At 36.8% G+C, this 72,089-nt stretch overlaps 1 protein-coding gene across 3 annotated transcripts; it reads right to left on the reverse strand.

The window, feature by feature from the left end:
* Nucleotides 1-14,145: 14,145 nt before the first annotated feature.
* Nucleotides 14,146-27,877, reverse strand: LOC113237899. Of its 3 annotated transcripts, none has more exons than XM_026474608.1 (7): nucleotides 27,566-27,877; nucleotides 26,112-26,138; nucleotides 24,556-24,704; nucleotides 20,232-20,309; nucleotides 18,396-18,560; nucleotides 16,588-16,696; nucleotides 14,146-14,326 (listed from the first exon to the last, which is right to left on the reverse strand). In XM_026474608.1, exons 1-7 carry the CDS (start codon nucleotides 27,659-27,661, stop codon nucleotides 14,225-14,227), a joined length of 726 nt encoding a protein of 241 aa, XP_026330393.1. In that variant the 5' UTR covers nucleotides 27,662-27,877; the 3' UTR covers nucleotides 14,146-14,224. The 3 variants fall into 3 exon arrangements, with proteins under 3 accessions (XP_026330393.1, XP_026330394.1, XP_026330395.1); XM_026474609.1 differs by having other exon boundaries at nucleotides 16,603-16,696; nucleotides 27,566-27,875; XM_026474610.1 differs by lacking the exon at nucleotides 20,232-20,309 and having other exon boundaries at nucleotides 27,566-27,875.
* Nucleotides 27,878-72,089: the final 44,212 nt, after the last annotated feature.

Genomic DNA, 72,089 nt, shown 5'->3' on the forward strand with positions numbered 1-72,089 from the left:
GGATCGGAGGTTTGACGAGTGTTGCCAAAAGAGTCCATGAGGTATGGCAAGTATGTAAACTTGAATGGGTTGTTAACATCTCAGAGTAGAAACAGACATAGAATTTTCAATTTGGAAGCGTTCTCGCGTTGTAAGTTCGCAGCAAAATCGGTAAACCTTGGCCAAGTTATCTCATTAAGCTCCAGAGGTAATAAGTACGTCCTTTAGTTTATTAAGGGCTTTGATGGAAGCAACAGAATTACTGACCTCATTGGCAAAATTCTTACGTTGATGATCTGAATAGGTCGGATAGGGAATAAGCGAAGTGCCGTGAGCTCTTGGGCAATTACCAGCTCGGGCTGATGAGTCCGCGCAGAGACTCATCTGGGTCTTGCACAGTGTTAAGTAGTACTTAAAGCGCTTCACGAACAGGGCTCTCATTACACGCAGACTTAGCGGCGGTAGCTAGTGCGAGCGCAGCTACTCTGGAATGAAAGCCACTCTATACAATAGCAGGTTATAGAGGATTTAGAATCCGTAGTAGTAGAGGATTTAGGGCGATGGAGACAATTGCTGTTGACTATTTGCTGGCCTACAAGGAAATCGAAGAATAAGAAGAAAGGAGTCAACGAAGAATTTTGATGCATCACTATATGATAAATTTTCTAAAAGATTCTGTTTCTGGTTTAACAGTATTGATTTCTGTTGTATTGAACAGCAAGTATGTAGAAAAGAATTTCTATACACCTGATACTTTGCATTTGTGGTATTTATATAGATGTATATTTACATAGCTACAAAATTGCATATACATTTCTAGGTTCTTTGTCATCAATTTGTATACTTTTGGTTCAAATAATAATAATATTTTATTTCAAACTAATGTTCATATTTTGTTAGTAACAATTTTCTTATTCTATGTTAGTAACAATGGAATTTAATTAATTATTTAATATTATACGTGGTGACTCTGGAACGCATGTGACACGCATTCCAGTGCCTTACTAATGGGCCAACTACCCGCTCCAAAATGGTATTCAGCCGAAACTACCCGTTTGCGCAGGATCGTCTAAAATCTATCAACGCGCGCCTTGGCAAACATACCTGATGCGCTGCAGAATCGGGGCTACCCCAGCAGCATACTCAGCCCATTATTACATTGTATTCATAGGGCATCCAGTGATCTGCGTGTACACTTGGCCCACAGGCTGCACGTGTAGAAAATTTGGCAGTATGCCTTGAACAAGGTTGTTTTGACTTCTACATTACAACGTGCAAAAACGCACAAGCATGTTGCTTCTCACTGATAATCCCCTACGCTCCCTCTCCATGTCCAGGTCGTGAGAGACCCCGTTGACCCAGTGCCCAAGGTATCTAAACTTCGTAACTTTATTTAGAACTGTTCCTCCAAGCTGAACTTCGGAGGAGTTCGGCATTTTGTTTCCCGCCTTAAAAACGAGTATTTCACTTTTTTTGCAGTTAAACCTAAGACCATGGGACACCGTGTACCTCTCACAGATTTCAATTAAGACCTCCAAGGCTCTGACAGATGGGCTCAGCAGGACCATACATATGAACGGTATGCTTGACTCGCAGAATTACTGTTTCAGCGGACAGCCCTGGCCTGAACCCGACTTGTGCTTCGTGAAAATTAACATGTTTTTCAAATATATAAGATCAAGCAGACCGTCCAACACCTTTGCTGTCACGGTTGACATCGAGTTTGGTCTGTAATTGTTCATGTCGGAGGCATCTCCCGTTTTATTTTTGGGTATCGGTACAACAATGGTTTCCATACGCTCTCGAGGTAGATACGTATGTCCATAAATTAAAAAACAAAGCCAATACTCTGGGAAGATGTACATCTGGGTAACGTAAGTGCTCTACGCTGAGCCCGTCGTGACCCGGCGACTTGCCGCTCGACATGTCGTGAATTATCGCAGCGGCTTCTTTGCTAGTAAAATGCTTATATTCACCACCTGACTCAGGCTCAGCGCTGAGCACCCCCATCACCGGTCCCAGGGAGGAGTCCACTTTGTGATGTTCTTCAAAAAGTTCAGCAATTTGGCTTGGTTCTCACTGACCATGGACACTCACGGCAGACCAGCACCAGCGTCCAGCTTTTTAGTGTGTGTAAATATACAATATCAATTTGAAATGTACTAATGTTCCCTTTTTGTTTTTGTCGAGTTGTAGCTCTGTTTCCTGATACTGATGGTACTGATGGCGTCAATAGAGTGGCCGATATCAAAACTTCTACAGGAATTGGTAGAAGATCTTTTTCAAAAACTTTTCTGCTTAATGAAGCAAGTATTACTGGTTGAAAGGCAAGCTTGACTTCATCAAGACTTATTTCATAAATAACGCCTAAATTTTTCAAGGATCAATTATTTTAATGGTTGATTTTGCTATGGTCTAGTTGAAGGCGTTTTCCCTCAATAAACTTCAAGCAGTGAGCACCGATTTTTATTATCTCCTGTGTAAGTCCCGTATAGTGGCGAACTAGAGGTTGAAACCGGTTTTGCGCACTTTCCGGAAACCGTGAACAATTCGCACGATCACGTTTCGTTCGTTTGGCATGCAATTTCAACTTTCCGTCGTCCTGACCACATAAGTGAAGTTTTTAAGCAGGAAAATGTAGTTTTTTTAAATTTTTATGTTAAAGAGTGTTTATGAAAATGATATTAACCTCAACACTTTTATTTCTTTAAGTGGATTTGTACTAAATTTCAACATAATATATCAACAAAATTCAACATAATATATTAATTAATATTGACAGTAAAGGTTACGCCCTACGCCATTACTCTTGTGTTCCAGTAGTTTTCAATAGAAGCTAAAAGTGATGCATTTTGTTAAGTTTCCTGTAGAAGCTGAATAATGGTGAATTTTTGTGCCTTTAAATTGTTGCAAGCAACATTAAGCAGTTTAATGCCATGACGTTTACGTTTTTTTTATATTTCTTTATGTGTCACGATGTTTATATAGGTCAATACTCAATACTCAATACTCAATATATTTATTGCATTCATATGGTATACATGTCTTAAATTTAAAATAATGCTACACATATGAGCCCTTTATTAGGGATAATAATAACAGCAGAGGTAGGCCGAGGTTTCAATTATTAATTAAAATTGTTATAGGAAATGAAACTATTTTTCCGGATTTAAATCGCGTATATTTGTTTTTTCAAACAAACCGACGTTTCGGGCCCTTTACAGGTCCCATGGTCACGGTTGACTGTCGGTTGAACGTCGGTTTGTTTGAAAAAACAAATATACGCGATTTAAATCCGGAAAAATAGTTTCATTTCCTATGTGTAACAATCGCGAAAACCTAAGAACTCGATAAATTAAAATTGTTATTTATCAAATAATAATATTTAAAAAAAATGTCATATAATAATAAAGAAATACGTCATATTATGAGTAGAATTATGTCACTTGAAAGTTTGAATTTAATTAGATTACAGTAGCATAACTTTATAGTATATAATTAACATTTATTTATTATTCAAATTTATTATAATATTATTATTTCTATTTGTCATCAAAGTATTTATTTAAATTGTAATAGCATTTAATAAGATGTAATTTTAATTTATTTAACAATACATACGAAACAGTGAATACTTTTCCTCGTTTTTAATAATGGGCGGGGGTCAACTCCGGACATTCCATTTGTTAGATCCGAGAGACATAAGTTGACAAGTCCCATGTGCCTGTAATTTCACCAGCACCCTCATGCTTACATTACTAAAAATAGGTTAGGTGGCAGTACTTCCCTAGACAAACTCTTTCATAAGCTCAGTTAAGTTATAATAACCATTTCGTTACTGCTACCTTATTTTCTATCTTAATAAACGAATTCTGTTTCTCATAGGGATGTATTTCTTCACAATTAGTCAGTAACAAATGAGTACGCAACTTACTAAGCTACACATTAAAGAATCTTGTTGCATTGCGCTGGAGGCGCCATTTGAACAAAAAGTGTAGTCTCGGTGCTGTGGCATGTACAAGCAACCATTCTCATAGTGGGCTACCATTGCTCTATTCATAGATTCATCTACAATTCGTAATTTCTATAAACAAACAATATCGTACTTTCGCTATTACGTCCAAGGTTTATAATTATCAATGGCTGACTAATCTCCGCGTCTAAGCCCTATGTTCACTATACTATCTAAATTGTTGTTAGTTACACGTGCCGGTATGCGAATTCTCTAGAATGCCTAAATGTAAGCAAGTTTTGCTCATAAATTTGGAGATTAGGTACTACTGAATCGTTTGAATGTTTTAACACCTCTGTCATAACTTTGTGATTTAGTTTATACGTTTCTGATGTAGTGACCAGAATAGAAAAAATAATGATTCTATAGTTTGATCACGAGAAGCTGCCTCTTAGTAGATTGACAACACAACTACGAGGTCGTACTAACTACGAGAACTAAGAGTTCGTCCAGGGAAGTACTGCCACCTTACCTATTTCTGCCGCCAAGCAGTAATGTGAGCATTACTGCGTTCCGGGTTTGAAGGGTAAAGGTGCTGGTAAAATTACAGGCACATGCATTGACTTACAAATAAATGGACGACGGGTCTAATACAAAAACCACGAAAAAAATGTTCCAAGTCAACCTATTTAAACGTAGTGACATGTAAACGAAAGTCAAAAAGCTAAAACGTTGAATTTAAATTGTAATGTCATCGCGGTACTGTCTAATTTTGCTTGCTTCGCTGTCAGTCGAACAAACGAAGACTAAAGCGTGAAATACGCTCTGTATACGATTTTAACGCCCTATAAGTTCGGACACTTTTTAGCGCGAATCCGACGTCCATATAATTGTTAGTCAATGGGCACATGGGACTTTTTAACTTGTGTCTCAAGGTGATACAGGCAGTGCACCTCAGATCTTTGCGATTTAAAGCTCTGAGTGTCATTGCAACTGTTATGAACAGGCGTGTCGTTTACTATCAGGAGCATGACTAGTTCGTCCCATCACTTAGTTTTATATAAAAACCTTCTTTCCAAAAACAAAGGATCATCAAAATCGGTTCACAAACAAACCAACCTTCTTCAAAAAAGGACAAGGTTCTCTATTCGACTGTACCTATTTTATTTTTTGTGTATATTACCAGCGTTCAGGGAATAAGTTTGCAGGAAGTCTGCAGCATATTCCACTCCACAGCCGTTCGCTATGTAAATGTGGAAGCAAAACGCTTCGTGTGAATTTTTTGTCATACCAAGTGACAGGACAAACAAGTCGTGCGCCTTGTGATAAACGACACGCCTATCCATAACGGTTGCAGTGCCACTCAGAGCTATAAATCGCAAAGATCGGATCTGAGACATAAGTTGACAAGTCCCATGTGCCTCTAATTTCACCAGCACCCTTACCCTTGAAAACCGGAACGCAGTAATGCTCACATTACTACTTGGCAGCAAAAGGGTGGCAGTACTTCCCTGGACGAACTTTTTCACAAGGATTTCTACAAAAGCAAATATCTTTTATTGCCACAGAGCATTGACTTACAAATAAATGGACGACGGGTCCAATACAAAAACCACGAAAAAAATGTCCCAAGTCAACCTATTCGAAATTTAAATTGTTATGTCATCGCAGTATCGCGCTGTCCGTAGAACAAATGAAGACTAAAGCGGAGTGTCGCGCTCTGTATACGATTTTAGCGCCTTACAAGTGCGGACACTTTTTAGCGCGGACCCGACGTCCATATAATTGTAAGTCAATGCCACAGAGACACTTTTTGGCATAAAAAACATAAACAATAAACGGTACGCCAAACATGTCAGAGGGCAAAAGGAGGTGTCTCAGCGGTCTGGAACCATTGTTGTCGTAGACAGCGCTGTTTTTCAGCGCGGGCTTAAAAACAACGAGTGCCTAAAAACAATTATAAAATTTTGAAAACTATTATTATATATAATTCAATATTATTATACATATAATAGGTGAAGATAAATTCTACTACTACTATCCTTGGAATATGCTCAATATTGGGGTGGAACCCCAACCTACGTCTAGTCCCCTGACGAGTCAAAGCCAAATTCAAAGTCAAATAATGATTTATTCCATAGGTATTTTTTTTACGCTTGCAAACGATGATGATAATGCAAAAAGGGAGGCGGAATTAAGTCGTACAATTCCGTCGCACGCTCTCCGTGATATATTAATATTAGACAACACCACATACATTGCTCTAATCCTAAAGTAAGTAACTAAAGCACCTGTGTTATGGAAATTGAAAATGACGACATTACCACAAACACCCAGACCCGGAACTACATAGGTAGAAACGTTAGTTTTTCTCCATTGACCCGGCCGTGGATCGACCCCGGGACCTCAGAGATAGCGACACCATGAAAACCGGTGTGCAAGCTTGTCGACCACAGTGGTCGTCAAATATATCCTGTAGAATACCGACAAGCAGACAACTTTATCTGATCTGGGTATTCTGGGTAGTGTCCTGATGTGAATTCCGTTATTCTGGCCCTCATACCGCCCGGGCCCAAAACCCATCATCTTAGTTGGGAACACCTAGCTGCCTAGCACCTAGCCTAGATGTAGCTGACGGGTATATTTTGGATATCGTTTATCTATTGACCGAATGAAAACTGGAGGACGTCTTTAAGTCTAAAACCCCTCAAAGCCTAAAAACGAAAGTTTTATAACCAATGCGTCCCGCCCGTACTTCCTCACGGCGCTGACATATGGGTCACAAAGGAACACATGCACAAAATCAGAATAGCACGAAAAGCAATGAAGCGCACCATGCTCGGCATTTCCGTCGTCGACCATATACTCAACGTGGAGATACGAACAAAAGTCGTAGACGTCGGTATGCGAATAGCGAGCCTAAAATGGAAGTGAGCAGGATACGTTGCTAGGCGAGACGACGGCCGATGGACCAAGGCGGTCAGTGAGTGGTACCCGGTAAGAGAGAGACCACCTGCTAGATCGATAGATCATGGCGGCCGGAAGACTGTGGATGAGACTCGCGCAGAACCGATTGAGGTGGCGTGCAAAAGAGGAGACACGTATCTAGCAATGGGAATTAACGAGCCGAGATGATGATTCAGTTATCTGGCACTGTATTTACTTTTTTAAATAGTAGGACCACAGGTCGAATTCACCTTTAAAATGTAATGAAAATAGATGCTATCAAAGCAGTCAAGATCTCAACCACCTATTGCGCCAAGGTACTACCAAGGTCACATCTGGTCCATCATTGTTCAATAAATGGTAATAAATGAATTTGGATGGTAATGAAAACAGCGTTTGGAGGTTTGAATAAATAATAACAATTTGTTTCAGGCGATTTGGTTCATAATTTGTATTTTTTTTTATAAATATTAGACAACATTACTACGTAACGACGGTATCACAAACACGTAAACCCGAGACTCGAAAAGTTAGTTTCTACATTGAGCCAAGCCAGAAACGAACCCAGGACTACAGAGATGGCGACACTATGAAAACTGGTGTAATAGACACTCGACCACTGAGGTGTTTATTAGCAGTAGAGCCCCGAAAGTTCGTCCAGGGAAGTACTGCCACCTTACCTATTTCTGCTACCAAGCAGTAATGTCAGCATTACTGTGTTCCGGTTTTGAATGTTAAGGGTGCTGGTGCAAATTACACACACACATGGACCTTATAAACTTATGTCTCTCAGATCTTTGCGCGATAAGAGTCTGTACTACCTCACCTCGAATTAAATTTTTTTCCGTACTACTACGACTCATTTTCCTTGGGCCGAAACGAAATTAAAACAATTTGAAAAATTTATACTGTATAGCTTAGAATAATAACGCATAGAAACCTAGTCCGCACACGCTAAGTGAGGCAAATTGAAGCGCGCCCAATGGGCCTACACGAGCGGGCGGGCCGTCAGTGCTCACGGTCAACTTGCACCGCGAACAGCTCAAGAATTTTAGCTAAAAATGACGAAATGTGCTGTAAATGAGTGTAAAAATACGTCAGACAAACATAAAATACTAACATCAGATTCCACAAGGAAGTAACGCGTTTCAACTTGTATTTTTATATAAATATTCACTAAAACCGAAAATTAACCTACTACTAAAACTAGCCTACATGAATATGATTTTTGCCTCACTTGTGACAGTTCGTTTGATATGAAACTATCATTCTATGCGTTATTATTCTAAGCTGTACAGTATGCGTGTTCTGTTTCGTTCAGTTGATATATATAAAAAAAATCATTGGCTAGTTTTCTTGTAAAATTTCGAGGTAAGTTTGTGTTTTTTTTTTATCCACCGTGACAATTTTTAAGAATCGTGTCTTCGCACCGTGAGTATAGTATAGCCTCAATTTTCCAAAATATTTTTTCCAAACTGATTGATTCAACACTTTCACTGTTGTACGGAATCAACCAAAGTCATTTGAGGTCGTATAGGCTCTCAAAGCTCTGAGTGGCACACCAACTGTTATGGACAGGCATGACGGTTACCACCAAGTGCGCGACTCGTTCGGTGATCATTTTATTGGCCACACCGTTATTCAGTGTCCTGCGGCGTTTATACCTTTGAATACTAAATTATTGTATTGTTCACGTAATCTAAGTCTTATATCATTAATTTAGTTCTACACGATTAATCGATTAGTGACCTAATAGTTTTGTTTACTTTGTTAACATAGCTAGTTCAACTATAATAAGATCTTATTATTATAAAATTTAAGTCCATGTTATCCTTTTTCGTAGACAGGCAAGTTACACGGAATTTAAGCGGTCGCTGGGTGTTTAAAAATGGTTTGCAGTGATTTCAACCTACTACTATGGGAAAAGCGCGACAAGTCTATATATGAAAATTAATTACGCAGTTTAGTTTGTCATGCAGGTCTGCTTACTTATGACAGAAACGCTCAGTGCACATGAATTTGATTGTAGAAGGTATAAATAACAAAGTAGGGAATAAAGTGTTCGTCCAGGGAAGTACTGCCACCTTACCTATTTCTGCCGCCAAACAGTAATGTCAGCATTACTGTATTCCAGTTTAGAAGGACAAGGGTGCTGGTGAAGTTACAGGCACATGGGACTTGTCAACTTATGTCTCAGGGTGACGGGCGAAGTGGCAGTGCCTGACTGTACAGTTTCTTGGGGTATACGGACTATACGGTTTCAGGGGATTCTCATGCGATGCAAACCATATTTGTGTTGCAAAAACGAACGGTTCGTTCTGTGTACAGTTTAGGTTCTCGGGTTTCACTCAGAGAAAAGTTTAAGTAGACTGGTATCTTGCACTGTGGTATCACAGTAGGTACATTTACATGTACATTAATATGTTATATGCCCGTAAAAATATATATAATTTCATTAAGAAAGAAGATATCCACAATTTAACCTTAGAACGAAGTCCAAACCATCCACACTCATGGTACCACGATTTCGTTTAACTAAGGCAAACGATTCTTTTATGAGGAACTGTATACGTTTTTACAATAAGATTCCGGAGAATATATTAAGATTATCATTTCCTAAGTTTAAAACTTACATTAAAAGTATTTTAATTGAAAAGTCATATTACAAAATTGAAGAGTATGTTTTAGATAAAGAAGAATGGAAAGAAAACAAAAGTCCATATTCCACACAATTATGATTTAAAGTGTATTCCATAGCATTGAAGTTTATTTGAAAAGAGCAATCCCCAGAGTTTCTTGCTCGGTCTTCTCAGGGAGGTCAGCGTAGTGAACGAGCAGTAGCTTAAAAACTGACGTTTTCAAGCATTGACTTACAAATAAATGGATAAATACAAAAACCACGAAAAAAATGTCCCAAGTCAATCTATTTAAACGTAGTGACATGTCAAGGAATATGAAAAAGTTAAAACGTTGAATTTAAATTGTAATGTCATCGCAGTACTGTCTAATTTTGCTTGCTTCGCTGTCAGTCGAACAAACGAAGACTACAGCGTGAATGACGCTCTGTATACGATTTGAACGCCCTATAAGTTCGGACACTTTTTAGCGCGGACCCGACGTCCATATAATTGTAAGTCAATGATTTTGGCATAGTATATCGATTGAACTGATTTTCATAAAAATCGGATCATAATGTGCATCCTTAATAGTGAGAATCCTAACGATCTTTTACGTTTAAAAAAGATTTTCCATTTTACATCGAAACTTTTAGTAAGTATGAAATCATGCCATATGCGCCATTTCTGCGCGAGATTTTGCAGACATTAATTAAAACCGGTTAAAGACGCTGATGGTTTATTTAGGTTAACCCACTGCCCATCTCTGGACGTGTCACTTACCACCAGGCGCACGACTTGTTCCGACCTTTGCACGACCCTTAAAAACCGGAATGCAATGTTTATATTATGAGTCTATATTACCTCTCACAAATTTTTCCCGTACTAAATTGATTTTATTGTGCGGGTCGGCAGGGAAACTGGGTTTATTTCAGAATTTATGTTTTTAGAAACGAAATTGAAGCGATTTGAAAAATGTATATAACAATAACTATAATATAACTATACGTGTTTTATTTAGTACAGTTGATACTTTAAAAAATGGTATATATAAACCACCTATTGAATATAGCAGTTTTCTTATACAATTTCGAGGTAAATGTGTGTTTTTTTTTCTATCATAAATCGTGTTTTTACACCGTATATCAGTGTATATCCATAATTTTACTATATAGTTTTCCCATTTTTCCCTTTTTTTTGAGGTAGTATCAATTGACTGCTAGACAGCAGAAATGACCAAGGCGACAGCACTCTGACTAGGACGAATTCTTTCACAATGAGAGTAGAGCTATTAAAATTTATTACAAAGCTTGCATTTAATGTTTTATACTATAAATTAAACAACTACTATCAGGTGTTTATCTAGGTTAATTGATAAACTGCATTCTTGTGATATTGTTGTTTGCTGATGACACATTAACTATGACCATATTAATGATACCCTCTCTAAGGTAGTTTATTGGTTTAATGCTAACAATTTATTGCTTAATGCCAAGAAGACAAAATGTGTTAAATTTGAATTACCTAACGTAAAATCGACTAGTCCAAGCATAGAAATAAACGGAGAAAAGTTAGACCTTGTTAATAAAGCGGTCTTCTTGGGAGTGACCTTAGATAGTAAACTTCAATGGTTTCCACATATATCTTCCCTGCCCGGCAGATTAAGATGTTAGTACTGCTAGACTAGTTTACTTTAGTTACTTCCATCGTATAATGTCCTACGGGATTCACATGTGGGGTAAAGCGACAGATATTCAAACCATATTTGTATTGCAAAATCGAGCGATTTGTTCTGTGTACTGTCTAGGCTCTCGGGTTTCTCTCAGAGAAAAGTTTAAGGAGACTGGTATCATGACTGTGGCATCACAGTACATTTACTCAAATATTTTATATGCCCATAAAAATATACATAATTTCATTAAGAAACAAGATATCCATAATATTAACCTTAGAGCTAAGTCCAAACTCATGGTACCACGATTTCGTTTAACCAAGGTAAACAACTCTTTTATGGGGAACTGTATACGTTTTTACAATAAGATTCCGGAGCATATATTAAGTTTATCATTTCCTAAGTTTAAAAACTACATTAAAAAATATATTTTGATCGAAAAATCATATTACAAAATTGAAGACGTAGTCTTAGATAAAGATGTATGGAAAGACGACATGGCTCCAGAATCCACACAAATTTGATTCAAAGTGTATTCCATAGCATTTAAGTTTATTTGAAAAGAGCAATCCCTAGAGTTTCTTGCTCGTTCTTCTCAGGGAGTGAACGAGCAGTAGCTTAAATGTGACGTTTTCAAGTGTAAATTTATTTTACCTAGGGAATTTGTAAGTCAATGTATGGAATAAATAATCTTTGACTTTGACATTGTCGGAAATATGAGTCATTTTCTAAAGATAGTAAGTATGTCACGAGTTAAGTACTCGGTATTTTATGATAACTCATTATATGCACATTTCAGACGAATAAATCAATGTACTAGACATCCGGTACTTTACCTATTTATTTTATAGGAAAACCAAGATGATGCATATACATATCGCCATCCCCGGAAAACAAAATGATAATCGCAACAAAGTAATATTTCAGGAAAAATAAAAATCAAGTCTTCATTGATAAGTTTTTAAATACTGAACGTAGGTAGATTAATAAATAGCTTTCAGAAAAGAAGATTTTTTGTGAATTCTATATTATAAATGAAACAGCCGTAACTTAAGCCAAAATGTGATATTTCAATAATAAATAATTAGTCAAAATCGATCATCATGTTGGATTTATATTGTGGATTATGATTTTATTCTCGTTGTGTCTGAGCCGAAAACAAGTATTGCACCATTGACTTAATTGATCATTTTATTCTACGGGGTACAATAGTAGAAGTAGCGAAGATAATAATTACATATCATCATATATTCTCGTAAACATAACAAGATATTTTTTTGGAAAGGTCTTTTACTCTGCTGTTACCATGAAACCATGATATGATAATCAACTTTTGCTTTATTCTACGAACAGTTTGAAACGGGAATAAAATATGATAACTGCGTGTATGGTTATTTCGCGTAATTATTTCTACGAGAACATAATTCTATTGTCAACTGTCGTATTAAGAAACGTAACTCATTTAGTTTAATATTGTCATATAACCTTATTCTTCTGCACTTGGACATGGAAAATTTAAATAATATTGTATTATTTTGTTATTCCGTAAGTAACTGCTTAAAAAATCACGAAAAAAATTGAGAAGATCGTGCAAACCTCTTTTTGCATCCTCACCCTTACGTTTACATACATTTTCGAATCATAAAATCTGTATACTTTAATAACAACCTTGAAAATCATTGACTTACAAATAAATGGACGACGGGTCTAATACAAAAACCACGAAAAAAATGTCCCAAGTCAATCTATTTAAACGTAGTGACATGTAAAGGAATATGAAAAAGCTAAAACGTTGAATTTAAATTGTAATGTCATCGCAGTACTGTCTAATTTTGCTTGCTTCGCTGTCAGTCGAACAAACGAAGACTAAAGCGTGAATGACGCTCTGTATACGATTTTACGCCCTATAAGTTCGGACACTTTTTAGCGCGGACCCGACGTCCATATAATTGTAAGGCAATGAGTTTTAACATTATAATAAGCTTACTTTAAGCGCGTCATGGTACGAAAAGTCAATTAAAGGTCAACATTGTTTTTCTTAAAACTATGTTACGTGGTAGTATGTTATGTGGTAGGCCCCCTAGCCCCTTGTCCGATGCTCGAGCATTCAGTTTCAACGCAGCATGTGACATTTAGTGCGAGTTTAAATTAGTCGCTGTTAGACGCGCTGCAGCAGCGCGACTGTCACATTTCATACAATTTATAGAAGCGCTGGAACCGCGCGGCGGCTGCGCGACAGTCGCGCTGCAGTCACGCTCAGTTGCAGTCACATTTAATGAGGTGTACATGTTAATTTTTCAAATTAACCACGATGGATGAAAATCGAATTGAAGAATTTATAGAGAATGTAAAACAACACCCTGCAATATAGGATAAAATATCCAAGTTTTTTACTCACCTCAGCGTAATATAAGTCGTTCTTTTGCACAAATAAGTGTTTCCAAAGATGGTTTTTTGTCGTTGAATATGGCTTTCTAAGAGTATAATCATGATTCTATTCATTCAAATATAATTTTCGAATTTTTTTTTATTATTTTGACAAAATAAAGGTAACGAACGTATTCTATACGTTCTGCTATTATTTTTTTTTATTCTTCAGTTTTAATAAAATAAGTAAAATTAATGTTTCTTCGTCAGAATCCATCGCGTAACTGAATCGAAAGATAAAAATTTGGCCGCACTTCAGCAACGCGAGTGTCGCGCTTCCGCCGCGCGGCTGCAGCGTTTCTAACAGTGCCTAATTTGAACGCGTCCTTAGTTCTAATAATTAGAACTACATGTCAAATAAATTATAGTTAAGTAGCAACAACGGAGCGTCACCGCATCGTGTCAATTCGTGTGGCATCGCTCTTGGGCATTCTCTGTTGCATAATTAATATCATAAGTCCGTACTTCAGGTCGAGCTCTTGATGCTTAATTTCTTTTAAGAGTGGTAACATCTTCGGTAAGACCAATAAAACTACAGCATGTTTATTAAAACTTGTAATATCCCACGGTAAAGATTCTTAACTGAAAATTATAGTCAGTGTAGACAATGCACAATGGTAGGGACGTTCAGGATCAGATGGAGACAGAAGCTTGGTACATGGAGAGTACAAGGAAACCAATGGCGTACACCACCAGCATTATATCCATTATTGTAGCTACAAATTCGCGCGCGATCTGCAATTGATAATTTTAGATTTAAAACCAATGTAACCAAGAGCCATACAAAAAGGTAATCTAAAATGGCGTCACATTTGTCTTCTCGTAGCGTAATCTTAACGTAACACCAAATAACCGCACGATGCGCTGACAGAGATTTAAGCGGAAGCTATATTGACACAGTTACGAAATTCATTGTTATTAAAATTTTAATACAATTTGCAGAAGGCACGTCCGCCTGCAAACGCGCCTGATATGTTTTATCAAAATATGTTTATTTTACATACAGATCGCGGTACTTGCGGTGTCTATTTAGATATATGTCTGTAACTTGTCCCATTATACCATAGTATTATCCACTCTACAACTACTACTATACTACTACATAGGGCTCACTATAAGTTTCCGGAACTGGCCACTTACATAAACAATATTTAAAAAGTAATTACAGCATTTGAAAATGGAACTCTTTGGCTGTATAATACAGTTTGTTTCATCTGACTGTCACTTGTTTTTACATTGTGGCGTCATTTTAGAAATTGGTTGTCTATATCGCAATGGATGTAACTCGAGAAAATTTTCGTAGTATCATTTTCTTCGACTTTAAGTGGAACTTAACAGCTCAGCGTAGCTTCACTCGGCTTCAAACTGCTTTTGGCGATGAAGCACCATGCAAGACGACTATTTATAGCTAGTTTGCAGAATTCCAACGCGGTCGTGTGAGTCTCAGTGACGAATTTCGTGATGGTCGCCCATCCACTGCTGTGAACAACAAAAACATCGATGCTGTGCGCCGTATGATCAAAACAGACAGGCATGTGACATATCATGAGTTTCGGACATCTTTAGGCATAGGCATGAATCAAATACAATCAATACTACACAAACATTTGGGTGTGAAGAAGCTGTGCTCTCGGTGGATCCCACACAATTTGACTGAGGCTTAAAAAAAGGGTCGCGTCACTTGGTGCAATGCTATGCTTACCAGATTCAACGAAGGGGCGTCAAATTTTGTGTGGGACATAGTAACAGATAACAAAACATGGATTTATAGTTACGATCCCTAAACAAAGCAGTAATCGAGCGTATGGGTCTTTCGAGATGAGCTAAAACCAACCAAAGTGCGAGCGTGTAAAGTGCCTCTAAGCGGATGATTGCTTCTTTTTTTAATAAAACCGGACATGTGGCTACTGTTGCTTTAGAGAATCGTTGTACCGTGACTAGTGATTGGTACACGACCATTTGTTTGCCGGAAGTTATTGACAAAGTCCGTAAAAATAACTGTAAACGCCGTATCATCTTGCATTGCGATAATGCCAGTTCTCACACGGCCAGACAGACAAATGAATTTTTTAAGGTGAACAACGTTGACCTTATGAGCCATTCCGCATACAGCCCCGACCAGGCCCTTGTGACTTTTATTTATTTCCAAAAATTAAGAACCATAGGAATGAAACTATTTTTCCGGATTTAAATCGCGTATATTTGTTTTTTCAAACAAACCGACGTTTCAACAGGGAAGATGGTTTCTCCGTACCACCAGTTTGGGATCCAGTATTTCCTCTAATGAAAAATCCCAAACAGACATAAGACTGCAGTACTAATTAATATGTTTTAATTTATTCTAATTTCTATTAATAATTAATAATAAATTAAACTTAATAAAAAATTCATTCAATAAAATAATTTGTAAAACTTAATGTAGCGTAAATTGGAATGTTTTCTTTGTAAAATTAAAAATAAGGTATTTAATTAATAACTATTGTAACTATAGTGAAAAAATAGGGTGGTTTGCATTAATATTAGACATAACTGGTTGAAGACTGTACCACCTCAGTCAACCGTGACCATGGGACCTGTAAAGGGCCCGAAACGTCGGTTTGTTTGAAAAAACAAATATACGCGATTTAAATCCGGAAAAATAGTTTCATTCCTATGTATAACAATCGCGAAAAATTAAGAACCAGTTACGCGGTCAACGATTTTCATTACCCGAAGAAGCTGTCGAAGAGTATGAAAAATATTATGTATTAGAAATGTCACGGAGGAGTGGCATAAATGTTGTCGAAATTGGTTCATTCGTATGAAAAAGTGCATTAACGCTGACGGAGGATATTTTGAGAAACAATAAATTAATTTCTGACCATTTATAGTATTTTTTTCTTATTCATTCCGGAAACTTATAGTGCGCCACACGTATACATAAAATATATTATTTCATCAAGTGCTCAGTCATGCAAAATACAGGCAAATTGTGAAACACAAACTTTAAGCTGTACATTGGTAAGTCTCACCCGGTCCTGCGCGAGTTGCAGGAAACGCGCATGCGCCTGCGTACACACGCGGGACAGACTCATTACGAATAGTTCCGCTGTGTTCACTATCAGGCTGTGAAATAAAAAAAATAACTTTTTCACCTCACTAGCTCGGAAAGGTCTTTTTTTTTATTAGAAATCAGCGCGCAAAAGCCTGAAAACGTGAGAGATAATGACACGTCTAACTACGCGATTACATTACTTATAAATCCGTTGGTTCTTATTATTGTTGACATTAACTTGACAACGATAACTAATTTTATTTATTAAAACTGATTTGTTATAGTTGAACTGTTTTTCTTTCATCTAAAATTTTTTACGCTATAGTGTGGCAGCAAAGTTCGTCTTGTGCCTTGAAACCCTCGCTACGCTCAGGATTATATTTCTGAAACACTTGCTTCGCTCGTGCCTCAATCAGAGGGCTCATTCAGAGTGAAGGCGCGGGCGCAGCGCCGGGTGAGGGCGCGCGGGTCTTGGCGTATTCCCTTTCACAGTGCCGAAGCGTCTACGAGCGGGTAGATCCACACGTCGAAATTGCAAACAGACGCTAGACCAAGCACTGTGAAAGGTACGAGCTAATAGATCTAGCGATCACGCGCGTCCCGTGCCCATCTAGAGGCGCCAACGCGTGACAACCGTGAACACAAAGAGCGTCAAGGAACATTTCATTTAAACGTACCGCGCCCGCAATGTAATCCTCCTTTTTCCAAACCAAAACCAAATGCGTAAGCGTCACGTCTGTCCATAACAATTGTAACGCCACTCAGAGCTGTGAATTATAAAGATTTGTGGGGCACTCCCGCTGCGGTCGTCATCTTCAGACAAAGTTGACAAGTGCTATGTGTCCGTAATATCACCCTTCAAAACCGGAACACAGAAATGCTCACACTACTTCTTGGTAGCACGTCACCCTCGGTAGCCTAGCGGCTGCTAGCCGTTAGCACTATAGGCACTAAATGAGGACGTCACAGGTTCGATTCCCCGAAGGAAGAAATTGCGGAAATTAATTTTTCTAAATTAATTTTAGTACGTCTGTTCTAGGTAATACCCCAATTTTGTTCCTCCATATAGAGATTTCCTACTTTGAGACCAGGTAATTGGTTAGTTGTCTGTTTCAGAGTGACGCGACGAACTAGTCGTGTGTATGGTGTGACACGTCTGTCCAAGTTTACTGTGACAGTTGTCGCAGAAACCGCGTAATTTACTTCACAATTTAGTGTGGCAACTTATACAGCGCCCGTAGCGGTCATAAGAAGAAACAACATGTCGTAAATATAAATTTTACGTTAAGTGTCACTATAATCTCAACACCATGAGATTACAGTGACACAACCTTTTTGAAAATTTGTTACATAATATTATCTATAATATCTATGTACTTACGTAGCCTCAAAATTGATATAGACATTGTTTCACATATACTCCGTTTTCATAGACCACTTTAGTTTCCAAATACTTTTTGTGCAAAACCATTGAAAAAGTTTTTCATTGGATTGTTTCTTTCTTTAAACTTTTAATAATCAAGATTTAAAAAGATCTTATTTATGTCACTCATTTTTAGAATTCATGAAGTCGTGAACAGACGTTCAAATTCAATAATATTGTATAGCGCCATCCTTACTTTTTGGTATGTATTTAAGGTAACGTTTGTGGATCATATAATTACGCAGTATCCGATGCTGTCAACAGATGGCGCCACATGCATTTTTGTAATCCCAAATTACAATAGATGGCGTTACGATATCAGTGATAGGACAAAACTGTTTTCTTACCCGGGGTTGTACGTCCAGTTCGCGCAGTTGCTAAAACTGAAGACGGGCAGTAACAACGCCAGAACATAGCACCACATGTCGTTTGTAAAGGAGGTGCTCGGTTGCATAACGGGGGGTTGAACCCTTTCCACCGTTGTCGGCGGCCTGTTCAACCTAGCCGGTACCCTGAATATTAAATATAAAAGGTGTAATGTTAGTTGTTATAAGAACCTTTTTCCCATAAACATTGCTCTACATGCGTTCCTGCCAAATAAGCAATACTTGAAAACGCGTGATGCGAATGAAGCTTCATACTGGATACTTGTCTTTTAATTTTGTCGAATATTACTTATTTGACAGTAATTGTTTCGGATGGATTTCGGACAGAGATCGAAAGTAGTCCCCCTAGTACGATTATCTCTGAAAATCTGGATACAAATGTGGAGCGAGTTTACTTCACAGAATAAAGACCGTTGGACAGGGTGTATCAGAATCTCGTAGCATTAAATATTAGAAAAATCGAACAACTTTCACCTGCGTGCTGATTTTGATTCAAATCGCAAGCGATCCGATAGGATAATTCCGAAATCAGATGGGTTTCTGAGTGAAAAGATGAACGATCACGTTCATCTTTTCTTAGTACTATATATCTCTCATTTGTGAGTTATATCAACTATTCTTCCGATTGATTGATGATTCCGAGATCGGTCAGTTGTAAATGACAATTCACATGCGCCTCGACTCGAGAGAGGTAATCAAAATCAAGCTTCTGGCAATGTTAACTTGTCGTAAGTCAATTCAAAATATTACTTCTGTTTATTGGCTGTCTACATTGACTTACAATTATATGGACGTCGGGTCCGCGCTAAAAAGTGTCCGCACTTGTAAGGCGCTAAAATCGTATACAGAGCGCCAAACTCCGCTTTAGTCTTCATTTGTTCTACTGACAGCGCGATACTGCGATGACATTACAATTTAAATTTCGAATAGGTTGACTTGGGACATTTTTTTCGTGGTTTTTGTATTAGACCCGTCGTCCATTTATTTGTAAGTCAATGGCTGTCTACTAAACTTTTTTCACTTGAAAATAACGATTATGTACAGCAATAATTACTGAGAATCTTCAATCTCAAGCAAAAAACATCGTAATAATTTGTATCGCAAAATAAGCAACAAATTAAGTGCATCTAAGTCACAATTCACGATTTAGAAGCGGGTTTCAGATTCTTGCAGATTAGTAGGAATTTTAAGTAAGGCCAATCAATGTTTGTGGTATGTATTTTTGTTGGTACTGGTGCTGGTCTGCAAGACTACAGTGTGTAGATTTATTCTTTTTTTAATGATTGATAAAAAAAGACAAATAGCGTAAATGCGACTTACTTCAAACTGCAAACGTAAATAAATGTATCACCCACAATGTAATTGATATATTTTTGTTTCATTTTAAAAGGTGTCAGAAATTACTTCCCTTTCTCATACACAAATTCATACAGATCTTAAAACATGTATGAGGATCAATACTGGTCAATTAAAATATATGAAGTGTCCAGTGTGTCGTGTCGTATAAGGAGGTCAAGGAGCTGGCTTGTAGGAGAGATGACTGGAAGAGGCTCCACTGACAAGAGTACAACTCTTAAGTTGATGATAAATATTTAGTACATTTTTTCCTACTAGTGCCATCATTCTGGTACACTTAAAATAATATGTACTTAGAGCTTCCACACACGAACGAGTTAACAGTAGTTTATGGTAACTACAAGTACTCGAGTTCTGAACCATATACCATTACAAAAAAATTACATAAAACAGTGATGTCGTTCGTGTAAGGAAACCTTTAACAATAAAGTAAACATTTACATTATGATGTACTCGTATGTATTGGCTCCGTACACAACATTAGCGCTTTTGCACGGCGAATAGCGTCGGCTGGTAATTCTGTGAAAACATTGCGATTGGTCACAACACAATTTGATACACCAGTGGGAAAGTTAACGCAAATTGAATTAGAGGTACCGCTGTATATGCTTGTCCCGGGGAACGACGTCAAAACCTTCCGAGACTCAGCAAACTGTAACGGGATATCCCCAATGTATTATACTGCGTTTCAATCCATTTTCAACAAAATGTAAACAAACAAGCCACTGACCATAGACGGTTTAGTGATGTCAACTGTAATGCTAACTACAAATCGATTAATTAATTGAATGATTCGATTTGTTCAATTGAGTCATACTAGTGGTTTTCCCTACATAACCTATATAAGTATATTTAAAATTTCCAAGTCGTCCTTTAAATCCTTACACTTAGATACTCGTTCGATTGCGATTGAAATATTGGATTTACTAATCGATTATAAAAACTTTAATTGAATGAACCGAATGGTTTTTTTTTCATACAGCACTATGCAACCATGGACACGTCATGGATGTATAGATGAAAAATAACCTCACTTTTGGACTACCATTTTTCAAATACAATTTTACGATGCTATTCAAATAAATTTTGTTGGAAAAAGCGATGAGATATCAAGTCGAAATCTTCGAGATATACGTAAAAGTGTTACTTGTTCGAGTTATTGAGTGGTTATTTTAGAATTTTAACCAAACAATTTTGTTCACTTTTTGTTGAAAATGGATTAGAACAGACTTTAGCTATGTAGTATGCCCTCAATTTTACTTAAAAAAAACTTATTTTACTAAATACTGTATTTTTTAATGAGTCCAAGTAACGTTACGAAACTGAGACAGAAGTTGAGAAGTCTCATGCGCCTGTAATGTCATCAGCACCCTTACCCTTCAAAACCGGAACCGAACGATCAGCCTCATACATCGAATACCGAATCCTTCATTTACGCCGACGATCTGAACCTGACATCTCAAGCCCCAGCTTTTGAGGAAGTCGAAAGGAATCTCAGCGGAGCACTAGAAATCCTTAGCTGCTATTATGAGCAAAATTCCTTGCGACCGAATCCTTCAAAGACTCTGTCCTGCGCCTTCCACCTTCGTAATCGTGAGGCTCGGCGGACACTCAACATCCGATGGAGGGATGTGCCGATTGCCCACTGCTACACTCCAAAATATCTCGGTATTACTTTGGACAGAGCCTTAACTTACAAACAACACTGCATTAATACCAAGCAGAAAGTGGGCAATCGAAACAACCTCCTGCGCCGCGTTACATCTTCCAAGTGGGGAGCTTCGCCACAAACTTTGCGAACGACCGGACTAGCCATTTCCTTTTCAGCAAGTGAATACGCTAGCCCAGTTTGGAGCCGTTCAGCATAGCCGTACCTGATGGACACGGCACTAAATGACACATGTCGAATCATTACGGGCTGTCTGAAACCAAACCCTGTTGGTATGCTGTATCTGCTGGTCGGTGTTGCCCCTCCGTACGTCCGCAGAGACGTGGCTAGCTCCCTGGAGTGCTTAAAAAAAAAGACTGACCCGCGACACCCGTTACACCATCACGTGCCGGTAATCCAGAGGCAAAGAGTCGGCTTAGGAATAGCTTAATTAAAGAAGTATTCCCTCTGGACGGGGAAACTAATCAAGTCCGTATAAATTTCTGGAAGGAGAGATACCCAACAGCATCACTCATTCCGCTGTCGGAGCACCTCCCTCCTGGGCATAATCTATCTATCTATCTATGACACACTTGGAAATCTTTAAATAGACTGCGGAACCAATTCGGCCGAAGCAAGGATGCACAGGTGGGGTTATAGCTCAGAGAGCGCATGTATTTGTGGTGTCTCTCCGCAGACTATGGCACATCTTTTGTTTTGTCCTGCGTGCCCCGCCTACACCTGCACAGGCGAGGACCTGTACAACGCCACTGAATGCTGTATCAGTCGCTGAGTACTGGTCCTCAGAAATATAACCGTCAGAGTCAACACACTAAGAAGAAGAACAAAATCGGAACGCAGTGGTGCTCACATTATTGCATGACGGCAGAAATAGGTAAGGTGGCAGTACTTCCCTGGACGAACTGTTTCACAAGTAGCTCTACAGTTATGCAAAAATATGTCTTTATTAGTGCAAGTTGTATTACTCCTGGATTAAAAATACAAAGTTTTTTGTAAACATCTCATTGTAAATGGACTGTTTCCTGAGAACAAGCATACGCAGTACCACAGGTAAGCAGAGAGTGGATACTCGTGCCGAAATTCAACTGCGTAATTTTGAGGCATAACTTTCCGATCAGAAATCAGTATACGGCCATAGAGGACAACTTTATGACAAAATACTGACATTTTATTGGAAGAAATACGAAAGAGATCAATAACGGGGAAGGGTAAAAATAAAGCAACCACTTTCTATATTAATATAAATTATTGCGCAGAGCCAATACATGTACTTATTGTAATTTACTATCGTGTACCCTCCGTGAAAAACGCACTATGTCAGAAAATGGGATGAACAAGTCGTGCACTTGCTGGTAAGGGTAAGCTTAAAATAAGTTCAAATGTGTTTGAAGGTATGTATGAAAAAAAAACAAAATTATAGCACTCAGGTACCACGCTCTCACCACGTACGTTAATGGCGAAGCTGAATTTTATTTAATAGGCAACAACTTTAAAGTCCTTGGAAGAAACCGCGCGGTTGCCGCGCGGCCGCAGCGTAGGTCAAATACAAGCCAGCCTCGTCCAGCGCGTCCGGAGCGCTCGTTTTAGTAAAAAAATTAAAACTAAACAAATAGAGCGTATTTTGCCATGACAGTTAAATGCACGCGGTCTCGGGGTGAGCGCCTTCACACACCTTCCGACTGTGTCATACATTATGGATTATTTTAGCAACGATTATATAAAGGCTTGTAGTTTTTTAGCCACAAGGGGTTTATTTTGATTCAGTTGTGTGGAAATAATACTTAGTTCTGACAATCGCATATAGATGGAAGCTAAAGATTTCGATTTCAGTTGTAATTCTTACAATCAAAATTTTACGTGGGACATACTAAATTGATTATGTGTGTGTTGTATACAAGAGAAAAGCAACTTATAGCACGTTTTTCACTAAAGTTACACTAATTGTCAAAATCATTCATTACACCACGTAACATGATTATATTTGTAAGTGAAGGGACGAACAAGACGCGCGCACGATGGTAATTTACTCTACTGCTACTACATATAGATACGCAGACATAGGTTTGGAACTTATAGCAATTTGTAGGTCTTTTTTGAAGATAGGAGTAAAATGACAGTCCATTGTGCAAAAGTGTTGCCAGCTTGCAAGCAGCTAGGGATTGCAGTCTATAAATATTCTATCGACTATCGACTGAATGTTAGTCATACTTATGCAACAAGAAAACCGAACTTGTTTCATTTGAACCAACATCAGACCATTATTGGTTCAATTGCTGGGTAAAATTTCATTGGAATTGTCAATTTTTGTTAGTTATGTAAAAATACAAACGAGGAGACATATTAAATATAGTATAAATATATAGATAACGCAATTTGTAGTCATTAAAATGTGGTAACATTCACAATTCTGGCATTTTTGGCATTTTTCACCTTCTTCCACTATCTATCGATAAAACTGTCGACAATAACTATTTATAATTTTATAAAAAATATGGCAACCCTGCAAATGTCATTTTACTCCGTTTTAAAAAAAGACAGACTATATATTTATAGCAGTATACTGCTGGAAATATAGCATGGCACTTATGCTACGCACAAGTCTACAATACCGGTACGCTATGATGGCCATTTTGACAGACTACTATAGTGAGGTCAAATCCCAAATCGTAACAAAAAAAAATGTAATCAATATCATGTATAAGTTTTTAGACTAATAACTAGAATTACAAGCGGTAGCTGATTAAAAAGTTCGAATAAAACGAAAATAAAAATGTTTACTTAATACATCGTCAATTCGAAATTTCTTTGTCTTGCATTGAGCCTTGACGCGAGTTTAGAAGGTAGAAGTTGTGCTGGACAGAGATCCTTTATGTGATGATCGAATTAGATTTCATTTTTTTAAATTTCGATGTCACGTTATGTCGTAAAATTATACATCCATAAATATTACTGCACCGCACTATTGACAACAATGAACAGCAATTAGCTACTTCAACGTAGTATGAATTAATACGAAACTTGATGAGCGGACAAACGTCAAAACGGCCATAATAGCGTGCCGGTACTTTAGTGAACATTATGGATTACAATAGCTACCTGACATTACTGACTCCTTGGACTATTACATTGGCTGGCGTGTCAGTGGTGCTCTCACTTTCGCCATTTATCCATCGGTCGACGTCTCGGCTCAACTGGCTCTGGTCTCCCAGGATCACGATCGATGAGGATGAAGGTAGGTCGCTACTCTGCAGCACAGAGAGTTCTTTTTAAAAATACGTGCGGTCTACGATATTTTTGTACTGTGCGGTTTTGACTGTTGGGTACAGCAGGCATGACGGGACAAGACTACAAAAATATAAGATGTTTATTCGCTGACAAATGTAGTTAACAATGCAGGTCCTATAGTATATTATATTAGGTCGTATATTTCACCAAATCTTGGCATGCGAATATTTTACACATGCTTAATTCACTTTTGATGTAGCATGCATTAACGTTAAATTGATACAATAGCATAAACAAACAACACCAATTGGAATTTAACCAGAAAATAGGAAATCAAAAATATTATATACAATAGTTAAATTTTATCAAAATCAATATTGTATTAAGCATTGAGTAAGTAACAAATTATGCAATTTCATTCTAAATTGTCTACAATTTAACTCTTTAACAGCGTCTGGTAATTTATTAATTAATTTGGGTGCTAATACAAACGTCGTTCTACTGTAAAATTCCAAATTAGGGCGTCGTATGGGCCGTATTTCTATTTTATTCCTTGTGTTTCTAGGATATTTTAGGTTTGACAAGAAACGCCCCGAGACTGAATGCTCAAATTTTATTGTGTTAATCTATGTTTGTGTCATTTCTCATATTATCTTAAAAAGCCTGATTTCACCCACTGCTGGGGGGAAACCTCCAAGTTTTTGTGCCACTACTCACGGTCCTGCGCTAGTCTCGTCCAGGTTCGCTCCGCGATGCGTGCGATATCATCTGCCCATCACGCCACTGGACGCCTAACACTCCTGTACCCAATCTATGGACGCAACTTAGTCATCGCCTTACTTTTTTTTATAATATCAAGTGACGGGACGAACAAGTCGTGCGCCTGATGGTAAGCTATACGCCTGTCCATAACAGTTGTAGTGCCACTCAGAGCTTTAAATTGAAAGATTTTAGTGGCACTGCCACTGCGCCCGTCACCCTGAGACGTAGTTGACAAGTCTTATGTGCCTATAATTTATAAGCCGGAACATGCTGACATTACTGCTTGGCGGCAGAAACAGGTAAGGTGGCAGTACTTTGTGCTACTAAAAACTTCGTCTGTCATCTTGTTTCCGTGTAATGTGTCCAGGCTGGTGTCAGCTTTGGTTCCGTGATGCGACTAACCACATCTTTTGCCTTCGTTCGACTTCAAATCTGGACAATGCCGAGCAGGCACGCTCCATGGCTCTCTGTATAACTCTCACTCTATACACAGCTTCCTTCGCGAGCGTCCAGGTCTCGGCACCGTAAGTCGTGGTAGGCAGAACACACTGATTACATAGACGGGTCTTCAAACATCATATATTATGTAGAAGGAAAATTACATAAACCCTATTATAAATTGTTTTAGTTGGTACAATTAATCATAAGTAAGTAATGGCACTTACCAATTTGCTACGAGTCTGCATAATACTCTGAAACAAAGAATTGTATTTTAACAAGAATAGACCATATGAAAAACAATCGACCTCAAAAGTTCGTGGTATTACCTACATCTATTTGCCAAGTTTTATTAAAATCGGTCACCGGAAAGTGCGCAGAATCAGATTCATCCTCTAGTTTGCCACCCTTAGAGGTGTAATATTTTTTTCTTTTGGTCTCTCTTATATTGGACAAACGAAGCGAGTATTTGTACCCGCGTCAATGTCAAACATCATTGCGAAACAAGTCTGCAATCTGCGAGCCTACACCTACACTTTCAATGAAGTTTGACAAACCCCAGGCCCTTGCAAAAGAAGTCCGTTATCTACCCTGGATGCTGCGAGAGGCCATTGAAATTTAAAAAAAATCCTAATTTCAACAGGGAAGATGGTTTGTCCGTAGCTCCAGTTTGGGATCCAGTATTTTCTCTGATGAAAAATCCCAAACAGACTTAAATTATTAAGTGTTTATTTTACTGAAATTATTGTAAACACAAAAAAAAGAACAGAAAAGGAAATTATTCTTACACATTACTGATCGTGTTGTAGCCGCATAGTGCGCATCGTATATCTGTGTTCGCTTGTCACCTACATATATTTTTATTGGCTTTTTATTTTAGTGCACTTCATTTCTTTTGTAAGTCTGAATTAGTTAAGTTTCTCAGTAAGAGAATATGTAGTTTTTATGAGAAATAAAAATCGCCGTGTGTTACTCTTAAAAGGTAGGAAAGGGGTCACCATGAAAACAATACATTCTAACTCCGAGTAAATAAAAATTTTTCCACTTTTTTTCGCAATTGCTATGACTCGTAGATAAAAATTAACAAGAACAGTGGCCGTAGGATGAAATGTTTGTTTAACCTAATCTATAGGAAATGAAACTATTTTTCCGGATTTAAATCGCGTATATTTGTTTTTTCAAACAAACCGACGTTTCGTTTTAGTTTATTCTAATTTCTATTAATAATTAATAATAAATTGAACTTAATAAAAATTCATTCAATAAAATAATTTGTAAAACTTAATATAGCGTAAATTGGAATGTTTTCTTTGTAAAATTAAAAATAAGGTATTTAATTAATAACTATTGTAACTATAGTGAAAAAATAGGGTGGTTTGCATCAATATTAGACATAACTGGTTGAAGACTGTACCACCTCAGTCAACCGTGACCATGGGACCTGTAAAGGGCCCGAAACGTCGGTTTGTTTGAAAAAACAAATATACGCGATTTAAATCCGGAAAAATAGTTTAATTTCCTATGTGTAACAATCGCGAAAACCTAAGAACTCGGTAACCTAATCTATGTTAAACTATTGTTTTAAATGTTATATTTTTGCCGTGTCCTCGTTCGTTCACGCCAACCAAAGTTATTGGGAAGTTCAAATGGTCTAGTCAATCATCTAATTCTCTTTACTAACCTTGGAACTTTCGTCAAAGAATCCTGAAGACCGTGCACTATGAAAATCTTCTCCGCCAATGATGCTGTTGGCAAATTCAGCTAAATCCGACGCCATTGGTCTCTTAAACTTGTCAGCTTCTCGAGTCTTCTAGGCCTGAAACATCCAAGTATCCAGGGTGGCCTTATTTAACATCTTTAGACTTTTATTTCATGTTTTTGTATTGTGGTAACTTTCTTGTCGAGTTACTTGGTCACTTAATATTCACATGATTTGGTTTTTAAGTAATTAGTTATTTCATATTTGAGTGGTTTGTGATGTACTTTATTATTATTGTTTTTCTTAATGGCGGCCACCAGATTTGAGCCAGTGTCAGTTTTTATGATGAGCTTTCTAAGTGGGTAAAAATTTACGTCATTATGGCATAATGTTTAGCATGTCATCTGTATTTTGTGCCTGAGTGTAGTTCAAAAAAGTTTTGTTTACTCTTAGATTCTCGGTATTAATATGCCATATATGTAAATGCCATTTGAATTTTTCCATGAGCTTTCGGTGAAAGAAAGCATCTTGATGAAACCTGTATGTTGAAGAAGGTTCACAACCCTCGGAAAACGTGTGAAGTCCCCAACCCGCATTATCCGCTCACGCGATGCGCTCCTCCTACCGCAAAATGGCGGCTATTTGGTTTCGCAAATTAGAAAAGCATTCAGTTTAAATACAAGTTTTATAAATAAAAATTATTATTCTGCGTTGCTAAAAAAATACCTCCGTACTACTAACAAAAACATCTGAAATAAAATGTATGTAAATGTAGTAATATACCGCAAATCCTGCACTTAAAAAGCACTAATGAAATTTTTGGTGTACTTGGATAAATATGATAATATTCCGTTTGAGTGGTTCTAACGTTTACCATGAAATTACTCCTTAAAGTATAGTTTATAAACATTTATATTCAGGGTAAACTTAAAAAACGCTACTTACGGTATGTTTTCAATAAATAAATACCGAAATCACCAGCCCAAACAATAACACACACGATAATCGTGACGTATTTTTGAAGTTGTTTATTTTTTTTAAATGACAGACCCAGGCATTAAAAACTTTATGGTTTGCTAGAGTAGTTACCGAAAAAGCAATTAATATTAGTTCTTTTACCTGTTATAACTTCGATATCCGATAAATCGGTATAAAATCGTAACCTATCGGTCGTATCGGCACCTCTAGGTGTGGTATTCGTCTACGCGCAGCATGTATCGCGTGAGCGGTTATCCTAAACCCTCGCCTATGAGGAGATCCATGCTCTGCAGTGGGACATGTAAAAGGGTTGACGATGATGATGATGATATATGTATAATAAGAATTTATAGATACGTTAAAGTCTTTGTAAAATTTGTATGAAGCATTAAATTGCATTGAAATCTATTCAGAGAAAATGAATTTCAATGAAATTCAAATGAATTTAAACGAAATTAAATTTAATTTAAATGAAATTCAAATGAATTTAAATGATTTTCAAATGAATTTAAATGAAATTCAAATTAATTTAAATGAAATTCAGGTTAATTTAAATGAAATTCAAATGAATTTAAATTGAAATTCAAATTAATTTAAATTGAAATTCAAATTAATTTAAATGAAAAAAAATAATAAGCCGTGTCACCGGAAAAGAAGCGGGAAAAACTGTTTTTCTAGATCAAATGGCTTAGGTATTTGCTATTAATTAACGATCTTACTAAAAATATACTATTCATAAACTAAAGAAACTAAAGAATTTGCTAATTATTTACAGGATAGTATTACCCGGTCGCATAATTTTGAACGATTTCCTGAAAACAGGTTAACATAAAAATCTAAAAGTAACTATTTAAGAATAAAATATCTAACTAGCATAATTGCAAATAATTTTTATACGTAGATATCTCTCTTTAAGAACTACACAGAGCCTGCTAAATTTTGGTTTTCAACTGATTATCCTGCCCCCGACAGTCGCCATCGGGAGTTTGTACACGTCGGATCTGTGTCAATTTTTTTCCGCCTGTTCTTATTTTGTTAATATTATTTTAAGTGCGCGGGTTACGAGACGTGAGGGGCGGTCCCCCACACCTCACCTCCCAAACTGTAGGTTCGCGTTGAAATACCTCGCCTTAACTTGTTGTCTATGTTCAATAAGACGAATATTATATTAGGTTGTTAGATTTAAATTATTTTACACGATTTAAAATAATCATTTACTCAAATATTTTATATGCCCGTAAAAATATACATAATTTCAATAAGAAAGAATATATCCATAATATTAACCTTAGAGCTAAGTCCAAACTCAGGGTACCACGATTTCGTTTAACAAAGGTAAACAACTCTTTTACGGGGAACTGTATACGTTTTTACAATAAGATTCCGGAGCATATATTAAGTTTATCATTTCCTAAGTTTAAAAACTACATTAAAAATATTTCGATCGAAAAATCATGTTACAAAATTGAAGACTACGTGTTAGATAAAGATGTATGGAAAGACGAGACGGCTCCAGAATCCACACAAATTTGATTCAAAGTGTATTCCATAGCATTTAAGTTTATTTGAAAAGAGCAATCCCTAGAGTTTCTTGCTCGTTCCTCTCAGGGAGGTCAGCGTAGTGAACGAGCAGTAGCTTAAATGTGACGTTTTCAAGTGTAAATTTATTTTACCTATGGAATAAATAATCTTTGACTTTGACTTTGACTTAATAAGTTAGCGACACTGGTGAATTGAACTGTTAAAGAGGGAAAGTCACCATGGTTTTGGTAAGAAATTGAACGCATATATCTAGCCCACTGTCGATTAGGTCGTATTTGTTTTACATGATTTACTCTACATCATTCACAATAGGATTCTAAAGACAAAAACAAATGTAATGATAATCTTATCTATCAAATGTTTCTATCATTTGGGCCCTTTACGATGATAGGCGAGAACATTGCATATAAAGAGACTTATCATTTTTTTTGAAATCCGTGAAAACAATGAAGATACATATAATTACATAAAGCATAGGTTAAACTTATAACATCAAAGTTATTCTACGACGTAGGTGGTCCAGCACTAGTGCACAAGAGGATTAGGTTCGTAGCAGTAGAACTCCTTGTAAGAGAGTTCGTCCAGGGTAGTACTGCCACCTTACCTATTGTTTCCGCCAAGCAGTAACGCGAGCGTTACTGCGTTCCGGATTTGAAGAGTGAGGGTGCTGGTGAAATTACAGGCACATGAGTCTTGTTAACTTATGTCTGAGGGCGACAGGCTCAGTGGCAGTGCGCTTTAAGCGGTACTGCAACTGTTATGAACGGGCGTGTCGCTTACCACAAGGCGCACAAAAAAAACGGTTCCGGGATCGATTCCCACCAATACCACCAGTAGCACCAATTCAGGAAACTAACTTTTCTAAATTGCTTCTGGTCTTGTCACACTTAGGATTCCGTAGTTTAAAGGTAATTAGTTATCTGGCACGTTAATTTTATTATTATTTATCTACCAGTGATAAAAACTATGAACCAAATTCACTTCGCAGTTGACCGATATTTCTAATTAAACTAAAAACTGAACGTAATTAATCTGTTAACACGGTAGCTGGTCACAATACCTCTTAAGTACAAAAATTTCATTTTTTTACAACCACTCAATTTCGTCAATAAAATTCTTTACTTGTCACTCTTTGTGCGGCTGTTTAAAAAGGCGCGAACTGCTGGACGCCATTGTTTGAATTCGATTCGTATTTCAAACGCAGATATCCCGTCGTTCTTTTATTCGCGGTTGCCATTGTGAAAAAGTTTTTTCGACAATTAATTTAATTTTTTTTTTGCTGTTGTGGGGTGGGTAAATTGGCTGTTTAATTATTATAATTTGTTTGTCTCTGATTATATACAAGTCTTACTTTTTAAACATGAATTTAAATAGAAAACCATTCTCCTTGGTTGGCATCTTGGAGGATGGAAAAAGATTGACGTACACTATATTACAATCCGTTTATGCGTTCAAATGTCAACTCAAAGAGCACATTCTAAATCTACAAAACACGTCTGGAACAATTTTATTTGTGTAATGCGCCTCAAAATACAAAATTGAAAAGAAAAAGCAGAGTGAATCTTTGTTGGGACATTATCTGAAATTTGTGTTATGTTTCCTATTTAATTATATTGTTTCATGTTTAAGTTTTTATTCAACTCGCGTCCACGTTTTGTTTTTATTTTATTCATATATTTTTATTTCTTTTAATCGGCATTTTCGAAAAGGGTCCACTGAAAACCAGCGCTGTGGCCCTGCCGCAGTATTAGCTGAGTTGGGTCCTTTCAGTGAAATAATACACTTTTAATACTAATTATTAATATTGTACTCCACGTGTATTGTGCTGAATAAATTACTTTTCTTTCTTTTCTTTCTTTCTTTCTTTCATATTATTGCGGCCACAGACCACACATAATTCTTCCTAGATCTTAGCTAAGCTGACAACATCATTAGCAGCCGCTATTACAAACTCAAGCGTGCGGATGTAATAGGACATGTAACGCAAGGTGTGAAAAGGCCATCATTTGAATCGGACGCATTAACTGCATATATGAGGTTCATCTATCTGCAGCATTATGGAAGTAATACTAAAACTAACAAAAAAAAAACAAGAAAATTTCAAGAAAACTTGATTACAATTATTAAATTGACATCTATAGTCAGCGACTGGTAGATGTGAAGAGTGAAGAAAAAACTTTCATAGGTTTCTCATAGATGGCGCTACGTCAAAGAAGTCGTTAAAAACCATAACAAAGATCTGCGACATACACATAGAAAAATTCGTGAGGTCTGTTGGTTCGTTCCGTGGCTTAGTTGGCACAGCGCCTGCCACGGTTTGCTGTGAGACTTTGCATCGAAACTGTGTACAAAAATGTCATGGCGATGCAACATCCTGTCATTCAATATAACTAACTAACTGGTTCCGTGGTCTAACGGTTACCATGCCGGACTGATAGGTGATAGATGACGGAGAAATATTTGAATGGCCTACATTTATTTGTCTCGTGAGTTTGGGTGTAATTTGTGGTTATCTATGTGTGTGTCCATGGCACCCGCGACACAGGGTCTCCCTAGTGCGGGGCTATGTTGAGTGTGTGCATTATAAAAAAACAACTTAAATATATAAATTATTCTTAAGCATTGAGAGCTATAATATCCAACAGTCCAAAAGACAAAATTAAATGTACTTATATTTAATTTTTATTGAATTGATATTCAATTATTTTTATGTGAAATTACTCCACTAGTTTGTTTTTTATTAATACAAAGATCGAACACTTAGAAAAAATCCTTCAATCCGGCCGGATTCGAAGCTACGCCTTCTAGCATACCGTGTCAGACGCTTTACCAAGTAAGCCACGGAACGAACTAGTAGACCTCACGAAATTTCTATGTGCTTGCACTTTTGTACTTCACTTTTTTTGCATTGGATAGTTATCCCCATCAGAATCTCCTCAGACGAGAGTCAACGCCAGTTGGGGACTTCACATGTGTTCCAAAGGTTGTGAACCTTCTTTGACGATCAGGTGTCATGACAAATGTATGTAAGGGCGCGTTCCAACTATGTCGTAACGACAGATATTCGTACAGCTCAAAGTATCGTGCTTTGTATATTTAAATGAAGTTGTTAACGTATACTACAACACGAATAACTGTTGAATTCTTAGGTTTTCGCGATTGTTACACATAGGAAATGAAACTATGTTTTCGAATTTAAATCGCGTATGTTTGTTTTTTCAAACAAACCGACGTTTCGGGCCTAAAGGTACCATGGTCACGGTTGACCGAGGTGGCACAGTCATCAACCAGTTATGTCTAATAATTCACACGACCTTATTTTTTCACTATAGTTACAAAAGTTATTAATTAAACACCTTATTTTTAATTTTACAAAGAAACATTCCAATTTACGCTACATTATGTTTTACGATATATTTTATTTTACCACATTGACCTACCAATTTTAACAATATGAATTTTTATTAAATTAAATTTATTATTAATTAATAATAAAAATTAGAATAAATTAAAATTAACCAATAAGTTGTTGTTCACGACTTTTTTGACGTAACGACGACAGATTGTCGTGATTGAATTGTCGTCACGATCTAATCGGAACAGCTAGACACGACAGTCGTTCAACGGTTAACGTCCACGACACAGTCACGCCAGATAGTCATGATATGGGAACAGGGTAGACGCGACAGTCCAACGATAAATAAAACGTTACGATATAATGGGAACGCGCCCTAAGTTTAGCTTTAAAGAATTTACGGGAATCGACCCATTGACTTCTGTTACCACAGTTATTGTTCCCTCCCCTCTGGCCCTGCTACACCAGTATTTATTTCGGTCGCTGCACTTATTGTCATGACGCCCGAGGTGCAAAATGCAATATGTTTCTTGTGCCAAATTGCAATACATGTTTACTTTTAAATCCGCTATAAAACACCTTATGCTTATGCAAATAAAATGTAATTTTAACAAGTTAATGATATCTTAGTGCGTCAGGTTCTTTTAATGTCATAATACGAACATCCTGAGTGTCGGTTCTGATGATGGGAGTGAAGTGATACAATGTTGTTTTAAGAGTTGTGTCATAAAAGTAAACTAAAAATAACGGTATTTTTTAAATTGTTCATATTTAAATTACACTTTGAAAAAGGGATATCTTAACATCTTCGTTTACATGAATTGGTTTAACAATGTCACATCTAGTCATATTTATTATAAGTAGTTAGTGTCATTTTTACGACTTTCAAATGATAAAAGCACTTTTGGAGTTTTTTTTATACAATAGACACACGCTTAGCCACAATCTCATCTGGTGTTAAGCGACGATGTAACCGACGATGGTACGCCTTTGTTTTAGAAACGGCTATTCACTGTAGCCTTGATAGCTCCAAATTGAACTTTTCGGTAGAATATTCCATTCCTTTGACGTACGCATCAGAAAGATGGAAGCAAAGCATTTAGTGCGAATAGGTGGTATATCAACGACATAAGGATGGAGTGTTCCGGACCTTCTAGTCGACCGAAGGAGGAACCGTGAAAGTGGAACTACATTGAAAAGTTCCTGCGCACACTCGCCGAAATCTATCCGATAGAAAATCGACAAGCAGGCTACTTTTCTGCGATGGTCCAGATTTTGTAGCTTCGACTCCGCAAGTATGTGTCCTTATCGTTTCATTATACCAAAGGTATGACGTATCGTGTAAATATACAACCGTAGTGTAAAGTAATAATGAAATTACAAGATGAGATCTCAGATTCTCAGATCTTTGTGATTTATACCTCTGAGTGGCACTACAACTGTTATGAACAGACGTGTCGTTTACCACCAGGCAAAACGACTTGTTCGTCCCATAACTTGGTATCAATAAACAAAAAATAATAACTAGAGAGTCATTATACTCATCGACACTGAATTGCATTAGACCAGACAGAAAAAGCTTTGCATCTATCTGATAAGAGCCCATATACGTTTCGCTAATTCGGTTCAATGGGAAGCGTAACCCGTCATACTGCAGTCCGCTAATTAAAAAGGTGGCTAAGTGATAAATATTTTTTTTAAATGTCATAAAAAACCATAACCCAGTTTTAGAATAATGAAAATGTTTAATGATATTTCAGCTATGCATCGTTAGGGTAAGTTCCGATAAGTTGAACACGTTAACTAATTTTAACTGTTTTTAAAAGATAATTTTGTGATCTGTTTTTGCTTTTTAAAACGGTTATTTGACCATTTGTCACTTGGCCGCGTGTTAGTTAGTGGACTACAGAACAACTGTGATGATTACCTCATAGAACAAAATATAAAACAAATAATTGAGATATTTTGGAGGGATGGATGAATTAAAATCTAGGCAAAGACGCTGCTAATTTCGATCTTTACATTGACTTACAATTATATGGACGTCGGGTCCGCGCTAAAAAGTGTCCGCACTTGTAAGGCGCTAAAATCGTATACAGAGCGCAAAACTCCGCTTTAGTCTTCATTTGTTCTACTGACAGCGCGATACTGCGATGACATTACAAATTTCGAATAGGTTGACTTGGGACATTTTTTTCGTGGTTTTTGTATTACCCGTCGTCCATTTATTTGTAAGTCAATGGATCTTTAAGTTAAAACAAAGTCAAATAAAGTTTATTTCATACGTAAGGAAATTACACTTCAAATCGTTATATCGATTAAACTCTACAGCTCATTCGTAAGGCAAATTCCCCTGAGAAGAATGAGCAAGAAACTTTATGGATTGCTCTTTGTAAATAGACATTTGAATACATTTTATCATTTATAATATTTATTTCAAACATCATAAATCGAGACTACCTACAAGACCTAAAGGGTCACAGATTTATCATCCAAGTGCGCAGAGACTATGTAATAAATCTTTAGTATAAGGAGGAGATTCCCAAATTGGATGTTTTTTTTGTTTGTATATTACATAAATAGTTCGACATTTGTGAACCGATTTCGACAATTCGTTGTTCATTCGTTTTTTTACTGGATAGAGTGTACTTCAGTGGTTTCATTCAAATTTGAAGAAAATATTCCACCCCTAAGGGTGGTAAATTAGGGAATGAATCCATGTAGTGGGATTTCGTCCACTTTCCGCTGACTGATTCCAATAAAACTTGGCAAATAAATCTCATTCCACAAATTTTAAAGGTACATTTTTTACAGTAAAGTTTTTAAACCTCGTGAATGGCATATTTTGAATATCAACCGGAATCTTATAATAGAAGCCATTGACTTACAATTATATGGACGTCGGGTCCGCGCTAAAAAGTGTCCGCACTTGTAAGGCGCTAAAATCGTATACAGAGCGCCAAACTCCGCTTTAGTCTTCATTTGTTCTACTGACAGCGCGATACTGCGATGACATTACAATTTAAATTTCGAATAGGTTGACTTGGGACATTTTTTTCGTGGTTTTTGTATTAGACCCGTCGTCCATTTATTTGTAAGTCAATGATAGAAGCGCATAGATTGCACTTTAAATAAATTGGTGACTTTGTGAAGATTCTGGTTGAAAGACGGATGGTTCACCACAGATTCCTCGAAATTGTGTACCTCAAATCATACCCGACTAACTCGACAAGTCATTTTTTTCTCGGCTTGAGTGGGCGTGCAAAATCGGAATCTATCGAAGTCCGTTGAAAGTGAATCTGCCATTTTTTTTTATTTCAATCATTCTTTTTTCAAAATCGCGGTAGCACTGGCCACACTGCGGGACGTCGCGCTACCGTGGCGTGATGAAATTGATGGATTTCGCAACTTGTCTTTGTGTTAAATATTGTTTTTTGAGTTATAGCAGTTTGATTAGGGTGTCTGACATTTTTGAAATTAACATTTATCACTGACACTACTTAGCCAAGCGGTGTTAATGCAAAATTTAGTCTCTACATTATTTAAAGTTAATGTAAATTACAATTTGCAAATTCTAAATATTATTTATTACCATAGAACCAAAGTGTAGTCGAAAATCAGGTCCTTGTAACAATTTAAAATCAGTTGGTTAGGGTTACCTCACATTACTGCCTCCTCTACAAAACAAGGCGACAGCAGCCCGATGCAGCGCGCCTTTCCTCTTTTGTTGGAAGAAATGTATACTTTAAACATTAAACGAACGAAGTATTTAAACATACACAACACACACACCCACACTCACACACACCCATCTGTTACAGTTTTAATATGTACGTATATATAATTATTATACTGTTCTATTCAAGTACCAAAGTATGCTTGCATATGTTGTTCCGTGACCTCACTTAGGGTCTTAACTGAAAATCAGTGCTGGAAACGCGTTGCGTTTTCCAGCAAATACTGAGTTTGTGACCCTTTTGTTACCGTGGCTGGCACCACACAAGTTATCTCAATATTTAGTCTTCTTTTTATTATTTGTGTGAATAGTTCATGTTTTCATTTTATCTAATTTTTGTATATACAAATGTATATATGTATGTATATATATAAATGTATTATTTTGTGTTTGTTTGTGTTTTTGTTTCGTAATTATATATTTGTTTAACGTTTAATGTTTTGATCGTGTTTTGTTTTAGTTCTGTTTTGTTCCGATTCCTCTTTTTTTTGTCTTTTGTCTTTTGTGGTGTCATTGTGGTAAACAAATAAATGTATTTTCTTTCTTTCTTTATTTAGTAGAAAGTAAGTTCTATGTTCTATAGTACACTGCATTTTATATTATTTACATCTTTTATTATTTTATATCTTCGTTTACATTTTTTGTCTAAAGAAATGTTATCTTCTCTTGTAGATGATAAAGTTTATTTTACATTGCTCGTTTTAATGCATCGCAAGCGGCAATATGAGGCGACCCTTATTTAAAAATTATTTTATACGCGTTGAAGAGGTATTCTTCTAAATTGCTTAATGGTAAAGAGGTTGGTATAAAATAGTCACCATAAAGTGAAATATGTTTTTATATAACAGAAAAGCAAATTACACTTCAAATGGATTAATGGATTAAACTCCACTACTCATTCATAAGGCGAATTCCCCAAAGAAAAAGACATTATTTTTAAATGAGCAATAATATTGAAAAAAAAAAAATTATTCCTCGTATTAATGTTACGCCTATAACTGTTTTTGATAACAAATACCGTGGTAAGCTACACGCCTGTACGTAACAGTTGCAGTGTCACTCAGGCGCCGCAACAAGGTAAGGTACCAGGACGAACCTCCCACAAGGAGGTCTACAGCTATTAATTATAAAAATATTTGATTCTCTGCAAGAAAATGGTCCTTTTTAGGCTTGAAAATACCAAGTTAACTTTGAATCACTTTTTGATAACTTTAAAACATCCCCATTACAAGGGATCCCACAAATTAATATCACATATAATATTTAAATGACAAACCAATTTGAAAAATCCACATCATCACGTTTATTGTGTATCCAAACATGATGATATAGGCAAATATTTGAACAAAAAAAAGAATATAAAAAACAACTTCCATATGTTGTCGTAATAAATTCGATCAACGGTCAACCCTTCTTGCCTCGACCGTTTAGGCCCCTATTATAACATTTAATGCTAAACAAACACGGGATTTGTGATCCTTGATGGCTTTATTTGGTCACGGGTGCTCGGGCAAAACCTGGACGTTTTAAGTTTGCGTTAAGGCGAGGTAATCATATTTAGATTTTAGGAGGTGAGATGGGTCGCCCTTAGCGTCCCGCTATCTGCAAAAAAATAATGAATAAAATAATCTCAGTACAGAGTATTAAAAAACCGACCTCAAAAGTACGTGGAATTACATCTATTTGCCAAGTTTTATTGAAATCGGTTACCGGAAAGTACGCAAACCGGGATTCATCCCCTAGTTCGCCACTATATGGAACTTGATACAGGAGATAATAAAAATCGGTTCTCACTACTCAAAGTATATTGAGAGAAAAACGCCTTGAATTGGAGATTAGCAAAATCAACAATTAAAGTAATTGCTCCATAAAATAAAATTTAGGCGCTATTTATAAAAACTAATCTTCATGCGTGAACAGCCACCCTTAAAGGTGGATGATTTTCTTCTCTTTCCAACAAAAAAAGAATCCTGAAAATCGGTTCATAAATACCGGAGTTATCGCGTAATATACATACAAAAAAAAACATACAGTTGAATTGAGAACCTCCTCCTTTTTCTGTAGTCTGTATGGGAGAAAATTTGACATAAATCCGACGTCGACAAACGCCCGATGGTGACTGTCGGAGAAGCGAACGGCGTGGCGTGTCGTTAAAAGAGCAATTAGCAATTTTGGGATAAATGTGAATTTAATAACGATAAGGCTTCAATTGATAACCTAAATTTAAAAATATTTTATACTGTACCACCACGTACAAGAAATATTAGGGACCTCGCCTTGCCCCTAGATGGCGTTGGGATCAAAATAGAACGCGCTATCGAAGTATTCACTAAATTACCAAATAAGCTGTCAAAGAAAGTTGCTTTGTATCGAATCATAGGGTCTATGAGTGGCACTCCAGTACTTCCACCGGGTGGGATACTTGGATGTAAACTCATACAATCGTCGTTCCTTGTCATCGAGCATATAACCAGAAATAGAGAGGAAATGTCATTTAATATTATTATAAAACTGCCTCCGTGGCCGAACGTTTACCACGCCGGACTGCCACGCAGAGGTCGCAGGTTTGATTCCCGGGCCGGGAGAAATATTTGTATGACCTACATTTATTTCTCTCGTGAGTTTGGGTGTAATTTGTGGTTGTCTATGTGTGTGTCCATGGCACCCGCGACACAGAGTTTCCCTAGTGCTATGGGCTAGGGGCTATGTTGAGTGTGTGCGTTATTAGTGTGTGCGTTAATATGTTTGAAAACTATTCTGCCATATCATTATTGTGACAACTGCGCTCCGATTGGCCAGCCTGAATTCGAAACAATTGACGGGTGTCGTCAATTGTTTCACTTCAAATCGACCAGTTAACTTGAGCTTTGCTATTATGGACGAAAATTGCAAAATTACGTCATGTTTAATATTTAATTACCGAGGAATTTTGATTCCGTTTGTTTTGTAATTAGATGTTTTGCTGTTTTTCCCTACACCACCGAATAGAACAGCACGCCATTGTTAGAGATATTTTCTTTATTACAATAAATACAGAATATTTTTGGAATATACGGAGACGTACACACAGGTCAGTTGGTGGCGCTGTACTATTTCAGGTTTCTAGTTAGTACTTTCAGCGCAAACGAGAGTAGATATTTATAAGTGATGTATCACTGATAAGTCACCAGGAATGTATTGCCCTTATTTCGTCTCTATTTCTGGTTTTATACTCGATGTTCCTTGTAGTCGATCGCCGGCTGTCGCTTCCACCGGGTGGAACAGTGAGCCGACATTGAGGATGGTCGCGATTACGTCTCTTATGTTGATCATATAGCTACGTCCTTAGAATAATAACTCATAGAATGATAGTTTCATATCAATCGAACTGTCACAAGTGAGGCAAAAATCAAATTCATGTAGGCTAGTTTTAGTAGTAGGTTAATTTTCGGTTTTAGTGAATATTTATATAAAAATACAAGTTGAAACGCGTTACTTCCTTGTGGAATGTGATGTTAGTATCTATTTTATGTTTGTCTGACGTATTTTTACACTCATTTACCGCACATTTCGTCATTTTTAGCTAAAATTCTGGAGCTGTTCGCGGTGCAAGTTGACCTTGAGCACTGACGGTCCGCCCGCTCGTGTAGGCCCATTGGGCGCGCTTCAATTTGCCTCACTTAGCGTGTGCGGACTAGGTTTCTATGCGTTATTATTCTAAGGCTACGTCAATAAACGCCGTTGAAGATTTGGAGACTCCAAGCGTATTTTTTCACCTTCCCTCTCTTCGTAGACCTATTACAATACTTAAATAATTCGTTTTATACTTTTATTTTAACCTGTGTTCAGGATTTTATATGATCTGATAAAGTAGATCGTATCATGTAAGCAATTAGCACATTCTTTAGGTAATATCCTTGATTCATTAATAGTAAACCTAAACCATTTGAGTCTACAAAACAGTTATTCCTGCCGTTTCCTCGTGCACCTACTGGCACGGTGACTAACATGTCCTCATGCTCCTATTGTGACGTCGTATCTAATAAGTACACTGAACTAGAATAAAAAAATGTCAAAATTAAAAAGTCAAAAATATATAGGTATGAAACTATTTTTCCGGATTTAAATCGCGTATATTTGTTTTTTCAAACAAACCGACGTTTCGGGCCCTTTACAGGTCCCATGGTCACGGTTGACTGAGGTGGTACAGTCTTCAACCAGTTATGTCTAATATTGATGCGATTTAAATCCGGAAAAATAGTTTCATTCCTATGTATAACAATCGCGAAAACCTAAGAACTCGATAAGTCAAAAATATAGTTATGTCATAGGTAAGAAGAAAATTACACTTGAAATCTTCACTTTTTACTCTTTCGTAAGGCAGATTCCCCGGAGAAGAATGATCAAGAAACTCAAGGGGTTGCTCTTTAAAATTAATATTGTAATTTAAATGTACATACAGAAACAACCTGAAAGAACTAAACGTAAGTATCACAACCATGGATTTATGTTATCCAAGTACCTACACAGAAGTTCTCGGTTCTTCGGTGACACGCCTTAAATCTTGATTAGCTTGGAACTTTGATACACGTCTTGGATTTACATTCTAAATTGTATTTCAGATATTTTACTTGAATGTAAATTGTTTAGTACGTCTAATAAAATACAATAAAATAATCTGAAAGACCTTGAAACATAAACTTGAAGTGCCATGTGCCTGTAACGTCACTAACACCCGTATCCTTCAAAGCCGTAACGCAGTAATGTTCACATTACAGCTCTACTACTACTAACTTAGAAGTTGTTTAAAACTTGAAGGGTTGCCATTTGTTGGCACCACATTATGGCCACGTGCTGCTTCAAGACAACTCTGTAGCAGTGTCTAGTAGCTGTAGAGCTCCTTGTGAAAGAGCTCGTCCAGGGAAGTGCTGCCACCTTACCTATTTCTGCCGCGAAGCAGTGATGTCAGCATTACTGTATTCCTGTTTCTGTGTCAACTTATGTTTAAGGGTGAAGGGCGCAGTGGTAGTGTCCCTAAGATCTTTAGGATTTAAAGCTCTGGATGACACTGTAACTGTTATGGATAGGCGTGTCGCTTGCCACCAGGCGCACGACTTTTTCGTTCCGTCACTAGTATTATAAAAAAGAAACATCAAGGGTCTCAGAACATCTTTTATTCTAAGATAAAGGAAGAGTGTTTATAATTTTGTAACATCATTATATACATAATTACGTAATGTTACTTTTACTACTTAGAATAATAACGCATAGAATGATAGTTTCATATAAAACGAACTGTTACAAGTCAGGCAAAAATCGAATTCATGTAGGCTAGTTTTAGTAGTAGATTAATTTTCGGTTGTAGTGAATATTTATATAAAAATACAAGTTGAAACGCGTTACTTCCTTGTGGAATGTGATGTTAGTATCTATTTTATGTTTGTCTGACGTATTTTTACACTCATTTACCGCACATTTCGTCATTTTTAGCTATAATTCTTGATGTGTTCGCGGTGCAAGTTGTCCTTGAGCACTGAAGGCCCGCCCGCTCGTGTAGGCCCTTTTGGCGTGCTTCAATTTGCCTCACTTAGCGCGTGCGGACTAGGTTTCTATGCGTTATTATTCTAAGTTTTACTACTTAAAAAGCTTTTTATAGAAATGATTTGTCGGCTAAGTAAAATGAAAATGTGTTTAGGTTAATTTTTATTTCACTTTTTGTCCTCAATCAATCAATTTAAGTTTACCTACTTTAAAATGTAAGTATGACGCTTATAAGTTAACGCAAACGCAAACTATACAGCATTTTTAACTTACAGACTGGCCCGTCAACGTCGTTTAACAGAGGTTTAACCGGCTATACTTAGTTCGCGCTTCGATTTATGGAAATTATCATCATTTACGTAAAACGGAACGTCTGATCCCAACTGATCACCTCTTAATTTGGTGATTCTTTTTTTTTATAATTTTGATTTTTTTGTGGCATCGAAAGGGTTGATGGTGGTAGATATCAGATTGTAAAATAGCCGGGACGTATTTTGGTTTGATGGCTTCCCACAATAACGAAGAGAGTTAAATTAAACATGGGTCTTACTAAAGTCAAGCCAAATAATCGTTTCACATAAGAAAAAAAATAAGCGTTTTTTGCAAGCTAGTGGAAAAGATTTTTGAAATTCGAACTTGACAATGGACTGTGGTGCCCATTGACTTACTATATTATATATGGACGTCGGGTCCGCGCTAAAAAGTGTCCGAACTTATAGGGCGTTAAAATCGTATACAGAGCGTCATTCACGCTTTAGTCTTCGTTTGTTCGACTGACAGCGAAGCAAGCAAAATTAGACAGTACTGCGATGACATTACAATTCAAAAGCTTTTTCATATTCCTTGACATGTCACTACGTTTAAATAGGTTGACTTGGGACATTTTTTTCGTGGTTTTTCTATTAGACCCGTCGTCGTCCATATAATTGTAAGTCAATGGTGGTGCCCGTAACTTTTTCTTTCGATGAAAAAAAAATGTAATGACACGTTAGCATCGCGATTTGTCGTACATTACCTATATATGTAACATAAATCCGTTGGTATATTTTATTCTTATTATTGTTGACATTAAATTAGCAATAACAACTAATTGTGTTTGTTAAATTATTTAAATCCGTCGAAGAAATAAAGTAATTAAAATAATCACTTATATACTCAAAATAAAATGTGCAAGCATGAATAAAAATTGATGAGTCGTAAATTCAGAACGCATCCGAAAAGTTATAAATGCAGTTTCGGTTTCGAAGGGTAAAGGTGCCTTTCTCACTGCCACTGCGTCCGTCACCCTGAAACACAAGTTGACAAGTCCCATGTGTCTGTAGTTTCACCAGCACCCGTACCCTTTCAAACCGGAAAGCAGTAATGCTCACATTGCTGCTTGGCGGCAGAAATAGGACAAATTCTTTCACAAGAAGCCTCTACTGCTACTAAAGTTCAGTCAAATTCAATTTTCTTTATTCTAATAAATACACATTATCAAAAAGAAACGTTTGACATTTATGCCATAACCCGTAATATTTAATGGCTCCATTGATTTTTACGTCAAAATCATTGACCTACAATTATATGGACGACGGGTCTAATACGAAAACCACGAAAAAAATGTCCCAAGTCAAGGTTGAACTTAAACAAATTTAAACGTAGTGACATGTAAAGGAATATGAAAAAGCTAAAACGTTGAATTTAAATTGTAATGTCATCGCAGTACTGTCTAATTTAGCTTGCTTCGCTGTCAGTCGAACAAACGACGACTGAAGCGTGAATGACGCTCTGTATACGATTTTAACGCCCTATAAGTTCGGACGCTTTTTAGCGCGGACCCGACGTCCATATATTTGTAAGTCAATGGTTAAAATAGACAAAAATAATAGTTACAGAACCCACAGTAGTCATTGGAATACGAAAAACAAACCGAGATCATTAATTTCAACCCTTCCTTTTCAATCGTTTTTTTTTTATCGATGACCTAGTCATTGGCACGAGTTTCATTCGTTTCGGTATCGATTTGAATTATTAGAATTCGAATTGGCTTAATAATATATATCGTATTTTGGGGAATCCTAAAATTACTATTAAACGAACCCAAGTGTCGTCATTTATTACAGAGTAAAAAAAAGCATTAATTTAGAGCTTTTCCTTATTTAGAGAATAATTTCGATGTTTCCTGTATTTCTTTTAAAATTACAACGAATTATGAGAATAAAGGTGAGTGACAAAGATGGCGGATTTTTGTAATGCTCGCATTAAGTACTGCTTGGCGGCAAAAATTGGTAATGTTGCAATATTTCCTTGGACAATCTCTTTCGCAGTTAAATATGCGTCGGAGAAGGTTCACAACCGTCAGATAACGTGTGAAGACCCCAACCCGCATTGAGCCAGCTTATGGTGAACTATGGCCTGAACTCTTAAAGGAGATCCATGTCCAACAGCCCTCCTACCGACCCTTAGGGTGTACAAGAAGGGCACTACAATAACCTATGCGCGCACAGAAATTTTATAAGTTCAGGTTCTGACCCCAGATCACAGTGTACAGGGTTGTCACAGACCTCTGTCACTTGACTCGAGAATTCTAGGGCCTCGGGTGAGCCGCCCCGGGTATACGTACAGTACCCTCTCTATTTTCCAGATGGGTATCACATGCTACCGGGGCAGGCACACCTGTCCGTCTCTGCAGGTCACCACAAACCCCAGCGAGTCCATACCCAAGTCGGGGTCCACAAAGAACGCCTGTGGAGACATATCATACCCTGGTCTTGCCGTCGAACCCGTAGTCTCTCCGGAATACCCTATCATTCAGGTCCAGTAGTTAGGGTAGGTAGGTCCCATGTCCAGCAGTGGGACGTATAAATGAGTCAGTGATCATGATGACATTATATTTTAAGTTTCTTAATTATTTGCTTTTAAAGTCATGGATTTCGACAAAATAATAAAAAGTACAAAAAAAAATTAAACTTGAACTAGGGCGACCTACTTGATAATTGTGTTATTGCGCTATTGGGTCAAATCAGTACCAATATATTGAACCGGCTAATGGCACAAATGGAAAGGAATTTCGTTTACCGAAGTTTCTAGATCATTCCCAAAAATTAACAATTGTTTGTCTCATAAACTAATTTATTTGTTTTCTATTTCCGATCGTAAGGGCCAGACTGTCTCCGAATTCAACCGAACCATAATCCATATGTTGTTTCTTCGAAATTTAAAAAACGCGATTATCGCTCCAATATCCTGTTCGAATTTTCAAATTTGGTATCATGCACAAATTCGCGCCGAAGCCTACCCTACTTCCTCCGCACGTGTCCACCGCGCATGCGCCACAAACGTCAAACAATGCTCTTTTTTGCACCATTCAAATGATAGCTACTGACTAATGAAGTATGTTTCTCCCTTTCCAATTTTGAGCAATTTTCAATGCTAGAAAGGGAGAGAATATGCAACAGTTGGCCTCGTATGGCGTCTGCCTCTACCATATGTTGCTTTGAGGTTTCGAAAATTGCTCGACGGCTCGAAAATGGCGATTTTTAAGTTTTGTCTATTCATTTGTATGAAATGACACGCCAATCATCATTTGAGTTGACAGAATGTTGGAGGTAATTGAATAAGGTACTTTGTAATTTTCCTGCGCTTTTTAAGTGCCTTTTTCTTCTCATTACAGCCACGGTCGTGTAATGATGGGTCCCAGGGCCCTTCATCTGTACAAAATGTTGTCCCAAAAATTAATAGACCGTCTGGGAAACCCAAGGGCCGGCGGCAGCTACCTTGCCTAACGCATTGCCATACAAAGGGTGAATGCTGCCATCATCTTGGGCACCTTGCCACAGAGACGCAATTTTATTAATTTAATCCTTTTATTGGATTTTTAGTTTGTAGTATTTAAGGTTTTATTGTACCTGTATATTTTAACCTCATAAACCAAGCATTACACAAAAAAATACATTTATTTATTCATCCAAAAACACGTAAACCATAATAATCAAACAATTAAACTAAAAATAGTAGTGTAATATTCATCGGTGTTTTGTAAAAAATGCGAAAGCGCCATTTCGAAAAATTTTTCACGGGAGCATGTTCTAGTTTTTCGCTGTCAATTGTAAAACTTAAACTTATTTATGTTTTCATAGCGGAGGAATGAAGTTTTATTTCATAGGCATTTATTTTCTATCATTTTTATATTTACAATTACTTTCATCTCTATTAAATACTGATTATCATTATTTTAATTATAATCTCAATTATGAATTTGTATTACAATTTTACCATTTTGTAATATTACTAATTTCTAAATATTATTCTTTTATATAATCTCATATCTACAGTTTCTTTCACAATGTTTTTGCTTTTTATGCACCGCAACGCGCTACTCTCAAAGGTAGTGGTTGAATATCTTGCTTTTTTTCCTTTTCTTTTGGGCAAATTTTGCACAGAGCCACGGCCTATTTGGCTTGCTGCAGCACACACAAGCTGTTGATCGTTAGGTTAGTATTTGGCTTTTAAGTATATATTTTTTTAAATATAATTTCTTGTTGTTTTTTTTTTTAATGATAACGCACACACTCAACATAGCCCCGCACTAGGGAAACCCTGTGTCGCGGGTACCATGGACACACACATAGACAACCACAAATTACACCCAAACTCACGAGAGAAATAAATGTAGGCCATACAAATATTTCTCCCGGCCCGGGAATCGAACCTGGGGCCTCTGCGTGGCAGTCCGCCATGGTAACCATTCGGCCACGGAGGCAGTTTGGTTTTATTATTTTTTTAATTTTATTTCTGTGTCTCTCTTTTAATTCATTTATAGTGTTAAATTGTTGTGTGTGTGATGCAAGATACTAAACGTTTTATCTATCTATCTATCTAAAACAGGACGTAAATATTTTAAAACAAATTTTCGAAATGTCGCTTTCGTCATTTCTACGAAACACCGACGATATTCGCTCGCTACATATTGGACTGGACAGCGGAGTGTATACTAAACACCAAAATTTATACAGAAACTGTCTATCTTGCGCTTTTTGTAAAATATATATATATATAAGAATTGCGATTATAAATTCAAAATTTTGTTTATTTAGTGTTACAATGGTGATGACAGTGTCTGATATTCTTTTTTGTGTTCCTTATTAATTACGTTTAAACAATTATCGAAACGTTAAACAGTTAATTCAAATTACGCAGTACAGGTAACATTTCTACAATGACTATACGTACTTGAGCACAGCACAGAAAAATAAAAATAAAATAGACTTTCACTCACCCCTCCGAACAAGGGTGCAAGGACGACATGTGTGCGACTCGTGCGCATCCCTTCGAGGCACCGCGCCCGCGCCTGCGCTGTCGCCACACCTGAGGGTCCGCCACTGCTTTTGTTTTACGGTTGTTAGTTTGATGGTTACTTTGTTTTGAATTGCAAACGGGCGAAATTTGTACTAAGTATATTTAAGAACATAATATAAAGTATTTATAGATGCTGCTATTACGCAATAAGGTCGCCATTGCAATTTGAAATAACTTACACAAGGACACTCCATCAGCAATGTCGCACACTGGTGTAGACCTATGCGAAGTACCTATTCGATTTAGTCGATTTATTTTAGAGTCTAGAAATTGTGTACAGTCGGAGAAAAATTTTTTGTAACTAACTTTATATATCGAACTTCGAACCATCGAAGAGATTCGTAAAGTTGAATACAAATTTTAAATATAAAAGGAGGCGTGACGGTGACGTATTTTTTTTTAAACTCGCTATTCTCATGACATAGTTATTTCTTTTTTTGTGACACTGCGCCTGGTGGTAAGCGACACTCCTGTCCATAACACTTGCAGTGCCGCTCACAGCTTTGAGTTTGAGCTTTTGAATCGCAAAGATTTGAGGAACACTACCACTGCGCCTGTTACCTTGAGACAAAGGTAACAGTTGACAAGGCCCATGTAACTTAACCAGCATCCTAGGCAACAACCGGCGAGAACTACAATAACAAGAAGAAAACAGTAATTTTAAATAAATAAAATCAAAAAGGAATCACAAATCCCTTGTTTTTTTTACTTTTAGGTTTTGGATTCTCCTTTAAGTTTCTCGCAAATAAAAGTAACCTAAAATTTGAGTCCAAAAACAGTGATCGATTTTTTTAGTCGAAACATTCAACGTTGTATATCATTTTAACCGGCGCCTCTGGACGGCTGAGCCCTAGCGCTCCGCCCCCTGATACGCGGTGTTTTATGACTTCACTTGTGTGGGCCCAAACAGAACATTAAATTTTTCCATTTTGTTGATATTGTTCGCAAAAATGCTATAACAAAAATGAGCAACGAGACGTTGCATTGTTGTCAAAGCGTCGTTATGCGTAATATTTGTTGTTGCAAATATCTGAAAAGTGATTTTACTAGTATAACAAAAATAAGTCAATTACAAATCAAACTACAGTACTATCAGTACAATAGTATTGACACAAAATATCTAGAATTAGAATGCGCCAATAAAGGCTTCGTAATACTAAATAATATAGCTTTTTTTTTCATAATTTTGTAGATTACTTTCTAAGTTTAAATACCCTGTCTTTTCTTTGTTTTCATGTTTGTTCTTGAGAGCTTATTTATTGTTATGCATTGAATAATCCTAATCAAGAAAACTAAAGGTTTGGGCTTTACTTAGCAATAAACAAAGTGGATTGTGTGAAATATATTCTTGAATAAAACTCTAAAAGTATCGAAACAATAGGAATGCCCAACCTCGAATTCCTCTAATTACAAAAGTTATAGCATTTATTTGCTAGTAACATACATTTTCTCTCTTGACTCATAAATTGTGATAACTAGCATAACCGAAAACACGTAAACCTGAAATTTTCGGTTCAACACTTCACAATTGAACTGCAATTCGTGTCAAACACGGTCCATCAAACTATTGGAGTGTCCGCATTTGAAAGCTGAATAAACATTAGTACGTCTTACAGGTTTCCTCTAAGGTACCCAGCAAGGGAATGAATAACTCGTGCGTCTGGTGGTAAGTTGATTGTCCATATCAGTTGCTATGCCATTTTGTAGTTTATTGCATTTAGACTAGACTAGACCTACGTACCTGGTTCAAATGATCTCAATGTAGATTTGAGAGACGACAAAAGATATTTAATTTATACATATAAGCGGGTAGAAAGACTTTGAACCATGACGAAAATGTTCATAACACTACATTGTGCTATGACGAAGAACCGTAGAGGTGTGCCTCGTATTTCGCATATAAACCCCAGCACATCTCGCCATCATCTCATGTGTACTGGGGCGGGACACCTTGAGAGGTGCCCCGAGTGCTCCCCTTTAGTCCAACCACGGCCCAATACATGCCAGCTACTTACTACCGACCCGAGTGATGCCAACGATAGGCACCCACAGTCATAAGCGTCAATGAGGCTGGTCTACTGCGGGTCGAGTAATCACGTGGTAAGTTGATACTCCTAGAACATGTATCGTTACAATATTAAACTCGACAATTAACTTTGTTGTGTAACTTTCCACCGTGTTTATGCATGTCGTAATGTTAAACAGTACATAGAGGAACTTACCAATTGTTTGTCTCTTATGGTGCATTCACTTACACTGCCATATCTTTAGTTTTAACCAAACTGAAGTACACTCGGTTCCCGCCATTGGCGTTGACGTTACTGTCGTCTCGATAGTGTCAAAATAACAAGTTAGCACAGGTAAAGCAATGTTACCACAATACAAAAAAATGGGTGAAGTTCGTTTATTCACCAAATGATTGATTATCGCGTGATTTAGGACACCTTCTGAGCTTCAAATCGCGAAGATCTGAATGGCACTGCTGCTGAGATACAAATTGACAAATCCCATGTGCCTATAATTTCAACAGCACCCGGGCTCGTTCAAACTAGCCGCTGTTAGACGCGGTGCAGCAGTACTGCAGCCGTCCGGCGGACACGTGACTATCCCTTTTCATAGAATTTCTAGAAGAGCAGCAACCGCGCAACGGCCGCGCGGCTGCCGCGCGACAGTCGCGCTGCAGTCACGCTCGGTTACAGTCACGGTTAGTGAGGTGTACAAATTAATTTTTCAAATTAACCACGATAGATGAAAATTGAATTGATGAATTTATAGAGAATGTAAACACAACAAAACAAAACAACACCATGCAATATGGGATAGCAGTTCCGGCAGTTTTTCCAATCGCCTGGATAAAAAAGGCATGGGAAAATTTATGTCTAAAACTTATTGACAATTTTGAATCTAAAACTACAACTGAAAAAAATATGGCAGTTGAGTCATTTTTAATAGTGTGTGCTCCGAGAACTAGGTAAAAGTAATGTTTCTTCGTCAGAATCCACCGCGTAATTGAGTCGAAAGATAAAACATCACTAAACATTTGGACGCACTTCAGCAGCGCGACAGTCGTACGGCCGCCGCGCGGCTGCAGCGCTTCTAACAGCGGCTGATTTGAACGCTCCTAACTCTTCAAAACCAGTAATGCTTACTGCTTGGCGGCAAAAATAGATAACGTTCACAAGGTCCTCTATTGCTGCTAAAACTCAATATAATACAATGTATTAATGATATTGAATTATCATAATTTTCGTTACACTATTACATTAGCCACTGGCATTACAGTACTAATCCTGTAATGCCAGTTGCTAGCTTGTGTATGTAAAATATATAAATAAAAGTGGTATCATGGCGGTTAGTGAGGAAAGAAACGATATGGTATTATCGAGTTCTTAGGTTTTCGCGATTGTTACACATAGGAAATGAAACTATTTTTCCGGATTTAAATCGCGTATATTTGTTTTTTTCCAAACAAACCGACGTTTCGGGCCCTTTACAGGTCCCATGGTCACGGTTGACTGAGGTGGTACAGTCTTCAACCAGTTATGTCTAATATTGATGCAAACCACCCTATTTTATCACTATAGTTACAATAGTTATTAATTAAATACCTTATTTTTAATTTTACAAAGAATACATTCCAATTTACGCTATATTAAGTTTTACAAATTATTTTATTGAATGAATTTTTATTAAGTTTTATTTATTATTATTTAATAAATAATAATAATAATGATAATGATATTATTGAAAAAAAAACAAATATACGCGATTTAAATCCGGAAAAATAGTTTCATTTCCGATATAGTATTATTTCGCATTGCAGCTATTAACTTTTTCTCAACTAAAAACTATCTTAACGACGCATCACGGTAGTCGTTCGCTGCTACCATTTAGATACACTGATAATCACTAATTTTATTGTTTAGGAAACTAATAAATTTCTCCGCTTTTTTTTGTAAAAGCCGCGACTCTAATTTGCTCTAATATGCCATAAAAATTTGGCAAAAAACTTTTCTGTTCCGCTCGTTCAAAATGTCGCTAAAAAGGTTTATGAGTTTATGGCTGCAGGCGAGAGATAACGGTAGAGCGATTGTTAAAATTGTACGCTTTTGCTGTAAAAGATAACCTCAACGGTTTACGCTGTAGGCGCTAAATGATGTCCCGGCTTCGTTGGATTACTGGTAGCATCAATTTGGAGGTACGAATAAGAATTGAGACACTCGTAAGCAATAAAAACCTCGCTGGCCATTGGCATTGTGGCCATTGGATGATGAGGATCCGGCTTCGATTCCCGGTAAAACCAATTTGAATTTTTTGTAAATTGCTTTTGGTACATTATGGGTGCATTAATGCAGGGAATTTCCTAGTCTAAGAAGGCTCAAGGTCACCCTAAGGGCCATAGGAAGGGCTATGCTGGATCTTTTCTTTATTTATATACTAAGCATATTTAGTACATTATTTTCTTTATTTAAAAGTTGGTTAAATCTAATTAAGATATTATCATAAGAATCAGCAAAATTTATTATCGATTTTACCTACAATATGATGCTTTTGAAAATTTTATTGTAAGATTATTCTACGTGCACGCAAAATGGAACCAAATGTAATCACAATTGGAGCTTTTTTCTTTTAACACGTATAGTGTTGGGAATGTGACAAGATCGTCCATTGTCAACTTAATTGTCACACATCTTTGACACCGTGATCGTTTTGTAACATTTATCGACGAGTGGACACAATAAATTCTGTTTTATGGCTTTCTTGAAGACCATCTTTTAAATGCTTAATTTGGTGTCGATAAGGTTTATTTTTGAAACTAATAGAACTGTTATTTAGTCAATTCATTGCTATGCTATTTTATTAACTTACTTTTGCGCCATGATTCGGTTTCTAACTTGGCAACAGTGTAATATTTGATTTTGCCGGCGAGATTTTAAAGTAATAAATTATTTTGAAACGCAATAATGTTGACATTACTGCTTGGCGGCAGAAATAGGTAAGGTAGCAGTAATTCCCTTGAAGAAAGCTTTCACAAAGAGCTCTATTGCTATTAAACTAAAGGTAATTAATATAATTCTTATACGTATTTAATAGCATTACTATATAAAGCAGTAACACGGCATCTTGAGCATTCTGCCTCACGAACCCAATTTAGTAACTCAAATTTGGTCCTCGATTTATTTTTTCACAATAATTCATTTATTTGTGAAAACACAGATTGTATAGAAATTGACATGTACATAATCTCCGTGTAGTACTAAAAATATCGAAAAAACAATTCGTGGGATTCTATTTACAAGTTTTATTGAAATCTGGACTGTGTTTCTCAAATTTAAATGGGACCAATACTGTGGTACCCTCATCGAGTATATAACCAGAAATAGAGACGAAATAAGGGCCATATATTCCTGGTAACACATTAGCGATAGAGCTCTTATAAATATCAACTCCCGTTTGCACTGAAATATAGACAAGCTAACTACTGACCTGTGTGTTGGAATATTCGGAGACGTACGTCTCCGAATATTCCAAAAATATTGTGTATTTATTGTAATAAAGATATTATCTCTAACAATGCCGTGCTATTCTATTCGGTGATGTGGGAAAAACAGCAAAACATCTAATTACAAAACAAACGGAATCGCATTTCATCGGTAATTAAATATTAAATACGTAATTTTGCAATTTTAGTTCATTATAGCAAAGTTAATTGGTCGATTTGAAGTGAAACAGTTGACGACGCCCGTCAATTGTTTCGAATTCGGGCTGGCCAATCGGAGCGCAGTTGTCACAGTAATGATGTGGCAGAATAGTTTTCAAACAAATTAAATGACATTTCGTCTCTATTTCTGGTTATATAGGTACTCGATGGGTACCCTCTTTCCAATAAAAAAGAATCATCAAAATCGGTTCACAAAACAAAGAGTTATCGCTTATCACACACACAAAAGTAGCAGTACACCTCCTTGTGAAAGAGTTCGTCCAAGAAAGTACTGCCACCTCACCTATTTCTACCGCCAAGCAGTAATGTCAGCATTACTGTGTTCTGGTTTTGAAGGGTAAGTGTGCTGGTGAAATTACAGGCACATGGGACTTTTCAACTTACGTCTCAGAACTTTGCAATTTAAAGCTCTGAGTGGCACTGTAATTGTCATGGACAGGCGTGTAGCTTGCCATCAGGCGCACGACTTTGCGTCTCGTCACTTGACGTTATAAAAAAAATGAAGTCAGTTAAAAATGAGTATAGTTTCACGGTGTCCGGCCAAACTTATGTACCTACATAAACAAATGTATATTACATAATTACTCAGATACACTTCAACAGATTATACTAGGTGTACATATTTTATTTTATAATATGACATGGATTTAAAAAGTCAATCTTGAATTTAAACGCAGTGATAATTATTTTGGTCAATGTAAATGATAACAACTGTTAAATATAACTAGATGTCAAAATAATAATAACAATTTCAATAACTTGAAGTAATATTAAAATATTTCGACCTTCGGGACAAGTTAAGGCGTCTAATTGGCCGTATTGCCAGATCTTAGGTGGTAATTTTTTTTTCAATCGTTTAATTTTAAAAAATCGTGACGTCTTTACGGTGGCCATGTTGAAACTCAATTTGAATTTACGTCAGAATAAATTTACAAACGTCACATAATTAGATAATGAAGTTAGGTATTTGTCACTTAAAAATTCATTCACAAAACACATAAAACAAATAAAAGCGAACAATTAAATCAAAAGAACCGTATTGTGGACAAAAAGGATGAAGACTCAGTATCGCTGATTTTCAGGTTTCACCTGAGTATTCGCTAAATTTCATAAGTTATTTAATTGCTTAAAATAGCAAGGTTTTTATCAGGCCTTATTAATTTCGGTAAATTATTATTTAACGAATGCTTCGATATTTTTATACTCTATTAAATAAATTTTGATATTAATAAAAAACAGTCGAAACCACATCGTTTGCCACACGTGAAATGAAACAAAAAAATTTTTGGTCATCGATTATTCTGCCTATTGAGTTTCTGCACGAAAATATTTTCAAAATACTCTTTAAATATCTTTTTAATTATACGTTCTAACAAAGCAGTTATTAAGCGGTTGCACAACATCAAAATATGCGGTTTTTTTCTTAAGATTAAATGCGTAAGGGCGGGTAGTGTACACCCCTTACCTTTATGATTTTATTTCAATTTTAAATTTGACCATAATTGCCATTTTAGTATAATTATAAGTATTAAATCTTTTGTGATTAAGTTGCTTATGGTTTCTGGTTTAGAGGCTGGTAAATATTCCTTATGGACCATTGACTTACAAATAAATGGACGACGGGTCTAATACAAAAACCACGAAAAAAATGTCCCAAGTCAACCTATTTAAACGTAGTGACATGTAAAGGAATATGAAAAAGCTAAAACGTTGAATTTAAATTGTAATGTCATCGCAGTACTGTCTAATTTTGCTTGCTTCGCTGTCAGTCGAACAAACGAAGACTAAAGCGTGAATGACGCTCTGTATACGATTTTAACGCCCTATAAGTTCGGACACTTTTTGGCGCGGACCCGACGTCCATATAATTGTCAATGTTATGGACCATTATTTTGGTTAATAGCGTTTTCATATAAAAATACGCATTTGAACTATTCGTAGCAGCAGTAGAAGCCTTAGAAGCCTTCCGAAAAAGCTCGTCCAACAGTTGCAGTGCCATTCAGAGCTTTAAATCACAAAGATCTTATGGGCACTGCCACGTCGACCGTCACTCTGAGACGTAAGTTGACAAGTCTCGCGTGCCTGTACATAATTTCACCAGAAGCCTTGCCCTTCTAAACCGGAACGCAGTAATGCTCACATTACTGCTTGGCGACAGAAATAAGTAAGGTGGCAGTACTTCCCTGGACGAACTCTTTCACAAGGAGCTCTAATGCTACTAACATTCTTATTCGCATTATTATTATTTAACACACACACGCACGCAGAAATGCATCCACTTCGCACGCAACTAACTGTTCTGTTCCTAGTTTTTATTTTATTTTATTTTAATAACTTTATTTTGCTTAGGTTTTCGCGATTGATACACATAGGAAATGAAACTATTTTTCCGGATTTGAATCGCGTATATTTGTTTTTTCAAACAAACCGACGTTTCGGGTCCTTTACAGGTCCCATGTAAAGGGCCGTCAACTGTCAACCGTGATCAAAGGCCCTGTAAAGGGCCCGAAACGTCGGTTTGTTTGAAAAAACAAATATACGTGATTTAAATCCGGAAAAATAGTTTCATTTCCTAAGTTTATTCTTTTTATTTACTTCCTATTACTTAATAATGTTAAGTCTCATTACTCAAGGAATGGGGTCAATCACCAGCTTCCTTAGTGTACTACTCTAACGTACTTACTAAGAGTTAAACTGTTTTGTACTTTGTGATGAGAAATATATTTATTTATCAAGTTCTTAGGTTTTCGCGATTGTTACACATAGGTAATGTTTTCTCTGAATGAAATGAATAATTTTTCTCAGTTCCTGAGACCCGTGAAATGTAACATCTCCTTAAAGAATTGTACAAGCTTGACTCTAAGTGCGGTCTCTCTTATATTGGACAAACGAAGCGAAGTATTTGTACCCGCGTCAAAGGACATATAGCTGATGTCAAACATCGTCGCGTAAACAAGTCTGCGATCTGCGAGCATGTCTTGGATAAACCTATACATTCAACCAAGTTTGAGAAACCCCAGGTCTTTGCAAAAGAAGTCCGTTATCTATCTATCCCAGGATGCTGCAAGAGGCCATTGAAATTAAAAAACATCCTAATTTCAACAGGGAAGATGGTTTCTCCGTACCACCAGTTTGGGATCCAGTATTTCCTCTGATGAAAAATCCCAAACAAATGTAAGACTGCAGTACTAATTAACTTGTTTTAATTTATTCTAATTTCTATTATTGATTAATAAGAAATTTAACTTAATAAAAATTAATTCAATAAAATAATTTGTAAAACGTAATGTAGCGTAAATTGGAATGTTTCTTTGTAAAATTAAAAATAAAGTATTTAATTAATAACTTTTGTAACTATGTATAGAAAACAATAGGGTGGTTTGCATTAATATTAGACATAACTCGTTGATGACCATACCACCTCAGTCAACCGTGACCATGGGACCTGTAAAGGGCCCGAAACGTTGGTTTGTTCGAAAAAACAAATATACGCGACTTAAATCCGGAAAAATAGTTTCATTTCCTGAATATATCCATTATTATTATTAATGTAATAAAGCAAATTTCCCAAATTTGTTATAACTCACTCATCGCCCACAATGCAAACCACTAGGCCACCGATGTTGTTTTTAATTCTTAAAAAATGACAGTAGAGCAATTTTTCGCATTCTACTTTACCACCCCGTACGATCAAAACTGACCGTAAGATTTAGCCATAAATCGGGCCACGCCCGAAGCGTACAGGTTAAGTTTTTGCCGCCATTGAATTTATGATTTCATTTAGGTGCGAGAGTGGCAAAAAGTTAATCGATTGAGTCAAAATGACCCAGCCGGACCCTTTGAGGGGTTGACGGGATTTTTTTGTAGATACGATTTTTGGTATCGTTAAGGGTACACTTGTGATTGTTCAACGTGTAAAATATAGGTCGTATTCTTTTTTCATTGTCAGATACTGTATGAAACGAGCCACAACGGTCGCTACAAATCTTTTTGAATTTAGTTTATAATGAACAATTGTTCAGTTCAGTTTTGATTGATATTCTAAATTTAAATAAGTAAATAACGTACACCAATGATATTATAATTTATGCTCACTGACGTACACATTACACACACACACATATTTCATTAGTACTAAAAACGCATTTTAGAGAAAAAAAATTGGTTAAATCTTTTGCTGTTAGAAAGTTCAATGGCATTGATATATACTTGTATCATCTCATACAACCACATCGGTATCCACCATACTGTCTTAATCAGACATCCAGTAATGTGTGCGTGTAGATCAGCCTTTCCCAAAGTGGGCGATAACGCCCCCTTGTGGGCCTAAAGGGGGGTAAGAGACCTAGAAAAGAAATGGGGGTGTTGTGGCTTTGGGGGAGATGTGTAATTTCATTTAACAAGTTTTTGCTAAATAACCCGATTTGTGCATTCATGTATCAATCGACTGGTTCATAGAATACTTGTTCTTACTTGTTGAGTACGATTGAGCGTCGAATGAGATAAGCGAATTAATGCTCGTCTTATTCCTGTCGGTGCGTGCTGCTTGTGCAATCTATATAAACAACGTAATATTTATTTTATTTTCATTTGCGGTTTCGTGCGTAATAGATAAGCAGTACTTAAGTCCAACACTTACTTACGTATTTCCCAAAACAAAACAATGTAAGAAGTAAAAAAGAAGAGACGGCAATACTTTGCGAAATATATTAAATTCGGATTCATTGAAAATCCCTAAAACCCATCGTCGCTTTTGTGCCTTTTATGTCTAAAAACATATTCGAATGAAGCAACGAAACCTTCAAGACTGCAAATCATTTGAATAAAATGCATCCAGATAAGAAAGACAAGAATGTAGCATATTTTCAAGACCTAGAGAACAAGCATAATACTCAGGCAAGTAAAGCAAAACTCTTTTCGGCGGCTGCTAAGCAAGATGACGATTTTGCCAACAATAAAGGAATTAATAACTACTGTGCTTCATAAACCGGCCGCAGATATTATCCGAATAATTCCTTTGAGTAATAATTCTGTGCAAAGACGAATTGATGAAATGGCTGAAAACATTGAAGAATCATTGTGCAATCATCTGAGGACTAGTCAATTCTCAATTCAGCTCGATGAGTCCACTTTACCAACTAATGAAGCATTGTTGCTGTCTTACGTGAGGTTTATTAAAGATGAGAAATATGTGAAGAACTAAGTTTTGTGATAAGAAAGAGATTCTCTTGAAAAATATTATATCAGTTGCTACGGATGGCGCTCCGGCTATGACAGGGTGCCACAAAGGCTTCATAGTGTACTTAAAAAATAAAATTCCAGATGTCCTTGCTGTACATTGCGTTATTCATAGACAACATTTGGTCGCTAGAAATTTAAGTAAACGACTATTTCAATCACTGCAATATGTCATCAACGCAGGCAATAAAATCCGTAACAGCTCTTTAAATGATAGATTATTTCATCAGCTTTGTGTTACTAATGACGAAGATTTCAACCGTTTGTTGTTTCATACTGAAGTTCGTTGGCATCAAGAGGCAATTGTCTGACTCGATTTTACAACCTGTTTGACTCTGTGATAGAGTTCTTGAAAACTAAAGATACAGAATTGCGCAACAAGCTCATTACATCAAAGAATGATATAGCTTACATGACAGACCTGTATAAATTGTTCAACGACATGAATCTCCAACTACAAGGCGATGTACTAAATTTAATTAAAACAACAATGTCTTCGCTTCTTTCGCAGCCAAACTGCTTCTACACAAAAAGCATATGGGCAGACGAGAATTTCACAATTTTCCAAATTTATCAGTATCCTGCAGTAACGACGACTTGTTTGCCTACTGCCAACATTTGGAAAACCTCCATATTGACTTCACCGAACGATACCCCGGATACATTTTAGACTTGGAAATACCAGACTGGGTGTTGGATCCGTTTTCAAATGTCAACACAGCAATATCACCACAGCTGGAAGAAGAACTTATAGAATTGACAACGAACGAGAAAATAAAAATCAAGTTCCAAAATGGCTACCAAGAATTTTGGCTACAAAAACCGATCCCGCAATTGTACTCTGGATTGTGGTCAATCGTTCAATGATTCTTGATAGCATTCCCATGGTTATATTTGTATGAACGTGGTTTTAGTGCTGTAACAACGCTGCTTACTAAAAAGAGAAATCGTTTGCATGTTACCGAACGTGGTGACGTCTGTTCATGAGTAAATTGGAACCTGATATCAACAAACTTATTAAACAGCATCAGATCCATCCTTCACATTAGTTTTTATATTAGAATCGATTATGTTTGTTTTATTTTGAATAAAAGATACTCTGTCTGAATACTATAAAGTTGTATTTCAATAATCATTCTCATTGGCAGGTGTAGCCCGTAAGAGTTAACTTGAGACCTGAGCGCCGTTGTGTACTACCCACTGCGCTCAGGTCTCAAGTTAACTCTTGCGGGTTATAGTAAAAGTCTCGTTTAGAATGAATGTTTAATCTCCGCTAATATAGCTCACAATAATTAATTTAATTTGAAGTTATAGTGGTTTTTAAGGTGAAAAAATGGGGGCTCTAAAAAAGAATTTATTCTCAAAGTAGACAAAATAAGTTTGGGAACCCCTGCCGTATACTATAATACTCTGATAGCAATTTTACGGTAGATGTCTTTAATGTCCATGGACGTGTTAAGTAGTCTCAATCTAGGTTACATATATTAAGTAGAAAGTACATATATCGTAGCAGTAAAGCTCCTTGTGAAAGAGTTCGTCCAGGGAAGTACTGCCACCTTACCTAATTCTGCCGCCAAGCAGTAATGTCAGCATTACTGTGTTCCTGTTTTGAAGGATAAGGGTGCTGGTGAAATAAAAACACATGAGACTTGTCAACTTAAATCTCACAGTGACGGGCGCAGCGATTTGAGTTCTAAGTGCGATTTAAGTTCTAAGTGGCAATGCAACTGTTATGGACAGGCGTGTAGCTTACCATCAGGCGCGCGAGTCCTGTCCTGTCACTTGATATTATAAAAAAAGTAGGATTGCTATCTTGCTACACGGTAAAGCTACTTAAACTTAGATAAAAAAAAAGTTTATTTCCACGAAAAATCCAAAACTTTCAGAACACAGGAAGTTCTAATGAACAAAACGAGTCCCTGTACTTAATAACATACAATAAAGTTCAAATTAGTAGGATTAAATTCTATTAGCGAAATGGACTTGGCAAAAAAATACAAAAAAGAGACGACAAGATGTCATCAAACCGCGATTATGTCAAAAGTTCGAAAAAAAATAGTTCTTGCCGATGGTCGATTCGAGAACAACAAAATACGTATATATAGTCATAAATAAGTTAGTTCAGAAAAAAATGCCCTACCAAAAAGTGCCCGTAAGGAATTTATTATCCACTTCATTTTTAGCGGTGAACCAAGTTATCAGCTAATTGGTTTGTATAATGTGAATTTTCCATAACACTTGCACGTAAATATTGTGATTGCATGCGGGCTAACTTGAATATAATGCGCCAAATAAAACCCTCGGGTCTTTTTTCTTCTCATTACAGCCATGATCGTGTAAAACCCTAAATACACGACAAAGGCTGCAATAGGAAGAAGGTATAATCAAGTTAACCTGCAAGCAATCATTCTATTTACGTGCAAGTGTGATTAAAAAACATTGTGTGTTTCACGAGTGGTACTTCGAGCTTCTAATACAGTCTCGTTCATAATTCCTCATCTACCGCCCTTAATGCACAATGTACTATTATGCAATCGTTGTATAATGAAGGTTCGTAAATTCGACTACTGTGTTTAGGCCACTAAGCTTTGCCGAATGGCCTTTGTAACAGGTACGAGATTTCAAGACCTAATTATGTAATGATTGCATACATTGACTTACAAATAAAAAAATGTCCCAAGTCAACCTATTTAAACGTAGTGACATGTAAAGGAATATGAAAAAGCTAAAACGTTGAATTTAAATTGTAATGTCATCGTAGTACTGTCTAATTTTGCTTGCTTCGCTGTCAGTCGAACAAACGAAGACTAAAGCGTGAATGACGCTCTGTATACGATTTTAACGCCCTATAAGTTCGGACACTTTTTAGCGCGGACCCGACGTCCATATAATTGTAAGTCAATGATTGCATACAATACATTTTCGAGTAAGTAATTAAACATAACCAATATTTAAAGATTATTTTATTTAAATTGTTTTTAAATAGTTATTTTTTGCCAAGTGGTTACGCCTTTGTACCGGTTATGTAACATTTTGATACAGCATTTAATAAAATGTTATTGAATTGTAATAGCTTCACAAATAGGGAGTATGTTTAATTAGCAAAAATGCGACGTCCTTTTTTTGAAATTCTTAGTAGTCTAAAGTACCATAGATAACACAATTTTGAACCAAAAAGAGCGCCTTTGTGATAGAAATTATAATTGACAGATTGAACTACCTATAGGAGTACAAAAAAATGTTTATAGGAGTAGAAAAGAAAAAACATGATCGGACGCAGTAGGAACAACATGTTATCTTTAACTTTATAGTATTTTGTACCTAACTATGTTGTCAATACTTACTTCTTAACCAAACAAAATATAAATAGTAGCAGTAGAGGTCAAGTACTGCCACCTTGCCTATTTCGGCCGCCAAGCAGTAATGTCATCATTACTGTGTTCCGATTTTGAAGGGTAAGGGTGCTGGTGAAATTACAGACACATGTGACTTGTCAACTTATATCACAGGGTGACGGGCGCAGTGGCAGTGTGCCTTAGATCTTGCTTCAGGCCTTGCGATTTAAAGGTCCATCAGGTGCGCGACTTGTTCGTCCCGTCACTTCATGTTATAAAAAACCGATTGCAAAAAAAGGAGGTGCTCACGTCGACTTTACGTTTTTTACGTACGTTACTCGTTAACTCAGGAATTTGTGAACCAATTTTGATGATTCTTTTTTGCTGGAAAGAGGGTAGTTCAGTATTGGTCCCAATTTTATTTGAAGAAAATATTCCACCTGTAAGGGTGGCAAACTAGAGGGTGACTTTTGAGGTCGGTTTTTTAGTACTCTGTACTGAGTAATTACTTTGTATCAGTAAGAAGCAGTACAGTTCGTCCAGCAAAGTAATGCCACCTTACCTTATTTCTGCCGCCAAGCAGAAGCAGTGCATTACTGAGGTTCCGGTTCCGATTTTGAAGAATAAGGACTAGTAAAATTACATGCACTTAGGACTTATCAACTTATGTCTACTGCCAGGCTTGAATGAAGAAGTAAAAAATAGGTACTAGGTAGTTTTATACGAATTTCGCAAAGTCTAAATGTTATCGAAAAGCGAGTCAAAAGCGCCACCACACACCCTTCTCTTAAGGAACATCTATAAAAAAATGACAGGTTACCTCTAATTGAATTAGATATTCGCATGCATTAGTGAAGCCGCAAAGTCGAAAATTATACCTTCGATGTCGGTTCGGTAACAAGTGTAGGTCATTTGGACAAATTGGAACAAAAAATTAATCTTAGTAGACGTCGCCATCGTGATCAGTGCATCGTTTTGAGGCACGACAATACAAGACAAAGGACGGAACATTTATTATGGTGGCACTTCATATGGCAATTTGTACGTGTATTTGATATATTATATTTCAGTGCAAAGGAGAGTTGATATTTACAGGTGATGTATCACTGATATGTCACCAGGAATGTATGGCCCTTATTTCGTCTCTATTTCTGGTTATATACTCGATGCCATATGCAGATGGCATGTGTGACACAGTATTTGCCGTTTTTGCCTATTCGACAAGTACAGCAAATACCAAAATTGCGTTTCCGCACTCTAGTTGGTTACTGGACGCACAACAAAATTGCCGAATAGGCAAATATGCCAATAAACCGTCCACACATTATTTTAACTCCTTATGTGGCTCCATATGTAGACGGTCGTATTTGTCAGTGTTTGCATATTTTTCATATATTTTTCCAAGTACATCAAACACCTAATGGCGAATATACGAGTCATAATAATATAATATTAACAGAGTACATAGTACGATTAATCACATTCAATAAATCCTCATCATGTAGAATGGTTTATTGTTACTTATGTCGTCAGTTTATATAATAATGTATACATGTATCACACGTGTATTGTAAATGTGTAGTGCGGCATAACGCAGAGGACACACAGAGCATGTACCATTTCCTTAGGTCTCTAAGGAAATGGTACGAATGAAATAGGAACGATTGAAAATCAGCGTCTGTCTCATAATGCTGAATCGTTTTCTTTTGAGCCACTATACGCATTTACTAACTTAAAATCACGCAGCCATTTTGTTGTACTGTTTTAGTGTTAAGTATTAGATTTAAGTGTGTATAGTAACTCAATTTAATGAATAAACGTTTTTCTTTCTTTCTTTCATTCTCTGCCTCCGTGGCCTAACGGTTACCATGCCGGACTGCCACGCAGAGGTCCCAGGTTCGATTCCCGGGCCGGGAGAAATAGTTGTATGGCCTACAATTATTTATCTCGTGAGTTTGGATGTAATTTGTGGTTGTCTATGTGTGTGTCCATGGCACCCGCGACACAGGGTTTCCCTAGGGCGGGACTATGTTGAGTGTGTGCGTTATTTATTATTATTTATTCCATAAAACCTTCCATTATTTCAAAGCATTTTAACGTTCTACTCTTGATCTCGTTGTACACGGAATATAGTTTTTTTTAATAATACCAAGCGACGTGACGAACAAGTCGTGCGTCTGGTGGTAAGCGACACGTCTATCCATAACAGTTGCAGTGCCACTCAGAGCTTTTAATCGCAAAGATCTTAGGGGCACTGCCACTGCGTCAGTCTTCCTGAGACATAAGCTGACAAGTCCCATGTGCCTGTAATTTTACCACCACCCTTACCCTTCGAAACAGAAACGCAGTAATGTTCACTACTGCTTGGCGGCTGAAACAGGTAAGGTGGCAGTACTTCCCTTCACTAATAGCTCTACTGCTATTAAAAATATGGTTTATATATAGTAAATAGTATTTAGTTTTAGTAACATAGTAATTACCTGTTTATTTCTGCGTAGTCCACCCCTAATCTAATCCATTGTTGCCTAAACAAGGGGCTTGCTCGAGCCCCAAACTTCAAAACAGCGATCTAATTGGGTCTTCCGACGACACGGCGTGGCTTCACGGAAGTTGCTGAATTTGTAGGACGTCATGCTTCCGCTATAAATGGTATTGTCATCGTTTATGACGACTTTGTGGTTTTGATATTTTGACTTACCTTTTTTCGCGTTATCGTAGATAAACAGACATACCTCTCGCCTTTTTCCCGTCGTCGAGACCACAGCTTTCGACTAGCTACGATCCTGACACAAATTATTCAAAGATACTCTTGACCTGGCCTTTCTTAAGGACGTCTTCAATTTGGTCGTGGTAAGTTATCTCTATTATAAAGTTATTAGCAATGCCAAGTAAAAAAATTGTGACTACAATAGCAGTACAGCTCATTGTGCAAGAGCTCGTCCAGGGAAGTACTGTCACCTTACCTATTTTTACCGCCAAGCAGTACTGAGGATTACTGTGTTCCGGTTTCGAAGAGTTAGGGTGCTGGTGAAATTACAGGCACATGGGACTTGTCAACTTATTTATCAGGGTGGCGGGCACAGTGGCATTACTCCTAAGATTTTTGAGATTAAAAGCTCAAAGTGGCACTGCAACTGTTGTGGACAGGCGTGTCGCTTCACACCAGACGCACGACTTGTTTGTCCCGTCACTTGGTATTATAAAAAATAATGCTTTTTAAGATATTGGTAGAGAATTTGATTACGTTTTTGACTTACAAAAAAACAGTGTTTTCTGTACCAAAAGGGTAATCCTTCGCCCTCTTGGGCTACTTGGGGCTACTTGTTTATAAGAGAAGTTCGGAAATTCTAAAAACGAAATTAGTCCATAACTTTCTATGCTTAAGAAGTTATAAAATTTCACATACCTATATATAATTTGTGTCATGTCGTCGGTGTTATTTTTCTGACTTTTGAATAAAATCACACGTGGCTATATTACTCCAATGTCAAAATTTATTGAAAAAAGTATATTAAAATATTAACAAGATTTAAAAATAAACTACAAGTATCAAAACACATTGAAGAAGCTCGCATCTCGTGCGCAGAAGCGGACATCCAGCGCCCGTGCATATTTGCGCATTTTGCATGCACCAATGAGCTGCAAACGTTCCCGGATATTAGCGGAAATATCGCAAAAAATTGTTTTATGGAGGTTTGGTGCGATCGCTATCACTACGCTATAAATCCGCGTGGCGACCGTGGCCACAGCCAAAACCGCAGTCGAATTGAGAACCTCCTCATTTCTTTGAAGTCGGTTAAAACATGAGCCAAAAAAACGTAACCGAAGGCTATATAAAGATAGATAGAGTTATAAAATTTACACGAAGCACCGTTAAATTTGATCCCAACGCATTTTGGACATTAGTAAAGCCTTAATTCGGTTTTAATGCGGGAAGATTATAATGTTCCTATTAATTTCGTTCCACAGTTAAGTTTCAACTCTGCAAGATTATATTTGAAATTTTTGCTAAGCTTCTATGCTTAGTGCCATTATCATTACCTATACCAAAACAAAGATGGCAGCTGTGAATTAAGTACTGGATGGTACAACGTACAATGTGGGCAAGTGTCAGGTGATATCATTCACGAAAAATAGGCACCCTTTGCGCTTTAACTATAACATACATGGATCTGCTCTTAGCCGTGTCGAATGTATTCGTGACTTAGGGGTATTTTTTGACTCTTCCCTGTCATTTCGCCCACACTACGATCATGTCTGCGGGAAAGCAAACAAAATGCTGTTCTTTCTACTCCGACACGCCAAACCATTTAAAAACATAAATTCGTGGATCATCTTGTATGGGGCCCTCGTTAGAAGTATCCTTGAATATTGCTCATCAGTATGGTCTCCGGTATACAAAATCCATATAGACAGGTTAGAGGCTATACAGCGCAGATTCCTGCGAGCTTTGACTGCGAAGTGTGGTATACGTAAAGCAATGCGCGAATACAGTGATCGTTTGAACTACTTTCATATGGTTTCATTAGAAAAACGTAGGAGGATGAATGATTTATGTGCACTGCAAGATTGCCAATGGTTTTTCTGACGATGGCTTGCTAAGGATGCTACTGTTCAGGGTGCCGACTCGGTCTGTGCGTAATCAACGACTATTCAGTATACCCATTTCAAAAAACAATGTATCACAAAATAATCCTCTATATAGGATGTGTGGGTATTATAATGAAATATGTACTAATTGTGATATCTTTAACTGCAGTGTCCCAGCATTTAAGAGGTCACTGCTAGCATTAATGTAAAGTGAATAGCATATTCTCATTCTCTCTATTTTTTATTTCTCTCGATTTTTCTTTTTTTTATGGTTGATTTAGTGTCTGTTTAAGTATATCTAAATGTTTTAAAATGAATGTTGAGCACAGTAATAATTGGGCACAGATATACCTGTTGTATTAATTTTTAAGTGTTTTTTTTTTCCTCACTTTCTGTATCTGATGTCTGTACATTGTGCCATAAATAGAAAATAAAAATAAAAAATAAAATAAAACACAGGTTGTTTTATCTTGACTACTGAAAATTTTTGATTTATGATCCTTAAGCGGTCGGTGATTCGTAACATGAACCAGTGATTTTTTTAAATGATATCAAAACACGAGACGAACAAGTCATGCCATTGGCAGAAAACCTGGTGAAAGATTTCGTCCAATGAAGTAAATACGAATCCGAGACCTAGAGAGATCGAGTATATAACCAGAAATAGAGACGAAATGTCATTTAATTGTGACAACTGCGCTCCGATTGGCCAGCTCGAATTAGAAACAATTGACGGGTGTCGTCAATGGTTGTCGTCAATTGTTTCGCTTCAAATCGGCCAGTTAACTTGAGAATTGCTATAATGGACGAAAATTGACATTTGATACAGTTTGTCATTGACTTACAATTATATGGACGTCGGGTCCGCGCTAAAAAGTGTCCGCACTTGTAAGGCGCTAAAATCGTATACAGAGCGCCAAACTCCGCTTTAGTCTTCATTTGTTCTACTGACAGCGCGATACTGCGATGACATTACAATTTAAATTTCGAATAGGTTGACTTGGGACATTTTTTTCGTGGTTTTTGTATTAGACCCGTCGTCCATTTATTTGTAAGTCAATGTTTGATACAGTTTGTTTTGTAATTAGATGTTTTGCTGATTTTCCCCACGCCACCGAATGGAACAGCACGCCATTGTTGGAGATATTATCTTTATTACAATAAATACAGAATATTTTTTGGAATATGCGGAGACGTACACACAGGTCAGTAGTTGGCCTGTCTATATTTCAGTGCAAACGAGAGTTGATATTTATAAGAGCTGTATCGTTAATGTGTTACCAGGAATATATGGCCCTTATTTCGTCTCTATTTCTGGTTATATACTCGTTGCCTAGAGATAAATGATCCCTGTGACATTTCGAACAAATATTTCTCAGATTAGGACGCAATGCGCAAGCGGTCTAGGGTCTCAAACCTTGATTTAAAGCTCTGAAGGACATTGCAACTGTCACTTACTTACAACCAGGCGCACGCCTTGTTCGTCCTTTCACTTGGTATTGTAAAAACAAACTAGTTATTTGAAAGAGTTGCCTTTGCTATATAAAAATATGAAACGACGGGAAATGTTTGCTTTTTTAAAGTCGAGTGAAATTGTAACTTTTTGACAGCTACTGAGGATACCGAAGAATTGGTCTTATTATCTAACTCTATCCATTTTTCTGGAAAAATCTTTGCATACAACAATTATATGTAACATATTTTTGTTCTGTTATATTATTGGTTGTCAAATGAGTCGTAACATTTTTCCGCATTGCTTCCAACGTGATTGCCATCTACGCCCTGGGCCAATCGCGAGTGCCCAGCCGGCGCATGCGCGAAGCCTTGCAACGCGTCTGCCATACTGCGGTCGATTCAGCAACTGTCATTTTCGCTTTTTTTTCCTTTTTTTTACGGTCCTTTATTTCATCCTAAACGACAGAAGGCTAGTTAGTCTCAACATTGTTCCTCTGCTAATCATGCACTGAATACCTGAAAGGTATGGATGTCCCACATTCCCGTCGTAATTTCGGATTGAAACCTACGGCAGCTTGAGAGGTTGTGTGAACAAACAAAGAAGAAGATCAAAGTGAGCACCTAAAAAGAGGTCAAGGATCTTGCTATGAATCGTGAGGAATGGATGGAATGGTACGGAGGCTAAACCGACAAAAGCCTGGGTCTTAAATGGCAGGTCCTATGGTCACAAATGACAATATAATAGATCCGCAATCGCTAAAACCTAAGAAATGTTAAAGTTTTTTCAATGTTAGTACAAAATTGTAAATTTTTTCGCAATTTCTGTAGCAGATGTTTCCATTTTTTCAAACGTGTCTTAGTTAAATCTCAGCTGATCAGTTAATTGGAGCAGTAATTGTTTAATTAAACGCATAATTGTCGTAAAAAAGTTATATAAATATCGTCGTGTGAGGCTTGGTACTTTTAAGATATTTAAGAATATAACTACTTGCTTATTAAACCATATACATCTTATTAACAAGCAAGGGTCTATCTTCTAAGGCGAGGCAAACTATTTGGCTAATCGCTCACCTAGGCAAGATAAAAAATTGAAAATATTCTTTTTTTGATATTATAAAAAAAATAGTGACGGGACGGACAAGTCGTGCGCCTGATGATAAGCGACACGCCTGTCCATAACAGTTCCAGTGCCACTTTGAGCTTTAAATCACAAAGATCTGAGGGGCACTGCCACTGCGCCCGTCACCCTGAGACGTAAGTTGACAAGTCCCATGTGCTTGTAATTTCACCAGCACCCTTACTCTTTAAAACCGGAACACAGTAATGCTGACATTACTGTTTGGCGGCAGAAATAGGCAAGGTGGCAATACTTTCCTAAACGAACTCTATCACAATGAGCCAACTCTACTACTAATAATAAACTTTCTATAAAAAAACACAAGGAAAAATTTTTATATAGATTATTCAGCATATTTTTTACACCATATTATCGTGATGAAACCTGAATGTCATAGTCAAAGTCTAAGTCAAATAATTATTTATTCCATAGGTCAAATTTTTACACTCGAAAACATTGACTTACAAATAAATAGACGACGGGTCTAATACAAAAACCACGAAAAAAATGTCCCAAGTCAACCTATTTAAACGTAGTGACATGTAAAGGAATATGAAAAAGCTAAAACGTTTAATTTAAATTGTAATGTCATCGCAGTACTGTCTAATTTTGCTTGTTTCGTTGTCATTCGAACAAACGAAGACTAAAGCGTGAATGACGCTCTGTATACGATTTTAACGCCCTATAAGTTCGGACACTTTTTAGCGCGGACCCGACGTCCATATAACTGTAAGTCAATGCTTGAAAACGTAATTTTTTAAGCTACGGCTCGTTCACTACGCTGACCTTCTTGAGAAGAACGAGCAAGAAACTCTAGGGATTGCTCTTTTCAAACAAACTTAAATGCTATAAATACATTTTGAATCATATTTGTGTAGAATCTAGACTCACGTTGTCTTTCCATAAATATTTATCTAACACGTAATCTACAATTTTGTAATATGACTTTTCAATTAAAATACTTTTATTGTAAGATTTAAACTTAGAAAATGGCAATCTTAATATATGCTCCAGAATCTTATTAAAAACGTATACAGTTTCCCATAAAAGAATCGTTTACGTTATTTAAACGAAAACGTGGTACCATGAGTTTGAACTTAGTTCTAAGGTTAATATTGTGGATATCTTCTTTCTTAACGAAATTATGTATGTTTTTACAGGTTATTTTATTTCATAGGATATTATCATAGGTTTGAAACTCCCAACCCCCATTGGGCCAGCAGCGTGGTGAACTATGGCCTAACTAAACCCTACAGTAATGTCTCTCTGTTAAGTTTAATAAATGTACGGACGTTTCACCACAATGATATTTAATTATTTTTTGATACAAAGACTTAGAATACTTAGAAAAAACCCTTTCGATGCGGCTGGATTTGAACCAACGTCTTCTAGCAAACCGTGTCAGATGCTATGCCAACTAAGCCACGGAACGAACCAGCGGACCTTACGAATTTTTGTATGTGCTTATTGCATTTCTTTTTTTTTGCTTTTAACGACTTTTTTGCCGTAGTCCCACGTTTTTTATGATACCAATATGACGGGACGAACAAGTAGTGCACCTATAATAAAGTGATAAACGATACCACGTATGTCCATAGCAGTTGCAGTTCTACACAACGATCTGAGGGGTGACGTTGTCAAGTCCCGTGTGCCTGTAAATTTAACCCTTACCCTTGGCCTTCAAAACCGGAACGCTGTAATGCTCATATTACTATTATTCAATATAACTTGTTATGTGCAGAACGCAAGCTTACGTATGTAGTAATTATTTTTTTTATCAAACGTTTTATTGATTTGAATTATAATTATTTTTTCATTATTATTTTTTTAGTTGCTTATTACTGAAAAAATGCATTAACACTTCTCAATTTTCTATAGTAATTAGTGGTTAACGGTGTTGGTGACACAATCATTACATCTAAGTTTTAATTCTGTTTGTTGACACCATTGACTTACAAATAAATGGACGACGGGTCTAATACAAAAACCACGAAAAAAATGTCCCAAGTCAACCTATTTAAACGTAGTGACATGTAAAGGAATATGAAAAAGCTAAAACGTTGAATTTAAATTGTAATGTTATCGCAGTACTGTCTAATTTTGCTTGCTTCGCTGTCAGTCGAACAAACGAAGACTAAAGCGTGAATGACGCTCTGTATACGATTTTAACGCACTATAAGTTCGGACACTTTTTAGCGCAGACCCGACGTCCATATAATTGTAAGTCAATTGTTGACACAAATAAAGTAAAAAAAAAATGGCCGCAGTACTTCACTGGAGGAACTCTATAATAAGAAGCTCTAGTGCCATTATATTTAAGTATGCAATAAAGTAATTGTATTAGTAGTAATTTTTACCGTTAACATCTCATTTTAACAATAACATTACTCAATATTGCGGTCACAGTATTTAACAATATGACTAAAAAGTGTGCAGTCAATGAGGCGTGTGATGCCCAAGCGCCGGTGTACAGAAGCCCCACGCCGGTCAAGTGTCAACACGGTGGTCACCTAGTGGCCTACTGCAACCGTCATGGTTGGCAGCTGGAGTTCTTTTTTTACAATAAAACCAGATCAGT

Source organism: Hyposmocoma kahamanoa, unplaced genomic scaffold, assembly GCF_003589595.1.
Source record: "Hyposmocoma kahamanoa isolate Upper Pololo Valley unplaced genomic scaffold, ASM358959v1 94, whole genome shotgun sequence".
Lineage (NCBI taxonomy): Eukaryota > Metazoa > Arthropoda > Insecta > Lepidoptera > Cosmopterigidae > Hyposmocoma > Hyposmocoma kahamanoa.

Excerpts from the sequence above, each read along its gene's own strand:
- LOC113237899 (XM_026474608.1), bottom strand. The coding sequence starts at position 27,661 with ATGGCGTCGGATTTAGCTGAATTTGCCAACAGCATCATTGGCGGAGAA. Across the intron at positions 24,705-26,111 it reads TGCAGACTCGTAGCAAATTG|AGTAGCGACCTACCTTCATC; the intron begins GTAAGTGCCATT and ends TCTGTGCTGCAG. Across the intron at positions 18,561-20,231 it reads ACATACGAGTACATCATAAT|GGTACCGGCTAGGTTGAACA; the intron begins GTAAATGTTTAC and ends TTTAATATTCAG.